General features: G+C 41.2%; 3 protein-coding genes across 3 annotated transcripts in view; all 3 read left to right on the top strand.

Annotated features, from left to right (window-relative positions):
- Window positions 1-10,836: 10,836 nt before the first annotated feature.
- On the top strand, window positions 10,837-20,711 carry zpld1a (zona pellucida-like domain containing 1a; the record flags this gene model as incomplete). The annotated part of the gene is made up of 10 exons (XM_079507837.1): window positions 10,837-10,942; window positions 11,709-11,929; window positions 12,727-12,908; window positions 13,902-13,974; window positions 14,546-14,643; window positions 17,021-17,101; window positions 17,206-17,377; window positions 18,575-18,674; window positions 19,439-19,468; window positions 20,533-20,711. The coding sequence occupies 10 exons, from the start codon at window positions 10,837-10,839 to the stop codon at window positions 20,709-20,711; spliced, it is 1,242 nt and encodes a 413-aa protein (XP_079363963.1).
- Window positions 20,712-29,436: 8,725 nt separating this feature from the next.
- Window positions 29,437-33,422, top strand: LOC306928111 (zona pellucida-like domain-containing protein 1; the record flags this gene model as incomplete). Its single annotated transcript, XM_079508031.1, has 6 exons — window positions 29,437-29,697; window positions 30,658-30,842; window positions 32,085-32,157; window positions 32,455-32,552; window positions 33,078-33,158; window positions 33,245-33,422. 6 exons carry the CDS (start codon window positions 29,437-29,439, stop codon window positions 33,420-33,422), a joined length of 876 nt encoding a protein of 291 aa, XP_079364157.1.
- A 19,609-nt stretch (window positions 33,423-53,031) lies between these two features.
- The window catches only part of LOC306928110 (zona pellucida-like domain-containing protein 1), a gene marked incomplete at both ends in the record, with an annotated part of 17,984 nt that continues 10,067 nt past the window's right edge, over window positions 53,032-60,948 (top strand). The window contains one exon of the mRNA XM_079508030.1: window positions 53,032-53,257. Coding sequence (XP_079364156.1) covers window positions 53,032-53,257 — 226 coding nt within the window. The remainder of the gene's footprint in view (window positions 53,258-60,948) is intronic.

Below are 60,948 nucleotides of genomic sequence, written 5' to 3'. Positions count from 1 at the left end.
CAATGAGTTTTTCCAAAAATAATCAAAGTAGGCCTACAGTAGAGAGCACAGTAGGCTACATGACTACAATACAGCTATACAGAGCACAGTACAGTACAGTAACTATAAATAAATATATAGTTGCACCGCTCAGTTCACACAGGTGTGATTTTACTCCTCGTGAGTAGGCCTACAATAATTGACACCTGCACCTCCCAACAGGCGGCATACACTGGCATCTAGTGGACAACGTATCTTACTACATCGCATTTCAGACTACCCACTTGATGCTTTCTTTATTTTCTAGTCTAGTATAGTAGAAGTAGAACACGTTACACAACTTATGAAATTAATAGAATAGAACAGATTTCCATACCACAACCCATACAGATGGTGGTGACTCAGGTGACTTACTTAGGATTCCCTGAGGAACATAGGCCATTGATGATTGATGAAACTCCTCCATCCCCTTCGGTCTTGTGCGTTGTGCCCTCCGCTCCAGTTGTTGCCATGACAGCCCTTGCCGCCTTCATCTGCTGCTCTGTGGTTCTTCTCCAGGTAGCTCTAGGCCTATTTAATTGCCTCTCTTCTTCCTCATGCCTTGCAGGCAGTGGTGGAAAAAAGTACTCACAATTCTTACTCTAGTAAAATAATCAATACTGCAATATAGAAATTCTCTGTTACAAGTAAACATCCGGAATTCAAAATGTACTTGAGTAAAAGTACAAAAGTATTGTCAGCAAAATGTACTTATACCAAAAGCAATGCATCACAGTGCCAAAATGTATGTATGGCTGAAGTGTTTAGTGTATGTTTTGTAATAATAGCCTAATCAAAATCTACAAAGTAACATTTTCAAATAAATGTAGTGGAATAAAAGTACAACATTTGAATAATATTTGGACCAAGATGTAGTAGTACAAGTAAAAGCATTGGAGATGGGAAATACTCAAGTTAAAGTACAATTACAAATATCTCAAAATTGTACTTAATTAAGTACAGTACTTACTGTAAGTAAATCTGCATAGTTACTTTCCACCATGTTCCATGTTAGATGAGCATGTTTTGTGATTGAACTATTATGTCTTCAAAGTGTATGACCTATGCAGTTCCATTTCCTCCTCCATGATTTGTGTTTCTATTGTGTCTTGTCTGAGGTCCCACGGGTTGGCATTGGACATGATGTTGGGCCAGTAGATTCCTAGGAGCCGTCCGACGGTCGGAGGTAGCGGTTGAAGAATGTATTTTGATGAGTATGTTGGTTGGTACTTAACTTATCGTCCAGGTTTCTGAACTGCAGAGTAGGGTGGATTTGACATTTGAGTTGACTCAAGCCAAGAGATTATAGTCTGGATAGTTATTGCAGGCGGTGCCTGGCATGGGGAATAAGGTTTTGCCTGTAGATTTATTGATTGAATACTTTATTAACAATTTACTACCAACAGTCATAAAGGAATGTGCGGAATCCGCTCTTAAAAAGCATACAGTTGGCTGCAATTCAAACCTCCCCATAGAGGTTTCATTTGACCTTTTAAGTGGCCATTTTGCTCCTACCCTACAACAGTATACTCATGTCTATGGGGTGGGGTGGGTGACAGGGAGGGCACCCTTGGTTTGCATGATGATAGCCTGCTATACTGATGCTTTGTTGACATTTACATTTTATTATTTTCAGCCAAGGCACAGGGAACATTTTGGAATAGTTAATAGGCCTAGTAGCAGTATGATAGAGTGGTCATGTGTGACAACCAGTCAACCAAAATATTGTGTGCAGCCAGGTATGTATTTGGTACAGCATAAAGACAGGTTACTGTAGTATCTCAAATCAAATCAAACTTTATTTATAAAGCACATTTAAAAACATTTAAAATATGCAAGTGCAACAACAACAAAAGTGCAACATCACATACAACAAGACACAAAACACAAACTTGTGGTTAAAAGTTAAGGAATAAAAGTGTGTTTTAAGAAGGGATTTGAAAGACTAGATAGAGTGAGTTGGCACTTATTTTTATATAGAAGGGCAGGCTGTTCCAAAGCAGGAGCAGCAGCAGCAAAGGCCCGGTTGGTTTTGGGAACCTCTAAGAGCAGCTTGTTAGCTGAACTCAGTGCCCTTTCTGGGGTATAGTAGGGCTACAAAAGTGCTGACAAATATAAAGGGGCCAGGCCGTGTAGGGATTTATATAGGTATCTGTAATCAGAATTATATTTAGCATCACAATGAGCTCTTAGTTAAGCTCATTATGTAATGCATGAATTTAAAACAAGTTACTTTGATTAAATTTCACCACTCTAATAGTTTGACTCTGATGACATCTAGTGGTCAGCATTTATAATTACTGCACCAGCACAGTCCAGCATGATTTAAATAAGCTCAATATTACCCTATGCATTCTTCCTTCACCATGCTGTAAAATACAAAATCATTAACTTATTATAATTTATTGAAAGGCAATAAATATAATATAATATAATGTATATTTATTATTTCAAGTGAAATGTGTTGTTTTTCTTTCTCTGTCTTATTGTTGAGGTCAATATTATACTATTTTGCAAACAGACCTAGGCAGATCATTTGTCATTAACTATGAGACAGTCCTTGGGCTAAAAATGGCCATAGCCGTCATCACAAATGTGATGAAGTCAGCACATTTGGGCATATTTGGGCAAGTGGCTATGGCCAAACTAATAATAATAATAATAATAATAATAATAAAACTTTATTTGTATAGCACCTTTCATGACATGAAATGCAGCTCAAAGTGCTTTACAGAGCAATGAAGAGAGAAAAAAAAGAAAAGAAAGAATTAAAAAACAAGAGCAGTACTGCAATACAGTGAGGACATGAATAACAAAAGAAATTAAAAAACAAATCAATTAAAAGCAAGGGTGTAGAAGTGGGTCTTGAGCTGTGCTTTACAAATGTCCACAGAGGCTGCCTGTCGAAGGTACAGTGGGAGTTTGTTCCACGCCGTCGGCCCGTAGAAGCAAAAAGCTGCTTCCCCGTATTTTTTAGTTGCCATTTTTTTAGGCAAAGCGAGCAGGCCAGCAGTGGAAGACCTTAGGGGGCGGTTTGGGACATATTTAGGCAGGCAGTCATGTAGGTAGGAAGGTGCCAGACCATTTAGAGCTTTATAAACAAGTAAAATAATTTTAAAATCAATCCTAAAAACAACCGGAAGCCAGTGCAATGAAGCCAAAACTGGAGTAATATGTTCTCTCATATGTTCTCTCATCCCCCTAAACTAGGGGGTCTAGGGCCAAACTAGGGGTCAAACTAGGGGGTTTTCATGATTCTGAATCCATTCCAAGCATTAGTTTTGCATGAAAAACACTCCTTGGGCTTAAAAAGGCCATAGCCGTCATCACAAATGTGATGAGGTCAGCACATTTGGGCTGTTTTTCGTGCAAAACTAATACTTGTAATGGATTCAGAATGATGAAAACGATCTAGTTTGACACGTCACATGCTATTTAAAGCATAATGAAATTTAGAACATTTTGCCATATGACACAAAATGAGTGGACAATAATATTACCAGACACACATAAAGAGATATCCCTGAATGACCATAACAGGTCTGTAACTCTGAGTGTTCAAATGGAACCAAATGGACCCTTTTGGTTCCATGTGTACACTCTCAGAGTTACGAGGGTCTGCAAAATAAAACATTTGAGAAGCACTAGTTCTATAGTTGGAGTGTTGGACTTCAAATATGCCATAGTGTCATAATAAGTGTTCGGAAGAAAACCTGGAGTCTTGGCATTAAGATCTGGTGACATACATTTTTTGTGATTTTTCTTTTTCCTTTTTAAGGTTTTCTGACCTCAATTGCACCCAAAAAACTTTGAACATTCAGTGGACTTTCTGTGGTCTGGGGTTTTCTGAATAATTAGGCTTGAACAAGTGCTCTCATCTGCCTGTGGACAGGCTAGCGTCCCTCAATAAGGTGTTTTTTCATTTCATCTGAAGAAGTTTTAGAACCAGAGAGAAAAACAGCTGGCATGGATTTTTCTGTTAAAACCTTTAAATACACTTTTGAAGGACCATGACAAAGAGTTTAAATGTTGTTAAAAAATAATGTCATTATACCTTTAAGTTGGTCTTTTGATCAAAATAGCAACATTATAATGGTGTGTAAAAAAAGAAAATCAAACATTTACCACGGACAAGACCAAAATTGACATGCACAGACACATTTGTCTGTGTAGTTGACCCATATGTTGATGACCCCTGATTGTAATCAAAATGAAGTCGATAACACAAGTTCAGGAGTAAAGACGACCCTCTGTGTGTCACAGACACTCACCGCTTTCAAACACCAATGGTTCTCAAAGTGACCCCAATATGAAGTCTGGGGACCTGCAGTCCCCAGACTTCATATTGGGGTGGGGTCTGGGGACCTGCAGTCCCCAGACCCCACCCCAATATGAACTCTTCACTGACTGTACAGTTTTTTTTCTTACTGCTTTTTATTATTGGTACCTTACTTGGTGCTACTACTAACATAATTATAATTGATTTTTGTACTGCATTGGATTGATGCCAACAGATTAATTTCGTTGTACATGTGTGTAACAGTGTTCAATGACAAAATCCATCCATCCATCCATCCATCCATCCATCCATCCTTTACTGCCTATTTTGGAAACAATTAGAAAAAAGAAAAAAAAGTAGCACAAATTCTCTTCTGGGGGTCCCTGACACGAAATCCTTTCAGATGGGGGTCGGGCGGCGGCCAAATCTATATCAATGTGGGGGTCCTTGGGGAACCGCTCGCAAACACCACAGCATAAATACTGGCTGTGTTTGGATGCTTCACCTGCTTGTTGTGCTTCACACCTCCCCTGTAAAATGCTGTGTTAGTGAGGATTTGTGTGCATTTGCACATTCCATTCATGTGTGGATAAATCATTAACCTTCAGGCTTTCCTCAGAGGCTTTAAGGATTGCTGCTGAAAACTGCTGTTTACTCTCTCTCTCTCTCTCCCTCTCTCTCTCTCTCTCTCTCTCTTCATCCATCTCTCCCTCTCTCTTTTCTCTATTTTGCTATTCAGTATGCCCAATCATTAAAAACATTTAACCATAATAATAATCCGCAGGTTCGAGTTCCGATCCCGACAACCTTTGCTGCGTGTCTTCCCCCCATCTCTCCCCATTTCCTGTCAACCTACTGTATAACTACCAATAAAGCAAAAAGTATCTTTAAAAAAAAGAAGAAAAAAACAGTACACTGTAAATACTGTACAATTTTGTTTGTAATAATAATAGGGACAACCGACCGGACAACATGCAGGGGTGTAATCGTGGACTAGATTGGCTAAGTTAAGTAGGATGGAGCTAAGCCATGTAGTGATTTATAGGTACGGAGAAGAATATTGTAGATGTTTCTGTATTTTCCCGGTAGCCTTTGATGTTGCTGCAGGCTGGGAGTGATGTGCCTCCAGGCAGGGACGAATAGTTTTCATAATCCTCATGGGGGTCCAAACGGGACGAACCGAGGCGAATATATATTCAGGTCAAATTCCTCACGGGGGCCGAGATCCCTGGTCCAATTCCTCATGGGGGCCCTGGCCCCCCGGCCCCCACAGACTCTACGTCACTGCCTCCAGGGTTTAAAGATCCTAGCAGTGGCGTTTTGAGAGAGACACCATAGTCATGATGGAGGTAAATCATGGAGTGGTGTTTTGGCAGCAGTATCGGAGAATTAAGGGAGGAGATGGGAAACAACTAGTATAGCTGATGGAAGAAGACAGTATCCTAAGGCCAATAATCTTTCTCTCAAGCATTTTAAATCAATATCTTGGCTTTTAGAAGAGTTTAACTTTCTGTATGACCTGAGTAAAACTTTAAATGTTGAAAATTGGAATTGATGAAATCAGTACCCTTACAGCTACTATTCTAGTATTGGTATAAAAATGTGCTTAAAGTACCAAAAGTAGAAAGTACTCATTATTTCACAAGTTTGCAAATGTATGAAACGTAAAGAAAAATCATTTGAAAATAGCAGATCTACAAGCTCACAATGCGTCGCATCACAGCACATTGTGATCTTGTAGATCGGCTATTTTCAAATTGCTGACAAATATGACATTCATTTATGAAGGAACCCCCCCCCCCCCCCCCCCCCCACCACCACCAAAATATAAAATATGGAGATACAGTAGAGTAGACGACGATATAGAAACTAGCAGGTATACTGTCTGTGGCTAGGTTAGAAACAACAGCACCGTTTCTCTTTACTGCAACAATAATAATTCCTGTGTTGCTATTGGTGGAGAATACATCCAATTCTGAAGAATGTATTTGTCATGTATATAATGACTATGTCGACAGAGAGGAAAAGCTTATACAGGGATACTCTCTGAGGGACACAGGGAGTGATGCACAGACTTGGGGACTTGTAAGCATGCCAGGTTGATGACATTTTATCCAACAAAAGCCGAGAGACATGCCTTTTCATTTACTCAAAGGCATGAAATTATTTGTGTGCCATTCATAATACTATAGAGGGGTCATTCACCAGCCGCCCAGTCAAGATTGATTTCACTGTAGATAAAGGGTGCTCAGATCTTATTCTGCTCAGGGATATGATCGCTTGTTTTATCATAGCTTGAGCCAATATCAGGTTTAAAAAAGAAAATGGAAAAAAACATGAGTTACTCTTTGTCTACTCATCAATGAAATCAGTTCAGCCAAATCCCGTTGACACACTTGACCTAAAAATAAATGATATACAAGCTTTCCTACTAAAATGTTATTTGCCAAGTAGGAGTGGCTCGAATAGTTGTTGTACAGTATCTTCTGTTTACATGTCATACACAAGATAATATAAAAATATATAATGGTAATATGGTGCAAATGCGAAAACAGTTTATGTACCTACATACAGTAAATACAGTTGCATCCAGACCTCGTGCATGACAACAATTAACCAGTGTTGTCGTGGCTTTAAAATAGATTGTACATAAAGGTTGTTTTAGTGTGTTGAGATCTATGTCTGAACTACAAGTTAAGCATTTAGCAGATGCTCTTATCCAGAGTGAATTACAAAGTAAGTGGCATGAACCATAGTTAACGACAGGATAAATGGTAATATAAATAGAGAAATAGCCTGACCTGACCATACAGTCTTAAAGGGGAAAACCACCCATTTTCAACATTTTACTATGTCATTAATGTACCTTAGAGCTGTTGTGTGGAAATAATAAAAAAAAGTCCCCCAATTTTGTGTTTCCTAGAACTGTAATTATGGAAAAAATCATTAACATGGTGAAACACATCTTGATGACATCATCAAGATGTGTTTCACCATGTTAAGGATTCTTTTCAGACCTCCAGTTCTAGGAAACACAGAATGGGGGAACTTTTTTATTATTTCCACACAACAGCTCTAAGGTACATTAATGACATAGTAAAATGTTGAAAATGAGTGGAATGCCCCTTTAAGCAAAGATTAAAATGTAATTTAGATAGCAGGTTATTTAGACAGATGCTAGGTTAATTTGTTTACCTGGCTGCCATTCTATAGTTGCTAGAGTTTCAATGTACAGATTATTATTTCTTATCATATTGTTTAGAGACTGATGCTAGGTTCTTGGTTTACCTATTATGCTAGATTACTGAGGCACTACACTGTCTATCTACATTTGATGTATGTGTTTACCCTGCTTATTGAAATTGTCTGCTAAATGTCTAAATTGTCAACTGAAAAATGATTCAATTTAGTGCTATAAAGTAACAGGTTTACAAAAACAAAGTGGGTGAAATTATTTTGGAGCTTTTACATTAGCAGCTTAAAGAAAAGGGAAAATAATAGAGAAAGAATGAAACAATACAAGCAAGCAAGTATATACAGTGCAATGTTCAAATATATAAATGTGCATGGTTAAAAATAGAAATCAAATTAGGCTCGTAAAAAATATTATGTATATTGACGTTACATATTTGTTGCGAGTGAGCATCACCTCAGTTTGTTAGTTGGGGTCACTGTGTGATCTGGTTCATAAGACCTGCAACCCAAAGAAATAAAAAGCTTAGAAACACCTTATGTTTCACATAAATGTACAGATAAGTGTGGATTTGAAATAGGCTATAGTTGAACCTTGAGAAGAGACACTAATGTCCTTTCTCAGAATAAGAGGTGCTGGTTGTAATTCTGTGCCCTGGGACAATATGGGGCCACTTGGTTCCTTTCATCCACAACAAGCCCTTGGAATTTTCCAAACCTTTGACCCCTATTCCGTGCAGTTGTTAAAAACATATTTGTCTGTCAGGCAGGATACAAAACACTGAACCAAAATAAGATGTCCAAGGACTACTTCAACAATATAAAGTGGTAAATTGGAAGCTTAAAGACTGGGTGTCTGTTGTTGTAATGGAAATGAACACAATGGCAACTGACAGCTTAATTACTTTTCTAAAACTATAAGACTGGTGAATAAACTACTGAAGTTGTCTGTTAGGAAGTTGTCAGCAGAAGCTTGTTTTTGTCAAATGGTAATTTGATCCCATGCCCTAGCTATCTTTTCATGGCCCTCAAAGCATGCATTTACAGTGATTGCTATACGTAATTCCATGGTTCTCTTATAACATAACATAACCTACAATGTACACAACACAAATGGCAAGTGCATATCATACACTGCACTCAGTGTTTGGCCAGAACGAGACAGGGAATAGATTGACATTGTCAATCGTTCTGCATGTTTGTAAGGTGATGAAAACCTAGAAAATGGTGGCTTTGACGAGTGTGCATGGTTACCTTGTATGGAAGTTGAGACCCCATAATCTAATCCTTAGGCATATAGGGAGATGGAATTGTGAAAAATGAATGAATGGAGCACTCTAGATGGGTATCGGCCTGTGCTGAAATGAGGCACTAAGTGAGATATTAAGGGATTGATCTACAGTCTTATTAAATCATCCCTGATTAGCTTAATCCTTAAAAAATAAGAGCCTGATTCCCTGCATTATGTGCACTCGACCCTCAACCAGCTCTCCCAAGTTAAAGAGCAGAGCAGAGAAGTTATAAGTTAAAGTGCTTTGAGGCTCTCAGAGTCACTGTTATCTTGTAGACTACCTCTCCGCAACTTCAGTAATATTTTATAAATAGGAATACGCTGATGGATTAAATGGGCAAACATCATTTGACACCTGCTTGAGATTAAATCAAATGAAAATTCCAACAACCTTCTGAAGAATTGATGAATGATCTATTAAGGCCACAAATAAAGACATTTTTTTAGGTGAAAGTTACGCAAGGTAAGGACAGATGACAATAATTCCTCTTTCAGGCTACAATTTCCCTTTGTTTGCGTAAGACCGCTGTTTATGCCTTTAACTGGTTTTCAAGAAGTAATGAGTTGGTATGAGAGTTAACATTAAGACTAGGGTGACTGTTAACGTCTTTAATCATGTTTAATGTTTGTGGTTGAAAATGTATACTGTAGATCTGAGGGTCAATAGTTGCCTAATGTGTCTAATGGAATTAATATTAGAAATTGAGTGTATTTTAAAATGTTGAAGACAGAACAAGTGGCCCTTTTGTTAGCCATTTGACCTAAATTCAGAGTTTGGTCTGATCTGTCATTGCAGGACCATCACTATCTCATGTTCCATTATTCAAAGAGAAAACCTTGTGTGTTCCCTGGCCTGTTGTCTCTGTGTCTTCTTGCCCCATATAGTAATGTCCATATGGAAGATGGGCCGCCACAGGTAATCCCCCTGAAAGTCAATGAACTTGACTTCCTTTTGCTTTACTCTGCCTGTTCAGGGTGCGTAAAAATCAAAGCGGAGCGGCAGGCAGCCGCTCGCAGCCCGGCCAAGCTGATCGCCTGCTGCTGTGCTGACTGAGGTGTGCTTCACACAAAGCTTGAGAAGTGTGGATCCTTTGGGCCAAAAGGCCCGTATGATGAGCTCTGCACTCCCCGAGCCAGGGAGAAAGGAATGGCTCAGTCAGCAAGCCAGTGCCACTGGAGCGATGAAAAGATAATTCTCCCCCCCACCGCCACGGACCTCATGCGGCGTCAAGCCATTTGTGAGCAGTGACAGAGCCAGATTGGGCCGAAAGGATATGAGTGGGAAACTTCAAAACCTGCTCATGTTTCTGTGGACGTGAAAGGATTTGTATAACACATTCAGATTTGATGGACTTTCCCATGTTCTCTCTGGACAGCCCTTTTTGTTGGCATGTTCAAATAATGAATCTCTTATACGTAGGATCCCCTTTTTCCCCCGGCTCCCAAGTCCCTGTTTCTAGTTGCCGGGTAGGGATGCTGTTCGGACCATTCCATCACCTGCGGCAGTCTCAAGCATATGGAGAACCGCTGACTCGCCGGCTTTCAGGAACCAGGGTGAGTAGCAGGGACACTGCTGGAGCTTCAAACTACCCTTCAAAAAGGTCCCTGGACAAAACCATCTGTAGATGGCAACCAGAAATCAATCTAGTGCAATTGACTTTATCTGGTTCCTCACAACTGCAATGCTTATGTGGGATTGACAATTATCTGATTATGTTCTTTCACAAAACAATGAGATGCACAGAGAGATTAGCCTTTATATTTTAATAATGACAGTAGTTGTCCGTTATGTGTTATTGTTACTTTGATGCCGTGATTGCTGGTATTCAGTTGTCATTCATTTGGACATTTTACGGTTTTGATACTGCAGGAGAGGCTTTAAAACATTTTCAACATTTTCAGTTTCTCTGAGAAATACAACAATATAAAATGAAGTTGTTTTATTTCCATATGTTGGCAGTCATATTATAATATCTATATTATATCATTGAACTTCAATGTGAAGTATGAAAAGCATCACTGATATATTATTCATTATTCTCTTTCAGGTGCTGAAATGGAACATATATTTTTGATTATTTTTCTGTTTTGTAAGGCCCTATCTGTTGGAGCTCAGTTCAATGGATACAACTGTGATGCCAACTTCCACAGTCGCTTCCCTGGTGAGGAACCATGGATTATATATTTTTTTAATAATCAATGCCTGGGATTTATTCACGAAAAGTTTCATAATCTAAAAGGGTAAAGTTGACTACGTTTTGAAAAAGTTTCACAATCTTTAAAAGGGTAAAGTTGACTACGTTTAAAAAAAATGCATAACCTTTAAAAGGGTAAAGTTGCCTGCCTGTTCTCCAAAAAAGGGTAAATAAAAAAATAAAAAAGGGTAAAGTTGACTACCTTTTTACCTTCCTATTTTATATCTACCAGCTCACAGTGTATCACACGCTGTGAGCTTGTGGATGGTCTATTTGAACTATTTCTTAATTAAAATAATAATAATAAATTATAATTTGCCCAAAAGAAGGGTTAATGTGGTTAATTATTGTTCACCACACCTTTGGAAGGATGCTCATTGAGTTTGACTGTTTTTTCGTACAAGCTGTGTAGCCTACTAAAAAAGGCAGAATGCATCTGTCTCTCGTGCAAAACCGGGAAAGCATCCATGTGATTTTAGATTTTTGCGTTGGCTATTGAAAAACAGCATTATGTACAAGCTCACAGCACGTCACTTTGTGCCGCCCTGCGAGCTTGTGCATCTGCTATTTTTTAACATTTAAAAAAAAATGTACTACTGATTTAGAGGGCAATCGCAGAATCGTACCCAGTCCCAGGTACTCTGCCTTTTTTAAATATGTATTTCATTTAGCGATGTGACATTGTGCAGTGACACCCATGGCCTGTGCATTATGCTTGTGTTGTCTGTGGTAGCGGAGAGGGACATCAGCGTGTACTGCGGTGTGCAGACCATTACTCTCAAGATCAACTTCTGCCCGGTGCTCTTCTCTGGCTACACTGACACCGACCTGGCCCTCAACGGTCGCCATGGCGATGCCCACTGCCGCGGATTCATCAACAATAACACCTTCCCCACGGTTGTGCTCTTTAGCATCAGCCTGGCATCAATGGAGACCTGCGGCAATGCCTTAGTGGTACGAAGAAGGGAGTAAATGCAATTTAATATAGTAATATTATTATTATTTTCCTTGTATATTAATCTTACAAATTACCCGGCTTCCCTCCCCCGAACATGGGCCATTTGTGTTCGCATAGACACTCAACAAAGCTGGAATGCCCCACGGTGGATCATTCAAACTCTGCAGTGGAGGGCAGGCACTTTACCACTGTGCCACACAGGCGATACAGTACTTACTTGTCTTGACCAAAATCTATTGTGTGTTGCCCACCAAAATTGAGTTGAGTATTAGTGACATTTACACAGTTTTTATGTCATGGATTATTAGATTACTGCTTGTCTATAAAAGTGATCTTTTTTTACACAGGAAGCACAGAAAATGACTGTGACCAAAAGCTTTTAAAAAGAGACAACTCTCTCAACAGCAAAGATAAGATCTGACACGGACACATTTTATAGACTCGTACTCTAACCTTGTACTTCGTAAACCACTCTGGAGAAGAGCCTCTGCTAAATGCCTAAACTGTAAGTGTAATTTCTACTGGCTACTTCACTGTGTGCATACCGTACTATGATAGTGACAAGTGGACGTGGGAAACAATCATGGTGATTGTTTGCTCTTGGAAAATAATTTCTGGTGGTTTGTGTGGAAGTTCGATGCTCAGATAAGAGGGGATTTAATCGAGGATTAGGAAGGTGCAATAGTATACTCAATAGTTTGAGTGATGTTATCGACCCTCATTCTGTCCGACAACTAGGATAAAATAATAGCTGTGATTGTATTGCTCACACTGATGTGGTGTGTTGTTGCAGGTCTCCTCCGGCCACGGACCTAACGCGTATGGGAACCTGTCACTGGTGCAGATAGGGAATGTGTCGGGGTACATCGATACGCCAGATCCTCCCACCATTATCAGCTACCTGCCCGGTCTGCTTTACAAGTTCAGCTGCAGCTACCCTCTGGAGTACCTGGTTAACAATACACAGCTTGCCTCGTAAGTCATTTACAATCTGTGATTAACTCATTTAAGCAAAGGGGGAGAGTGCATAGAATATATTAGACTTTGCAAACTCGTGTTTCGGGAACTTTCGCCAAACTCATCTCAAACTGTCTCAGATTTACTTTGTAATAATTATTAATTTAATTATAATAAGTGGACAATACCAAACGCAGGCAAAATTCATGGTGATATAATGTGATATTTTCTTTTAATTAAACAATAAAAAGCCTGCTAGATGTCTGGGGCTAAAACTAATTTGCAGTACTACTGTGTACTATAATGAAATATATGACTGAAGAATATGGTTAGTTGTACTCAATAGGAAACTTTATGAATTCAGTCTCAACCCTGTTGCTAATGCATCTCTAATGTTTTTTTTATGTAACCTTTAGGTGAAAATCCCATTGAGATCAAGATCTCTTTTACGAGCCCTGTTCAGTGCATTTAGGGGTAGGCAACCTTAGGCATGGGTGTCAACATTTGGCACAGGGGAGGGTGATCAATGGCACACTGGCATAAGTGTGAGAGAGAGGTTATTCTTTTAAAATAAAATATTCAAAAAAGGTTTAGTCAGATTGAGTCCCCCTCACATCTACAAATTACATCCTGTCACTCATTCAAACTCTGACAGGACATAGTGGGGAGTATGGGAGATAGGTGGGTTATTGCTATAGTCTAATGATAATTACATCCTGATCCTAATAATAAAATATTTATACAGATTATGTATAGCCTATGGACAATCAAAATCAGTTGGATTTATTTTTTATGTGGTGTCATAATTATACGATAATGATATGATGATGATGATGATGATGATATGATATATGATGACATAATTATATGATGAATTTATACGACACACTGAATGTCAAGAAAATGAAAACATGGCACTTCATGTCAAAAAGGTTGCCGACTCCAGACTATGCACTGCAGTGGAATAAAGTTCAGGAAGTCTGATTTTCTTCATTTTTTGTATTAATATAGGTCGGCTGCTGCAATCTCAGTGAAGGACAGCAATGGTACTTTCGTCAGCACACTGAATCTACTACTTTACAATGTAAGTTCATATTACATACATATTACTGCACTGAAAGTATTCATATTACTAGGGTTATAATCACTCTCATCTATTTCTTCTTATTTACTGGCTAAGATGATTTGAAAGTCCAAAACTGCATACAAAACTACACAAAAATATAAATTGTAGTCTGAGAAGTCTGTTAGCATCTACATTTGTAACAGTAACCACTTACACCTTCTATAATTAGTCAAGTTGACCTGAGTTGGCTTTGTACTTTGTCCTCTCCTTTTCGCCAAAAACAGATGATCATTCTACATCTACAAGCTCACAACACGTCAAGTTGCAATGCATTGTGAGCTTGCAGATTGGCAATTTTTTAATGAATGTTCCCCCCGGGAATAGCTGGGGGAAAAAAATCATTATTAATTTCAAGCTCAAGAGAAAATTAACTGACACTTCTTGATTAAATACTCTAAATGGGCTAATTCAGAAATTAATTAATGTTCTGCAATGCATCATTTGCAGTGATAATGAACAAATCGCCCTCTGCAATAGAGTGAATAATAATAACCAGCAGACATAATGGTGGTTGCATACTGTACTGTAGGACTCATCGTACGTGCAGCAGCTGTCCATACCCATGGCAGGCCTCACACTGAAGACAAGGGTGTTTGCAGCTGTGAAAGCCTCCAACCTGGATCGAAGGTATGCAAACTATTGAATCTGAGGGATTTTAGTGCAATCTGAGCGTAATCATCAAAATGTCATGTTTTGGCACAGAATCTCTAAAACAGTGTCAAGTGGTATTAGTTTCCCCAGTTTTATGATATACTGAATGGTATAAACTGGTCGTGTGCCTTCCACTTTGGCAAATGTGTAATAGTCTTCTTCTATGCAAATGTGTTACCATTACAACACTGAAAGGAGTTTCAGTCCTTTCAGTTTTGGGCACACATCATTTTAATATGAATCACCAACGTTAAAAAACATTTACGCCAGGTCCATCACCTATAGGTCATTCAATTACACAGGTGAAAAAAGCAATATCGCGCTCAGTGACAAGATAATAATGTCAAAGGGAATCCCAAGGCAAGGTCAATGTATCTGTGGTACAGAATTACAAGTTGAGGCCAAGGATCCTACATATAAGGTTCTGTATAGTTCAACGGTTCCCAAATGTTTTAGACCGAGAACCAAAAGAGAAATCTCACTGGGACCCAAACTTACAAAAATAAAATACATTATGAATTAACCTGTTAAGCCAAATTCAATAGTGAAAATAGCCAATCTACAAGTTTATGGATTTTCTCTTGTAGCTTTCCTAGTTTCACTATTTTATTTAAAACATTTATGGATTTTATTTCCTCCTTTTTTAATTTATGAATTTATTGTTTTTATTTGTTTTCTGAAAATGATTTTATTTTGTTATTTTTGATAAAATATTTATCTTTATAAAACTCTTAGCCCATCCTACCAAACTCAGTGTGCTATTTCTGCACTGGGTAAAACAATAAGTAGGACAGTAAGATGACACATTCTTTGACAGAATGCAGATATGAAGAATGATACCAATGGCCTAGATTATTTGGCTAGGTTCCATATACGGACGTAAAACTGAAGTCTGTGGAGACTAGAGGGTATGCGCGTGGCATCAACATCATCATACCCGGAAGTTATGCGCAAACGCCTATTGTACTGAGTGGCAAAAAACGACTTTCTGGCCTTGACAGCCCATACAGTACATCCAAACAGATTCTTAAACTGATTGCATTAAACGACATTAAACAACATTAAACTCACTTTGCCACTCACTTTATGCATGTGCATACCCTCTATATATAATCATGCTGTGTTGCCAAAAATCATTCTCAGCTTTGGCATCCAAAACGTGTGAGTGACTTAATAATTCTCTTATGTCACATAATGTGACCTGACTGTGTTCTGTCGTGTTCTGTTGCAGGGCTGTGGTTTTGACACTGAAACAAAGCCAGCCCTGGTCTTACCGCATATACTGTAAGCTTTAATAGAGAGATCCCCTTCCTGCAAAATTCACTGTTAGGTGCATGGGTTCACTACAACAGAAACAACAAAAGACACCAGATTACAATACACACAAGGACAGAAATACATACCGTATTGTGCAGTATGTTTTACAGAAATGTATATTGGACAGTAACTCTTTTGTCAGTATTATCAAATTACCTTTGACCCGTTGTGGCCATGCTGGCCATGGTTCACATGACACTCGTCTTTCATGAGCATCATGGCGTGACTTCACCCTGTTTTGAGCACCCGCTTCGAATGTTATCGACCCATAAGGTTACTTATCAAGACCATGCAATGGAGCGTGGGTGCGTTCGATATAGGCACATTGACGGCACTGCCAATACAAACTAATAGGCGACTGTGTCCCCAGTGTGCAACTGTACATTTCCGAACGCACCCATTTTGAGAATATGGCTGTGCGGTCGGATTAAAATGCTTTTTATTGAACAATACGGATTGCACGGGTGCTAGTAATACCCGAATGTGCAAAAAGCTAACATCCGTGGCCCCGGAGGTGAGCGCCCATATTTGAAAACTGAATGTTTATGTACACAATAACTTTGTAAATGTAGCAAGGGCCTCAAAACAGGGAGAAGTCACATCAAAAGTCTTCCTCCCATTCTGTATGGAAGCTTTAGTGTTTTCGGGGTTCTTTGCCTTGCACATTTTTACATAACTTTCTAATGGTACTGACGTTTGCGTGCAACACTCAAAGCATTGCAGTGGGGGTTTGCCTACTATAGAAGTCATGAAGGGAGTTTACAGTTCCCTCTTGATGTCAACCAATAAAGTCACCTTAATTCAAGTGGCAGATGCCAAGAAGGATGAGTTTTGTGACTTTTGGTTATGGTTACATATATTATGGTTATGGTATATACAGTATATAGAGATGTCATGTGGTCTACCTGCATGCCTTTGTGATCTACTAGTTAACTAGTAGATTGCACTCTATCTTTTGGGCACCCCACTGTAAACACTTCACGTGATTGCACCTACTTCAGTGAGCCTGAAATCTGGCTTTTGTTTTATTAAATAGATGGAATGTGCTCATGGACTACTGTTACACCACTCCCTCTGGAAACCCCACCGATGACCTCCGATATGACCTTTTCTTTAGGTAACCAACACGTTTGAGAAACAACTTTGAAATTGTATGCATTTTGCAGATGTTGTTGTGGATTTGCTTTCTGATCATGTGTGTATTTTTCTACCCTGAGGTAGCTGTGAAAAAGACCCACAGACTACTGTCTTTGAGAATGGCAAGAGTCAAATGGGACGATTCGCCTTTGAAGTATTCCGCTTTGTCAAACACAAAAACCAGAAGATGTCCACCGTCTTTCTACACTGTGTCACAAAGCTGTGCCGAGCTGATGATTGTCCATTACTCATGCCGGTGAGTCCTAATCATCAAATCCTCAGATTTGTGGGTATAAAGCCCAGTTTATACTTCAGTGCATCTTGATGTATTCCCAATTGTACAACGCATAAAGTATTGTATATAATTAAAATAATTAGCGAAGTATTTAATAATTTCCAAGTCAAAATATCCATTCAAATCAAATGTATCAATTCTTAAACAAAATCCACATCCTGGAAGTAAACACTGGAACCAAGTTCAACAGACGCATGGAAAACATCAGCAACACACAGCAAACAGAATCCAGGCCTGTTTGTAGTGTGAGGAAGTGAGAGGGAGGCACTATACCACAGGTACCCCTGAACCATTTGTGTGTCTCCTTGTGGAGTGGAGGGAGAATAAACCTTGTAGTTTGTAACAGTCACTGTCAACTGAAACGTTGAACCAGAAGCTTTAACCAAGCTGGCAGTCAAAATGGTCTCTATTGGCCTGGGCACCAAGGCTGGTAATGTGCTGTGTGTGCTGTGTGCTGTGTGTCTTCCCGCACATCTCTAACCCTTTCCTGTCAAACTACTGTTAGTCTATTAATAAAAGACAAAAAGCCAAAAAAAAGAGTAAAAAAGGTCTCTATTGTCCTTTTTACGGCAATGTTTTCATTATTAATTACCTCTACAGAACCATATTTCACAATTACATGCTGTTCATTGATAGCCAATTTGCCTCTCAACACAAAGTAACCAGTCGCTAATTATTACAAAATGAAATGGTGCTATCTCAAAAAGAGAGAATGAGACAACATAAACATTCATTTTCATATTTTATAATGTGGCAAAATTGTATTTATTCATAACATCAGTAATAGATCAGCATCAGTTCCTTTATAGGACGGAACCAACTGGGCAGTATTAGTGGACACTGGACACACACATCTACCATTGAGCAGTCCTATATTCTCTTGCTCGTTCTCAAGTAGTTAGGTTTCATTCTATAGGAAGAGCCTACAGTACACACACATCACATGTTATGTATATCTCTTTTTTTTAATTTTATAAGATTTGTTTTTGGATTTTCTGCCTTTATTGATAGATACAAGTGGAGATTGACAGGAAAGAGGGAGAGAGAGAAGGGGAGAGACATGCAGCAAATGAATGAGACTTGAACACGCGACATGTGGCATGCGCCTGGACCACTAAGCCAGCGGGCGCCCCATGTATATCTCTACTTTCTCCACAGATCTGTGGTAGCAGGAAAAAAAGAGACATCCCAGAGCATAAGGAACCATCTGCGTCCGGAAATGCTGTCATTACCGCTGGGCCTATAATCACACGAAGTGGTATGGTTCCATAATATAACATAATGTCGTCGCTGTTGGGTGGAACCTTGCACTGTATGTCCAAAACATGGAACCAATGTAGTTATTATTTATCTTGTTAATATTTGTCATTGGTTCAATATTTATAAAACCCAGAGGTAGACATAACCACTTTCACTTGAGAAACATTTCAAAAATAGCAAAAGTAGCCGATCTACATGAAGCTTACAACATTTTGTACTGACACTGTAGTATGGTGAAGTAGGGCATTCATTTACGGGAATATAGTAGGTACAAAGCTTCTGCCCGACAACGACAATATTATTTTTTCCGTTTATACTGAATGCATTTACAGTACCTCACGTCATAACACCAACCACAGCAGCTCCTCCGGTTACTGTCATAAATCTCTGAGATGCGATTCTTTGAACTGAAACCTGAAACATGGTAATCTGTCATGGTCCCTCCTTTAACCTTTAAACTGTGGAAAGTTATACTGTAATGCTGTCAGTGTTGCTCAGCTCTTAATTAGCCTTTCATATTTTTTTGTATCATTTATTTAGGATAATCTTTTATGAGGTATATTATCCGATTGAATAGCGTAGGCTATAATCATGTAAAACTGAAGGGGTGATGGTGAAAGTGTCCTCAGCTGCCTTGGATAGATACTGTTTTAGCCTCCAAGTGCCTATGGGCATCCTGTTGAGTCATACTTTGTACTGGGATGAACTTTGTATAATATCCGGTATTGTCGTACACTTAATTGGCCTTACTGTCTTTTACAGACGACACACCAACCAACAATTCACAACTGGGTAAGTATTTTAATGACATCCTATTAAAACGACATTATACTGTAAACTTGCCACCAGGCCAGGAGGAGGAGATTATGTTTTTGCTCCTGTTCGTGTGTAGGCCTATATGTCTGTGTAGCCTATCTGTGCTGTGTCTTTGTGTCTTTGTCTGTGTGCACAGCGAATTCCGGACACCGGCATCAAACCTTGCATGCACACTCCCAGTAGACAAGAAGGAATACACTCGGAATCGGCCTCATGGTGGCGCTATAACATGCAGCTTTGTGTTTTGGCCTATAACTTCAACCTTAGGCCATGCCCATTCTGCGTAACTAGATTGCCACAATTCTACAAATATAGCATAATTGGAATCCCATCATGAGAAGCCTCTGTAAAGCTCACCTCGAAAAGCACCTCCATAGTGGCGCCATAATGTGAGGTTAGATTAATATGGTGTACAATCCCCCTACCAGGTTCCTCGCGTCTTGATGGCTGCAGCCTGCAGGCCATGACTTACCCAGGCCTGGCTATGCAACCCAGCCTGCCGGAGATATGCTCTTTTCTAGTTCTTAGTTTTTTACATTATTTACAAATAGTTGAATGAATATGTCTGTCATTTCTTCAACTGTGTGTATGAGAGATGAGAAACATCCAATGTAATCTATGGGCTGTACACAACTGGTTCCCAAACAGTGGGTCGAGACCCATTTGTGGGTCACAGGCACATTTTTATGGGTCTCTTTATTTTTGGTTTCCTACATTTTGTTTTTAATTATTATTCAAACATTTTCAAAAGACATTTTCAGTAATTTCATGAAGAAATCAAAGACAAATCAAAGAAATTCCATGAATTAGAAAACAAATTTCTAAGAAGCAGTGAAAATAGCCGATCAACAAGCTCACAACACGCCATGAAGCGACGTGTTGTGAGCTTGTAGATCTGCTATTTTCACTAGTTTGGGTACCAAATGTCTCTTTTGGGCCACGAGCTAAAAGGTTTGGGAACTACTATACACTCTCTGAATTCAATTAACACTACTGTGTATTCAAGGATCTCTTTGAACCAAATGCTCTTTTCTTTCCAGGCCAGCTGAGCACTCCGGGTTTTCGCATGAACACGGTGACCAGTGCGCTCCTCTCAGGCGTGATCATCCTGGCTGTCATGAGTGTGTGCTTCTTCGTCTTCTCCCTCACCCTCCTCAAAGGCAAGAGTGCAGCCTCCTCCAGCACCCTCTCAGGGGGCCATAACCCGGCCTTCAACTGACCGACTCGCCCACCGCATCACAAGCACATTACTAAAGCCTTGATGTATGGCCCATTGCATGACGGTGTTGCGCGGCAAAAATAACAGATGTACAAGCTCACAGTGCATCGCATTTGTGACGCGTTGTGAGCTTGTACATCGGCCATTACGCCGCATGACACCGTGGTAAGACTAAGTATAAATCAGGCACGACTGCCCTCCATGAGTCATGACTGTATGGAAAATAATACCTAGCAAAGGAGAGAACATGGCGATATGTGACATTTGTGCATGTGTATTGACTTAAAAGCAGGCAAAAAGCCTAAGATTTTAATTAGATAATGTTGCTTTGTACAATGTGCATTAGTGTAGGTCCAGAGGTGGAATAATTACGTGTATTGTACGGTGACTATTTTGGTCGTTTTGCTCCAACCATGATGATGTGACAGACCAGATTGTTGTACAACTTAATTCAATACCTCAGCTCTCAAATGCAGGGTGTAGGATCAATTACAAGAAACACATGTAGTGTATAATGGACTGGTCAAACTCAGACTTCTTATTTAGGGGTTGAGATGTAAGCCCTTCAGTGAGTGAGTGATATTATACCAACAGATCTAGAGAAAATAGAATCTTCATACAATATTTTGTTTGACTATTGGGGTTTGGTTAACCATGGTAACAAACAGCCCAAGGCATGGATGTCAAGTTGTAAAAAGCCTAAAAGCATTAATATGCTTAAGGAGTTCCTCGCCGTAAGCGACAACTTTAACAACTATATTGTTAAACTTAACATTAAAAACTATATTGGTATTCTAATTGAAATAAATCTTTAATTTATTAATGAACACTACTCAGTAGGAGGGTAGTATAATGATTAATCACTTAATTTAAATACTTGTAGGTCACTTTATACGGTTTATACAATTTGGAAAAACATAATGGTTATAGTCATCTTACAATTGTATATGTTTTGCCTGTAATGGCACAATGTGTTACTGTCCCTATATATATTTTTCATAAAATGTCATTGATACACTATTCTTAAATGATGTACAAAGCATATTGTGCATATTGCAAATATTGCACTTTTACTTGATTAAACATGCCCAGTGCTGTGTTTCTAATTGATTGGTTGGTTGAAAATGACTTTCCATTCTGTGTAAGATTGCAGCTGTATTTTCTTTTACCATGTAAAGTGTGCCACATATCTGTCAAAATTACAAAACAAACACATCTAGTGCCACAACCTGATTATCGAACTATAAAACACAACAAAACGTCACATCAAAAGTGGCACAGAGGGGTGCTGGAATTCAAGCCGTGCTATATAAAATAAACAGAAATGTAATACAAAGAAGAGGGATATTTTAGAAGTTGATAGATAGATCGGATAGGAAAAATGGTTTGGTGGTTACATTTCTCAGATTTTGTCAGAGTTTTTCCCCTCTGACATTCTTGAAACAAAGGATCAAGTATAATAGGTTGAAATAAATGGCAGGATATAGGGCTTGAAAAAGAGAAACCACAAGGCTCAGTATTTTCTGAACTGAGCCTGTGAGTCTGTCTCTGTCTGTCTGTCTGTCTGTCTGTCTGTCTGTCTGTCTGTCTGTCTGCCTGCCTGCCTGCGTGCGTGCGTGCGTGCGTGCGTGCGTGCGTACAGACAGAAGCAGTTGGATCGTTGTCCCTATGAAACTGGGGGGATGTATCCCCGCTGTCTCCCCTGCCATCTGTAATTATTCCCATGAGCGACATGCACAGATTGCAAGGAAAGGAAAAAGGAGATGAGCTGGGTTGCTCCTGGATAGGCCTATAGGGTAATTTAATTTGAAAGACACAAATGCTATCAAAGTATTCTGTAACAACTTCTGCAGCCTTGCATTAAGAATCTTTTTTTCAAGTGTGACAAAAATGCAAGGTCATGAAGTGAGTCTGCATGGGTCTCTCCTTCTAGGAGTCACAGCATAAAAAAGTTTGAGCACAGCTCCTCTGCTCAACCAGCAGACTTCATTAAGGCTGTGTCCAATTATACTTTCAGACAAAAGCGTGTCAAATTGCCAATAGTTGAGTCCCTTGGCTCTAATGTAGTGCAGGGTGGTGCAGGTGGTGCTATCCACAGCGGGTGGTTAACTGCTGTCTATTGTTTTCTCAGTACATACAAGCTGCTGGCACAGCAGACGGTACATAGAGGTCACGGAGAGAACGGATAGTCTACTCAAGACCATTTTACATCAGAGAGCGGCTCACAGATATAAAATGGTCTTGAGTATTCTTCTATCCCACCAAATCACCCCACGGCCTGCAACACGGTCAGTAGCTTGACACATCTGATGATAATAATAATAATAATAATAGTAATAATAATAATAATAATAATAATAATAATAATAATAATAATAATAATAATAATAATAATAATAATAATAATATTAATAATAATAATAATAATAAAACTTTATTTATATAGCACTTTTTAAAACCAAGTTACAAAGTGCTTGAACAATCAAAACAATATAAAACATCAAAATACAACAATAATGTAATAATGAAATAATAATAATGATAGAAAAAACAAATAAGCAATAATACTTATGACTTAAGGAGGTAAAAAGGCCAACCTATATAAATGTGTTTTAAGAGAGATTTAAAACTTGTTAAGGATCTGGTTAGCCTCAGCAACAAATTGTAGAAGAAGATGGAGAGAAGTACTAGTTTGTATTTAACAGTGTACACGTACAGTATAGCTATGTTGCTCGACAGCCAGACAGAGCTAGGGAGGTCAAAATGAAATTTGTGCCCAGGAGGTAAAAGAGTATTAGATTTTGATTTTATTGTTTTTCTTTTATTGTGTGGGATTAGGGATAGCTTGAAACATAGGCTCAAAAGTTAGCCAACACAGACTGTTGGAAGTTGAAAACTGCGAGGGGTCTAGATCGTTGACTGTACAAGTCAAACAACAAATACAGTACACAAATACAGTATGTACAACACACACCACTGTCTTAAAACTTGTGTGATAGCTCAATGTATAAGAATTTTAATCTTTAACCTAATTGAGATATCATGCAGAAGAATGAATGTTTGCTGATTTTGGTCTATGTCCTGAGCCACCCTTTTGACGTTCCTTGGTCAATATCTCCCAAACAAAATAATAAAATATCAACAAGCTATCCATTTTATATAAGCTTGGTCCAATAATGATCTGCATAAAGTGAAAAAGCAGAGCAGAAAGAGAAGAACAACCACAAAAACAATAGGGTTTCAGCACCCAGTTTGAAACCCTAATTAGGCCAACTGGATTATGATCAAGCAAGCGTGTTGAGTCTGTCGTCATAAAATATTATTGCGGTAGATACTGTATCTCCAATAGAAAGTATGGTATAAGTGAGGCTTAAAAGCAGTATGAATATATGTGTCTGACTTGACCATCATCAGCATTACCAGTCCATTAATTTGCGTACTGTACTTGTCTGCTGCTGTATGGATGAGCCAGTTACAGTAAGACCACATTATAGCTGGCGCCTGAGTCTGGGTCTATATTATAATAGGCATTCTGATCCTATTTGATGTGCCCCTGGCTGTCGCTCCTGAGAACGCATCGGTGGCCAAGGTAGTTTAGAGGGTTAGTTCAGATTTTTGGACTTAAAGCTGTAGGAAATACTTGCCATTAATATAGTGGTCGCAAAAGTCCCATAGTGGGAGTTCTGGTCTGGTTTTGGTGAATATTTAGGCTAGTAGTTCTGATAATTTGGTGGGGGTCACTGGGGGCCACTCATTTAAAATAAATGTATCCCCAAAACTAACATAATTTCTACCACTTTCGTTCAACTTTGACCCTTCTGTCACATGGAACTACTGCTGGTATAGTGATACTGGACACAAAAAGTGTTCCATGTGAGGGGTCAATTAAATAAATGCTGTGCTATATGGTAGAAATAGGTAAACAATACACTTTCTTTTTAATTAGTGGCCCCCAGACCCCCACCAAATTACCGGAACTAGCCTACTTAATATTCACCAAAACCAGACCAGAACTCCCACCACAGAACTCAGGCAATCAATTAATACCTTAGTCCAAAAAAATTGAACTAACCACTAAATTAATTTATGTGGGAGACCAGGGTCAATGTTATTTACAGCATAGGTATTACAATTGATTATCGACGAGGCTGAGCTTGCTCTAGTTTAGAAAATATCTGGGAACTGTATATGAATGATTACACCATTGTTTGCAATAATCCACTGGAAAGGTCACAAATGTATGGTCATGCATTAGTGAGTGAGTTACGCCTAGGGATTATTTTTCCATGAAGAGTCAAATCTGTCAGTGTTTATCTTCTCAAGTTTTCCTCTTTGTGAACGCAAACATTCACGTGTCTGACATTTATTGGAGATGAATGGAGACATTCAACCGGAAATTTCCTCTAACCTAATTCACTTAAAGATCTTATCAATAAATCCACTTGAGTCTATGGTTTAGTTATAGAACCTTAAATGTTAGCTGTCGATCTACAGAAATGTCATGAATACATTTTAATATACCTTTCCCAGCTGTGGTCGAGTTAAGATGCCCCCCACCCCCAGCCATGCTTAGCCTTTCACCATTTTAACTCGTGTCACATTTGCCATTGACAATGAAAGGAGAATTTACGTCATGTGTCTGAGCAAATCGGCTTTTTGTGTCAACACAAACATTAAATGACATTGACAATGAAAGGCGAATTTACGTCATATGGGTCTGAGCAAATCGGCTAAGCAGCTATGTATAATTCTGGTTAATATCATTTGCGTCAGTATAACATGAACGAGAAGTGGTATGGTATGGGGCATTGTGTAATGCCTTATCTCAGTGACGTGAAAGAACTAGGGCATGTGGAGGAGGTCGGCGGAGACGATAAGAGCACTTCACACAGGTGTGATTTTTAATATTCTTAACAAAACTAGTGACTTTAGGTACTTAGAAAAGTGCTATATAAATCTGAGCTATTATTAGTCTCACTTTTTATGGTGTCTGTCTGTCTGTCTGTCTGTCTGACTGTCAACTTTGAGTCATACGTTTCCCACATAATGGTCTAGTATGGGTATCATAATATTGTGTGTGCTTTTGTACAGTAACATGGGTCTGTGTCTTCAGGTCTTGAGTGATCAGAAAATGCATTTTCAAAAAAGTGAGCAGACAACTTTGGAACTGAAACACTGTAAAGTTGAAGCTGATAAATGGGTACTTTCTCAAAATGGCAAACCACCCGAAAATGTATTTCCCATTTAGCTTTAAGAGCTGGAGAGACGGGGAGACCCCTGTTATTGAACAAACAAATAGAAATATTAGTATGGCAATGAATCTAGAATATAAAGCTTTAATAATAATTTAGTTTTGCACTTACATTACCCTCATTTCTTTAGGTTATTTTTTTTCCGGCTTTTCTACCTGTATTGATAGCTTCAAGTGAAGATTGACAGGAAAGATGGAGAGAGAAGGGGAGAGACATGCAGCAAAGGTCATCATGAACTGGACTCGAACACGCAACACGCTGTCAGGCATGTGCCTGGACCACTACTAGGCCACCGGATGCCTCATTTCTTTAGCTTCTTAATACACCCATACAGTAGATACATCCGCAGCATAGATCCCCAATTCCACACCCTTCTTGGTGAAACCTGACAATAATCTAATCTATGAACAAATTGCTCTTTACACACCACCTCATTAAATGATATGAAATCCTCATGGGAGAATGAACTGGGTAAGGAAATATCTGGTGAACTATAGGGAGGAGGCGCTCAAAAGGGAACACAAGTGGTTTGGTAACACTTGTTTGGTTCTTTGGTGTGCCTTGTATTGGCACGGTCTCATTCAATGTCAAGTCTTACGCAAGATATTCACCAAGGAATGTGAAGCCTAATTGTTTAAGATCATGTAACCAGTCTCCTGCTAATCAAGCTATAGTGCTTGTGTTGACTGTGTTGTGTTGCCCATCTTGTAAAACAATATCTTTAACTTTCATAAATAAGGGGCACTTTTAGATTGAACCAGACATTTATTGCATTTGGGTTTCTTCACCCACATTACAACTGATCTAATGTGATGTTATAGTTGGCTACATAACTTACCTTATGTAGCAGGGCTGTATTATGAAATTACCCTCACAAATAGGAGTCTAGGGATCCTACAAACACATGAACCATAGCATTAACCATATACAGTATGCTGGACAATGTAACTGAACAAGGTAATTAAGGTTCCCCAAGTTGGTACGGGTTCAGAATGAACAGAACCACAGGCTGATGTCAAGTATTTTTCAACATGTAGACAAATATATTCAAGTTAAAATACAGAAGGGAAGAGGGGTTATTATAGTTGCGAAATCATCATTCTAAAAGTGGGACTGAGCCCAAGCTGGGCAGGTGATATAGGCCAGGGTGGATGAAGGCTTCAGGGCAGCGGGGGGGCAGCGGTGGCCGAACGGTTTGCGGAGCGGTCTTGTTATCGGAAGGTCGCCAGTTCGAATCCCCGGACCGGCACGTTAAAATTACCACCGCTGAAGTGCCCTTGAGCAAGGCATTGAACCCCTACCATGAAATGTTCTATGAGCAAGGTCTGGCTGTAAACAAGCATCTCGAGCTTAGTCCATTCACCCTGGGTAAACAAAGAACTTTGCTTTACTTTGCTTTGCTTTGGCTACTGGGTCCTCAAAGACTAAACATAAACAGCAAATAAACTAATCAAAACAATATTAATACGCAAGCAAATAAAGTAATTAAAGTAATCACAGCAAACAAAGTCCAAACCCTGTGATATTAGTTAATGGCCCAGTATACGTCTATGTCCTCAACACCCAACAAACAAGCTGGTAAAACCCAGTCTCAAATACAATATGGCACGGAGGGAAAAACAGTGAAAGGTTACTTGTAGGTTACGTTAGGTAGGTTATAACTGTTGCCTTCCTACAATAGATCACATAATACATCTATAGATCAATACAAATTAATTCATTCATTACACAAAATATTTAAAAATGACTAAAATACAACAAAATACCAATTAACATACCCACTCAATTCAGGCTTCTGGACAAACATGATGCCTCAAACCTTACCTGGTCACCCCTTTTATGCACTACCCTTAAAGGGGCAGCAGTGCTACCCTTAGATGGAAATCCTCTGCACTCCCTTCTCATACTCTTTGGATGCACCCACAACAAGAGCTGAATACAGTATTCAATCAATCAATCAATCAATCAATCAATCAATCAATCAATCAATCAAAAAGTAGTTTAGTGGTGTTTTTGTTGCGGAGTAGGGATTTGTCGTACGTGTATGTGTTAAAAGTTGAATTATTATTTATTATTTATTTGGTCATGTTGCTGTGGGTCATGGCTCTGGCTCATGTGTGTCATACTACTAAATAACGTACCTGTGCATATATGTTATATTGTGAAAACTGGTTGTGTGCAAAAAATTTGCAAAATAAAATCAAAATAAAACAAAAACATAGCCACTCTATTATGTCTGGAGCAGCACCGTTGAATACAATGCCCTGGGAATCCCAGAATGCTGCTCTTCAAACATTCAAACAATTATTTAGTTTGTTCAAACTGCTTTCCTTATACCTAAAATGGCAAACCGTGTGAGGATCATCAGCCAAGTCACACAGGGTCATCCTTTGATCAAGGTAAAGGTTATGGAATTATTTAAAGTCATAAAATGTATGTCTATGTTTCACTTATGCTTCATGAAATCTTATGAAACTCTCAAAGGAGCTAGACCATTGTTTCTGATCCTTCACTAAAGGCTTGTGCTGTGTTGGGTTTCACAAATTGCCCATATGGGATGGTCTACTACTCTACTTACTGTATGTGGCATATTCCCAATACAATGGAATTGTTTGCATACAGTGAAATCCAGGAGGACACGCCAAACCCCACTGGCCTGGATTCTATCCAATCCAAGGAGAGATGTTTAGCTATAAAAGACCTCTCTCTACATCCCAGGAATCAGAAAATCAGGAGACAAGTAACTGAAAGGAAAGGAGTCTTCAATGGCAGTCAAGGTGAGTGTCTTACAATGACAATCTTAACTTTTGTTTTTCTTTTGTTTTTTTTACATGTACTGTGTATGTGTTCATTTAGATTTATTCCATAGATCTTGCTGCATGATTTTTCTTTTGCTGTTATAGATCTCCACAACCCTGAAGGCAAACATGTATCATCTGGGCCTTTTCTTCTTGGCATCCATGGTTGCCCAGAGCACTCAGTTAAATTTAACTGATTGTGGAAGTGGGGCTACCTGGCGACGTCCAGGTATTCACATTTAACATCAGTTTTGATTGATTGCTTTTTAAGCTGCGCATTTGAACATTATATTTATTACTGAGAAAATAAATTGCTGGTTTTATACTTAGCTAATGTGAAGGCTCATCGCTGACAGAATATATTATGTGAGGCTGGCTTAGTGGTCCAGGCGCATGCCACATAGGCTCTGGCCTTGACAGCACGTTGCATGTTCAAGTCCTGTTCATGACGACCTTTGCTGCATGTCTCTCCCCGTCTCTCCCTCTCTCTTTCCTGTCATGCTTCACTTGTATATAAAGGCAGAAAACAATTTTTTTAAAAGTATATATTAAAAAAATATATATAGTAGATTATGTGGAACTAGAATGTATTGTGTAATATGGCATCATTTTACAAAGAGTATCCTTTTAGCAAGTAATACCTGAGTGATTAGCTGTGAGTGAATAAGATACTCTATGACAGAAAACAACCTGATCTTATATTTCCCTGTTGAAGCATACACTGACATCTCAGTGGAATGCGGCACTGCCTCAATCAGCCTGGCCATCCTCTATTGCCCTGTGATGTACACTGGCTACAATGATTCCCATCTTCTCCTCAACCATGTGAGTGATGATCCAAGCTGCGCAGGAACCCTGGACGAAAGTGCCTCACCCCCGGTTGTCAGGTTCACCTTCTCCCTCAACAAGACTTCATCTTGTGCCAGCAAATTCATCGTAAGTAGAGCATGAAGAAGACATTGGATGGGTAGAATCCATGTTTAACCCATTCAGGAGTCAGGACGGGAACCCCTTTTGTTGTTTTAAGCAATATGTTATACATTAGCTATTGAAAACAAGGATATATGTGGAAATGCATCATGACCCAAGGAATCCATGGAAAAGGACATTTTGATTTTACGACTTACGGTTCAAGAGTTATAGGGAAAAACGTAAAGTGGGCTGTTATAGCGCCACCATGAGGCCGACTGATGTAATTCCTTTTCAATTAATTTTCATAATTATTATGAACCTCCCCCCAAGTCTTGTAAATATGGCGCTTACGGTCTCCAAGGGGAAAAATATAAATAATATAAATAACTTACATTTAGTCTTCGATTTCCCCATTATAAGTCTATGGAGAACTAATTAATTAATATAAATTAAACTATACAACGGATCTTTTAGCAAAATACAAGCACACGATTCCCGATGAAGCCGGTCAATTTGACATGTGGCTCGAGTGTGTGCGGCAACAACTGTGGGAGTAGTAGTGCGGCAAAGTATCCTCATTTACAATGACAATAGTCTGGTTGCCCTGTTAGGGCAACCACACTAATTAGTCTGGTTGCAACCACACTAAATAGCAGATCTACAAGTTTATAGCGCGCCACCGAGCATGTAGAGCTGCTATTTTTAAAAAATCGTGAAAATGCGTGCAAATCTTGCAAACGTTTTTAACTCAAATCTTTGCTTCTGGGAGGGTCCCTGGAACAACATATTTTCAGATGGGGGTCCATTTACATATAATTCTGGGGGTCCTTGACACAATAGGTTGAGCACCACTGATAATAGGTTTTTCAGAAAACTGGATTTAGAAGACTTTTGTAGAATCTGTCCTCAGGTCAAAATGGGTTAAGGATTTTGCAGAATAATCAATTTCCTGTTCTTGACACGAGTCCTGATGTTTGTCCTCAGACCACCAGTGCAGTCGGCCAAGGCATCTTCTCTTCGTTCTCCAACATCCAGACGGTTAACATCAGTGGTGCAGTGCACTCCTCTGATCCAACCTCGGGCACAGTCACCTATAACGCTGGGCTCAAATATTACTACTCCTGTGCGTACCCTCTGGAGTATCTGATCAACAACACCCAGGTGGATGTGTAAGTTCCTTCCTTGGAATTCTGTTACATTATGTGTCACTCTAATGAACATTTAATAAATGGCATTATAAGATGCTTATGTGCCTGGCTGACATTGTGTTATTATCTGATAGTGACATCCCAGTGATGAACTTGTTATGGTTTCCGCACGTTATTAACGTCACACCAAAGTCTACAATTGAAATACTCACAAGAGTGTTTACAAAAAATCTAAATATTTGTATAAGATATTTAAGATAATTATTTTTGCAGGCTTTTTAACCCTTTATTGATAGGTAGACAGTAGTGTGACAGGAAATGGGGAGAGAGTTGGGGGGGGGGGGTGTCACACAGCAAAGGTCGTCAGGATCGGGACTCGAACCTGCAACATGCTGTCGTGGGGGGATTACAAACCTAGGTGCCTGGATACAAGATCTGCTAAGAGGATTTATAAACCAAGAAAGCACTATAGCCCTTTATATTAAATTCATCTGAACATTTTCATGACATACCGGTACAAATATACAGTATTACAGTACTATGCAAAAACATCATATAAACGTTTGGAAATCAAAAGAAAGAAATATGTACAGTAAAGGGGGGGCCTTTGACTTGTAGGGATTAACATTCTTTTACGACTGTTGGTAGGGCGTTCCTGTGGCATTTTTGTGGCATAGGAGCGAAATTAATTTAACATAACCCCTTGTTTGAGCCAAATCTGGGTTGAATGTAATTTGTGGAGTTCCCTCTGGTGTTGTGATTGTGGACGTGACATTTAGGAAGTAGTTTGACAGGTACATGTGTGTCTTCGCGGTGTAGCGTATCTTGTAGACCAGGCCCATTCAAGTTGATGTACTCTGAGCTATCCCAACCTGTCCTATCAAAATGAGTAGGGGCGAGGTGAGTTGTAGGAGTATAAGGCCATGTAGTAGCCTGTCTGAAGCCTTTGTGGTGCTATGGTACCATAAGTTGCATAGACCAGAAACACCTATGTGTATCTGGTTGAAATCTGCTGCCGAGCCAATCAAACAAACGGAGGAAATGCTGGGTATGCATTATGCAACCTTCTGGACACCTGGCTCGTTATGAACAGAGCCTATTTTAACAACAAGTGAGCTTATATGGTAGTAGGTCTCTATTTTCTACTCTACTAAGGGGAGTTACTTGCATTTGAGTCCTTCAGGTGTTACTGAATGTACGTTTCAGCCTCAACCATGTCTCAACCAGTACCTTCTCCCTGTCATAAATGTTTGTCCCACATAGATCAGCATCCTCCATTGCAGTGAAAACGGAAAACGGAAGTTTCATTAGCACATTGAGCATGGAGCTTTTTTCTGTAAGTCTTTCTCTTGCACGCACGCACGCACGCACGCACGCACGCACGCACACATTGATGATGAAGTGATTTACTGTCTGCAGTCTTTACAGTCAAGGACATTTGGATTGAAAACAACTGTTTGAATGACCATGAACCTCAAAACACAGCTATTCACAGTTAAGCAATAGCCGCTATACGCACACGTTTAATGTTAAATTACCATTACGGTTCCCCAGGTGATGTGTATAGTGTCAATGTTGAAATACAGGGGATGTATCATGATGGAATACAAATAATGCAATAATGTGTTCACAGGACGTCAACTACACCACCCCGTTGATCATGCCATCAAATGGAGTAGAGCTGAGGACCCGCATCTATGTCCAGGTTGAGGCAACCAACCTGACTGAACAGTAAGAATATCACATATCATGTTATGTAGACAGATGCCAGGTCATTGTAGACCTGGCATCTCAATGTACAGATTATTGTTTTATTTATTTTTACTAAGGATAGGTTCTTTGTTTACCTATGATCCTAGAAGATAACTATTTATATGCATTTGATGTACTGTATTGTGCCGAATATAAGACGACTCTGATTATAAGACCTTTTTCAAGACTCATTTGTGGAAAAAGAACATTGAATGTCAAATAGTCTAGTCCCGAATCCCGATTATAATACAACCCTGTATTTCAGGATATTTCCATTGGAAAATGGTCCATTTGTCTTATATTCAGCACAATAGGGTATTAGCTTTTGCTTACTGTAAATCGCTCTGGATTAAGAGTGTCTGCTAAATGCCTAAATTATAAATTGTACAAGTTGTTTCCCACACCAGCAACAAACACAGGCACACAAGTTACACAACACACAATAGTGCTTTGGTAAAGTTTCTTCCATTACTAGTCTTGACTCTGTCCGTTCTGCCCCATCAGGTATAACGTTCTCCTGGACAGATGCTACGCCTCAATATCCCCTGACCCCACCTCAACTACTTTCTTCAACCTGTTTGTCCCGTAAGTCCACAAGTCTCATTCTGAATCAACAGCTCAAGTTCAACCTTGGCCAACACTGTTGATTAATTGATTGATTTCTTCTTCAGGTGCGACAGTGACCAGATGACAAAGATACATAAGAATGGCCAGAGTCAACAAGCCCACTTCTCCTTCCAAGCCTTCCGCTTCATTGAACAGCAGAATGAGACGGTGTCCACCTACTATCTGCACTGTATCACCAGACTTTGTGAAATTAGCACCTGCGCAACATTTATGGTCAGATGATGATCAATGTTAAACAATATTCACTTATTCAGTTTACAAGAGGGTATTCTGTGCAGTTAAGTGGTAGTCTGTCTGTCTGTCTGTCTGTCTGTCTGTCTGTCTGTCTGTCTGTCTGTCTGTCTGTCTGTCTGTCTGTCTGTCTGTCTGTCTGTCCTGGGCATAACTGGATGAATGATTGACGTCAAATTTGAGAGTGTGTCCCAGATGATCCAGAGCTGTGTGTGTGTGTGTGTGTGTGTGTTTGTGTGGGGGGGGTACATTTTGCACATCCGCCTCCCAGATTGGCCAACCAGACCTATTGGCTTCACTGATTGGCTGAGCTTTACGTCACATTTGGGTATAATAACCATGTGTATGGGCGCTTCTACACAGTCACGTCACGAAGATGCCGCTCGCAGCAGGAGTCTCTTCATGGTTTTTAGAGGAAAACTGGTGGAAGGAAATGAAGCTCCACCTACGCTGCAACTTGCAGCGTCGGCAAAGAGTTTCCGGTTTTCTGGCCGACGCTGCAAGTTGCAGCATGGGTGGAGCTTCATTTCTATCCACCAGCTGTTTAAAAACCAGGAAGAGACTCCTGCATGCCGCTCGCGGCAAGAAGCATCTTTGTGACTCGACTGTATCTAGAAGCACCCATACACTGCATCCACACTGTAGTGTCACCAAGATGTCAAAATCCGCTCGTGGCAGGCGTCTCTTCCTGGTTTTTAGACAGCTGGTGGGTGGAAATGAAGCTTCACCCACGCAGGAAAGATCCGCGTGGGCAAAGCGTTTCGACACGCTTTTTCCCGCGTTGGTGGAGCTTCATTTCCACCCACCAGCTGTCTAAAAACCAGGAAGAGACCCTTGTCAAGAGCGGATTTTAGCATCTTTGTGACGCTACAGTGCGGATGCACCTTTAGTCATCAAACGACATCATGGGCATGGCCATGTCTCATTTGCATGGAAGCTATCACACGGTACAGAGTTAGAAGAATTCCTTGTTAGGTACCTTTTATGTTTCTAATATAGTATTTTATTTGGAAGCTGGGTTAAAATTAAATTAACAGCATATGGCCTTATGGGATACTAAAGCACATTTGATGTTTCCTTCAAATTTTGCCAAATCAAGGTTCCTTTTCCTATGCTTCCTGACAGATCTATGCCTCCATATTTACTGAAAAAGCTACCTACCTTCCTTGCAATTGAGACCCAGGGCCCTATCTTGCGCCACCCTTATCCCTGGGCCTTATCCCTAAACGTAATTGCCATCTTTTACTATTTTCAAAAACATTTTAAAATAATTCAACTAGCCGATCTACATTGACACGTTGTGAGCTTGTAGATCGGCTATTTGAACTATTTTAAAAGGTTTTTTAAAATAGTAAAAAAATGGCAAATAAGTTTAGGGATAAGGGTTAAGGGGTGGCGCAAGATAGATCCCCTATTATGTGATTTTAATTATTAAGAAATCTTCAGGAGAGAGTTACACTGTTTCTTCCTCCCAATTATAGTGGTGCCCTTCCAGTTCCAGGAGAAGAAGAGATTTGCCTGAGACTGAAGTGAAAGATGGTGTGTCAACACCAACCACCCTCTCCTCAACCCATCCCATTGGCGTCCATGCTGAGAGCAGTAAGTGTGACCTTTCCCTTCCAACACCATACTGATTTCACACATTGATTGCCTAGAAGTCCAAATAAGAATGTAGGGAGACTCTTACTTCATTCACAATGCATGAATGGTAACATTACGAGCAAATATTAATCTGTGTTTGTTTTGTTTTTGTATTACAGCACATGCATCTGAAAAAGGTATTTTCTTTCTTGTATAATAGTGACATTTGTATAATAGTGAAATAATTTGACTGTAACCCCATAATTTATTTGCTCCAAAGGCAAAATAGTCACAAATGATGCATATTAGAAACAGATGTTAAATACATTTTCTAGCTCTAACACGCCTGCTTGTCCTCTGGTTGTCTTATCAGTAGCAGCTTCACACTCCACGCACGCTGCTTCATCTGCAGGACTGAAGGCAGCTGTTGGTGTCCTCGCCGTGGTTGGCATTGTGGGCATAGGCATGGCAGCTTTATTCTACAGGAGACGCAGATAATTAAAGGCCAGATGCTCCTGGACATAACTTTGCTTACGCTAGCAAGATTTGTGGAGATTTGGTATAATCTAACTTGTTCCACAAAACATGTTCAGTAGGCTATATGGATATGATTTTTTTCATAATGTAGCATATGTCATGAATATGGGCTGGGGCACAGGCCCTGTGACTGTAAATCTACTAGCCCTTATGGGCTGGTTTTAAATGCAAAGTGGAAAGAAATTTACTTTGTTAGAGACATAAACTGAGGAAAGCTTGTTTTAGTAACCATGATGCATTGATGCAATATGTTCAGGAAAATAGTGTTAATGCACTCATTGTGCTTTGCCTTGTAAAAGCACATACAGAAAGGAAAAAAGGGAACTACTAGTCGTAGACAAGGCGACCAGAATGATTTCGCCGTTAGGATGGGTACCTGTGTGTTTAACAAAAACAATTATCAATGAAATGTAGTGCAACTGAATGACATGTATGTATTATGTGAAACGGAGAGCATGACTTGTCATGCAAGAACAGACCTCAGACAATGAAAGTGTATGCGTACTGATGTGATCTAAAACTAAATCACAGTGCTAAAGGTCTTTGGCTTGTATAACACAAGTCAAACACTACTACACCAATCACCCTGTGATCTGTTTGCTGCAGAAATGTAGAAAACAAACCAAAAAGCTGAGGAATACATTTTACTACCTGAATGAATACCGGTTTTGATATGTAGCACATTTTGATAGTGAAGCCACTGTTAAGTCAAGTATTGTTTTAAATATGTATTAGTTTGAATCTTTATGCAAATAAATGATTGATTGAACAATATGAACTAATCTGTATGGACTTCCTTATTACAGACAACATTTTAACAACCTATCAAGTTGTTGTTAGGATATTTGTCACTATACATTTTGCACTGTCTTGTGATTTTATGATCCTGATCATTTCAGATTTCTATTAATTTCTGCACGATACAAAGTGGCTATTGGCTAATTAGTGATGTGAATGTGACTAGGCATGTATTAGTGTGTGGTTGGTAGGTAAGGTTGTAGGCCCATTATTGTAAATTAAAATAATGTTTAAAAAATAATAATACACAAAGCAATAGCTTTATTGTTTAGCAGCAGCAAATACGATCAATGCATCCCCAATTCCCAATATTGTCTTTCAAATCCTAATTCTGATTTATGTATGTGGTTGTAAAAGGTATAGGTGTAGAAAATGTCTGCTTTACTTATAGAGGATTATTCAGATGATATATAGGCCTATTTATCCAGAACCAGGCCTGGAACTGGCCACTTGACAAACCGGGCCGACCAATGAAGAAATATGCTAAAAAGTATTTTGCTGACCCAACTGAAATCTCCCAATCGGTGACGCAAGGTTAGTATACAGTACACTATGTAGATCGGCACCGCCGTACGTGTGGGGTAACGGTCCCGTATGGCTGGCACTGGCAGCTCGGTCCTGGTAGCCTACACCAGGGGTTCTCAACGTTTTTGGCCGGGGACCCCCGGAAATTCTTTGGCAATGTCTCGGGACCCCCGCCCCGCCCCCTCCCGACCCCCAATATAAATTGCTACAATAACCTTAAACCATTTTGGGCGGGAACCCCTTTTGGTGTTTTAAGCATTGTTATAATTTAGCTATTGAAAAATAGCAGATCTACAAGCTCATAGCGCGCCATGAGCTTGTAGGTCTGCTATTTTTGAAAAATCGTGAAAATAAAATTTAAAAATAAATCTTTTTTTTTCTTTAAATAATTTGGGGACCCCCTAAAATAATTTGGCGACCCCCCGAGGGGTCGCGACCCACGGGTTGAGAACCCCTGGCCTACACTACAGTACTGTGCTGTTTTAACCACCCTCTGAAGAGCCTTGGTCCAAGCCTATTGACCGTCCTACTTTGCAAACATGATGACACCAGCTTGGGTCGATTTCAACCTAGAGGAATCTGTACCTGATCACTTTCCACTGGGGTTCCTTGATGTGAATGAGGGAATGTGCTCCCTGCAGCTTTCTGTAGATGGCGCACATGCAGTGCAGTAAGTTGGGCGCCCAAATTGGATAGGATAGGATAACAACAGCAAAACCATGTACAACTTGGATTGTAAGCCTACAGTACAGTGAGAAGTTCCATCTACTTGGAAATGTGCCAGAGTCATGCCACTACATAAAGGAGGTGATCCTCATGATCTGGATTAAGAGCGTCTGCTAAAGCGTCTGCTAAATTAAGAGCGTCTGCTAAATGCCTAAATTGTAAATTGTAAATTGTAAATAACTACAGGCCTATTTCTATTATAAATAGTGTCTAAGTACTGTCTAAGTATCTCAACAATTTCAATATCCTATCGCCTTTCCAATCAGGTTTCAGGCCAAATTTCTCCAAAACAACGACACTTATGAAATTCACTAACAATGTATTTTCCTCATTTGGTAACAGTATGGCCACAGGAGCAATATTTATAGACCTTACCAAGGCTTTTGATATGGTTGACCACTATTTACTCCTCGATAAACTGTATGCAATTGGTCTCTCAAGACAATATATATATGGTTCAATTCATATCTCCATCACAGACGTCAATGTGTCTCTTATCAGGGTACTACTTATCAGACTCTACGATTATGGAAAAGGGCGTACCCCAAGGTTCATCCTTGGGTCCACTGCTCTTCTCAATTTGTATTAACGATCTGCCCTCAATCTGCTCCAACAGTCATATTCAACTATATGCTGATGACAGTTATATATTCTTCCAATTTAATTATCTCCGAAATTGAGCGTACACTACAGGCTGATTTTGACTCCGTTCAAAAATGGTTTCATTCTAACAAACTGTTACTGAACAAAAGAAAATCTGTCAGTATGACACGCGAGGCCATCAGCTGCTCATAGTGTGGGCACTCACTCATGTGGCAGCTGGCTTGGGCGTGGCACGATCAGCCTCAATGTGTTTGAGTCCTGTCGGCATGCCTGCCTTGTTGTGTAGTGATATAAGGACGTTGAGGTAACAATGTCAAGCGCTCCTCTTCCCCAACCCTCTTGGGGAAAACAAGGGCAGAGACACCACAATATCAAAATCCACTGACTAAATATGTCATACTAACCTAGAATACACCTGTGTTCAGTCACCAACATGGAATTACAAACTCTTCTCCTGTTTTTCCATGGCCTCATTAAATGACACCCATTTATTGTGAACTTATAAAGAGGATGCATATAGTCTTACAATACATAAGGGGTTCCAATGACAGCGAGAAGGAGCATGCCGTTATACAGCCTGCAGCAGAGCTTCAACGTGACCTTTTCAAGGGCTGTCAGACTAGAAAAATAATTGAATTTACAATTAATCCAAATTTAAATGAAAACATACTTCGCTGCAGATATCAAACCACAACTCCACAGTAGGCTAAGTGGAAGTGTGGGAGTGATTGTATTGCTATATTTTATATCACTGATCTTTATTGTTCTGGCATACTTCAGAACTTCAGCTGAAGCATCTTATCAGGGCAAGTAGGCTATGTGGCTAACCTGACCAGCTCCAACACGTTATTGTAGTAATTATTTTATTTCTAATTACGTTAATATTAAGTGGGTGACAAATTGACAATGTGATCACAAGAAGAGGAAATTATATACCTGGGTTGCATTTTTTTTCCAGTGAAAAAATGGCAACTAAAGTAATCAAAAAAGTCAATCAAAGAACAATATTTTGTACAGAATCTCCTCACTGGTCAGTAAGAATACATTGACGAATTTAACTTCCCGAAATTGGTTGTCTGCCTGTCTGTTTCAGGATTGAAAATGGTTACAGATTAGTTTTTAAGGCGCTTTAAGGCGCTTTATGTTTCAACCCTTTACAAGACTGGATGCTGCCAGAGATCCTCAGGTCATTCAAGGACATGGAAAGGGCATTCAAGAGGGAAGACAGACATAGAGGGCATACACATTTGAAAAGGTGGTGAGGTAGGAAATCAATACCGGGCCGGTGGGTAGAGCGCACGATCGGACCCCCGAACGGACCCACCCCACTGTACGACACGATCGCAATATAATAACCCATGCAACGCTAGACATTACATCGCTTTAAAACAAACACATCCCTGCAATTGCGGGTCTTACAAGACTCTGCTACTGCAGTTGTCTCTCACACAAATTCAAACCATTTGAGAGTTCAGCACCACAGTGCACTGCGAACCCACTTCAACTAATGAACTAAAATGTATATAACAATTGGCACGGCGGCCAAACAGTTCCAAGTACAAGCACTATTGAAGGGCATGATATAAGCAGGCTAAGTGAACTTCAATTTAATATTAATAACATCACATTCTTGCAGGCAGCAGGCCTCGGCTCCAGTATGAAATGACGTGGGCAGTTGAAGAGTTTTATATAGTATAACAATATGCCTATACATAACATTTAAACTGACTGGGCAGAATTTGCAACTGAGGGTGCCATGCCCCTCTGGCACCCCCGTGGCGCCGGGCCTGGCTGGGAGCCACCATGAGACTTACAAAATGAATGAACTACTCACCTAATGCTGCAGAGGTTCCATGCTTAACGTACTTACAAAGTGTGTACATTGTACAAGTCACAGATGCATAGTTTTCATATCGTAACTATATGAATTTTGGCTAAAAGCTTGTATTAATACTATACTTGATACTATACTTAATACTTGCTTAATACTTGGTTATAGGTCTTGCCGGTATCATAACAACTTGTCATGGCAGCTTGGCTACAACCGAAACATACTTCCTCTTCCTCTTCACAATAAGAGCAACTTTTTCTAAGTGTACTTACAGAACGTAAATAGACATTTACAGCACCCTGAGATAATGCCTTGAATGGGCCCGCTGCCTGCTGCTGTGCTAAGAGGCAGGGCTTGTAAAGTGCGACCTGCAAGTAAAGGTCGCAGAAGGGTGAAATCAGTCCTCAACGACTTCTGCCAGAAATATAGGGAGGGGATGGGCGTTGTCATAATCTAGAGCCTGAAAACCCATTCTGGCAGCATATATGGCAATAGACTTTCAATCCATACCTCCACTATTTTTGTGCCAAACACAAACAACTTTTTTTTTCTCCGATAAAGTAAGGTTTTATTGTAGACCATGGCTGGTTAAGACTGGTTAAGACTGAGGCGACGGAGTCCAACATAAATAGCTGGTTAAGAAAGACTGAGGTTAGCGTTAGGGTTTGGAGTAGGGTTAGTAATGTCCGACATACAGCACATACGTTCACCCGTGGCTTCGTGCGATGCCACTCAAAGTGACTACTGGGTTGGGCTGCTGGATGCATGGTCCAATTAACCCCAAGTAGTATGTCAGAAGCGGTTGAGGGCTGATTTCACCTCCGTGCGTAAAGGTCTGTGACTGTGTGATGGTGCATCTGACAGCTGGAAGGCTGGGCCCCTGGACTCCCGGGCCGGGAAACGGTAGCCTGGCTAATAAGCCAGACTAATATCACACAACACTGTCGCGGTATATTAGTCTGGGCTGGCTCCACTTGGATTTCATTTCCCGGGGGGCGGGTTCAAACATTTTCTCTTTGACGCAATTGGTCAGAGCTACTGTCAGTCAAAGGTCTCAAGCATTGAACGTCACTGTACCAAAGCCCGCCCATATTGCATACCGTGTCCCGATTGGTCCGACCTGTTCTCTGTTGTAGGAAAGAGGCGTGCTACTGAGCCTCGCCAGACCGTAATCCGCTGGTAGGCAAATTTTTTTTGCCAACGGCTGATTCGGTCTGGTTTATTAACCAGGCTAGGGAAACGGCTGTACCCCCATCTCCCCCTGATGGACCACCCCTGGAATAACATTTCATAGCCAACCATTCCTTGTCAGTCTGTACTCTGGACTGGGGCTTGGGAGATTAACCCAAAAACAGAATCCAAGACGCTCACCTTTACCTCGTCCCCAGCCTTTTCAAGGAGAAAAGCCTGGTAAAGAACCATGGCATGGAAGTGTCAGGGCGGGACATCCGTTGTATGTACCTCGCCCAGAAGCTGTCAACCAATCATGACATGGTTTTCATGCCTGGCGAACGTACAATAAACAACAACATACTTTCCTTATGCTGTGTTTCATGTACTTCCACTTATGGAGTTGGAACAACAGATGTTCAGGAGGCGGAGAAACACACATTGACCCTGCCCTTCATGCCACTCTCCGCCCTCCACGCCAATCTACCCCTATTTATACCCGCCCAATATCACCCAGAATCCTCCATGTTTCGCCCGCCTCGCTGCGTCGCACACAAGCCACTTTCCTACAGGCTTTGCATCCCACCTCCACCCTATTCACCTCCATAGTAGCTCCTTTCCCTGCTCCCCTCAAACGAGCTTTATCGGCGCTAGAAATCCTACATTCACATCGCTAATGGGGAACAAACGATTAAAACAAAACTCTCTTCTCTCCTACTTTCTCAGGTTCCCGCCGGGGGGTGACCATCCATGCTCGCCGTAAGACGAACGCCATATGACGAACGCCATATGACGAACGCCATATGACCTCCTCCCCAAAGACTCCAGGGTCCCCCCCCACCGGAACCTACACACCTTATTTCATTCATTCATTCATTTATTGTCAATAAATCCCTTAAACTTTCTCGATGGTGTGTTTCTTCCGTGTGTTTCTTCCAATACACTTTCAGTCTTGCCCAAGATACACTCACCCCTCACACTGTCAAGCACCTGAATGAGGTTTACTGCAGGTTTGAGTCTTTGGATAGGCCTATATCCCTTTGCCTAAACTGGCGTTACCCTCCCTTGCTATACCAGTAACCAGAGACACTGACACAAGCTCCACTCCAAGCAAACCTCTCTCCACCTCAAACTTAAAAGGCATAACCCACACAAGGCTGAGGATCACAGGCCGACCATTTACCTTGTGGACCGGTCCATGACCACTTCCTCAGGAGCTCATTAACAAATAACACAGCCCTATGCCCTCACTGACAGATTCCACATACTATAAGTATGATACAGTATTATAATTGGTATAATACTGTATGTATTATACCAATTATTATAAATAAATAAACCTGTATTTTCCACCCTCGTCAAATGTGTTTGGAGGCAATTCTCAACTGGATAGCTACATTTACTTTACTGTAGGTCCTCATGCTTGCACTCACTGTGTACATTTACTTTGATCTGCACAACAGGCCTTTTTTCACCCTCTCTGAAAATAATAGGATGGAATTTCCTTTTCAGATCTGCTGAAAAGTGCACTCAGAAATCAAAGGGCAGCTCCATCATCAAGTCACTGAGTTACTGAGACAGAGAGAATTGGTCATGCGGGGCAGGGGGGTTCGGCTCTGTCGCAGAGGGCGTTGGAGCAGGGATGAGAAAAGAGTGTGCAGAGATACTTTGAGCCTGTTACCAAGCAGCACGTTTCAAAATCTCTCTCTCCCTCTTGATCTGTTTCTTCTGTACCATTTGCTGGTTTCCATTTGCTGAGTTGGTCTTGAAGAGGATCCTTTTCAGATTGAGTTATTAGAAGTGGAGACTATACTGGTCTCCTCTGAGGTGGTACTGCACATACAAGCTGGCTCTCTCGGGTTATAGTAGGGAAGATATCTGGAAGAACTGGACATTTATGATATTATTGAGTAGGCTCTTAGAAATATATTATTTTGTTCTAATTCCACAAGTTGATAGCTAATGGTCTGGACATTTTATTTTATATTGTCATGCACTAGGGGATGCATGGCAAAACGTATATTTATTAATTAAAGTAATTAAAGAATGGTAAATAATCAGGTGTGGGATGTGAGGATATCAGTTATCAGTAATGTCTGCAATGTATGGAGAGTGCTGTGTGCGTGTTGTATTAGATAGTGTAAAACATAACTTAGGAAAAAGGTTAGGCCCTTGGGCCAGGTGGCAACCCTTAACAGGTCCTGCTTGCAGGGAGGACAGCGAGAGAGTGAGCTGCAGCCAGGAGCTCGAGCTCCCTATATATACTCCCCTAAGCCACACCCACCTCAGGTGAGCACAATTGGGCTTACGGCCTGCTCCACTCTGCCATCACAGGCCCCAAAGTGAGGCAGAGCCGTCACAATATTGCATAAATATCCATAGACATTTCTATCCATATCGCTCTATCCGGTTATTTACACACATTCAATTTAAAATAGGCATATAGCTTTACTGTAGTAATCTTACTTTTACACTTAATTTATTTCTGACTCAGTAACTGCAGTTATAGCCTACACATGCACTTTCTTCAGTGCACTTCTGTGAAGCACATTATATGCCACTGATCGCTTTTGGGTCCTATTTTTATGTAATCAGTAGAAACTGTTTGTTGCATGTCTGTAGTCGGTCCACCTGAGGCATTTTCATTATGCTGAATGTAAGTATGGCATAGTGGGGTGTGGTTTGTGGTAGGCTGTAAGGGGAGAAGTGGCATTCTGGGGCAGCAGGCATCATTGAACCGTAATGTAGTTCACCTGGGCTGATCAGCTGCCACTTAACCACTTAAACCCTGTACTATACTTGTCACTCTTGTCATTCTACATTTCACTTAATTCAAATATCACTTTTTTTTTATTTTTTGTGAAAATCCTCCCTACTATAGAGTGTGCTGACCATATAATTAGTTCCACCCTATCCCCAGACCCCAGTGAACCGCAGGGTTAAAAACAAACTTCATTCAATCAGGATAGAGTGGGCCTTCCTCCAATCAGGATCGAGCGAGACGGGCCTTGGTGCGCGTGCTGTTGGCCTGTTGCGTGTCCCCCACTGTAGAGAGTGCATGTGCATATCTTGTTAACCTGGCGGACCGTTTTTTCCCCCAAATCACCCAAATCACTGAATGCTCCTTTAAATATCTTCGCTGAAAATAACCGCTGTGAGCTTGTACGAGCTTGACCAGACAGTGGCCTTGTGGTTAGAGTGTCTCCAAGAGGTGGGTCAAATGCAGAGAACAAATTTCACTGCGGTAACGTGTGACTAATTGTACGACTTTGACGAGGGATGCGTTAAAACGACCGGATTAAGGTTGGTGACTGGATTAAGGTTGGTGAGGGATGCGCTGCTCTGTGCTTGCGGTTATGGTTAGGTTAGGGTTTGAGGTAGGTTGTTGTTCGGACCAATGGTATGTCGTAACTAAAGCATGCACCTGTTCCCTCCAACAAGAGTAATTTACAACAAGACAATACTGACCAGTGTCTACACAATACAAGAGATGGCAGTGGTGATTCAGAGCGTGAGCTCGTTGACGTACAGTATAATGCCTCATTGTCAAGGGTGCCCATAGTTGAATGGGTAGAGAGGCCATCTGGGAAACATAAGGTCCCCAGTGCAGGTCCCTGCCCCGCATTGTGTCGGAGTATTCCTGAGCAAGACCTCTCAACTCCTCCCTCCTGAGCGCTACCATCACATTAAATTATATTACTCCTAAAGATTTTATCCATACCTCACGCAAATCGGTACAGAGTATCCCTATAGTCATGTGCTCAAGACGGATCTGTCCAATATTTCATATTCCATCCTAATTGGCTAGCATTGGCCCATTTTGAACAAAATGCCTCAAATCATGAACGCAGTGTGTGTGGAATTTTGCACATCTTTGCACATTTGAAGATCCAATTACCATCAAAGGCGTAAGAACAAATATCCCCTTTTTCACATTGGCCAATTATAGCACCACCAGGAGACCACAATAACCTGCCTGACCTATGTGCTTTCTAGTTCATTACTTGAAGCACTGGTTTCACAAGAATGAGCTGACTTTTACTTGTATGCTTAATTCTTGCATTTACAACCATTTATTTTACATATCGTTGTCATGACTTTTTTGTGTGTTTTCTTTTATACAATAGGATGATTGGGATATTGTTTATTGATTTATATTTTATATTTGACTGCTTAGGCTTATATTATATCATACTTTTGTCAAATTATCACTAGTGCACTTTTAACCCTGCCTGAATGTACAGTTTTTTTTTGGGGGGGGGGGGGGGGGGGGGGTTATGTCATGTCATCTTATCCTTTTTCTGTAACTATGAGTACAGTACACCAAAACAAATCCCTAGCAATCACTGATTACAATCAAGAAATAAAGTGTGGTTGATATGTAGTGGCCTGAGAAAAATATAGTAAATAGCATTTCTAGTACATAAGCTTCAACTTCTTTATATTTGTGATGCCCCCTACGGTCATTAAAAACACTTTATAGAGGTCCCTCAACACACATTTAAAAGGAAATCTGCTTCATTAGGCATTGTGTTATTCTAAAATATCTAAATTGACACTTGTCACATATCACTCCTGAGATCATGTGTAGTTGTAGAAGTTTTCAGTTATTATATAGAGGGATCGGATATGACACCACTGGAAATTACCTTATCCAGCAGATGGTGCCATTGCTCAAATAAATTGTGTTTTTTGCTAGGATTTCACACATGAGAAAGATTAAATACATTGTATTCCAGATTCTGGTAGGATTTTTCTACTATAGATTGTATTACTGCCACCTGCTTTGGCAGAGCACACACATACAAATATTAACAGTAGGCTCCTCCACATTGCTCTTTGTGCCTTCTCTGTGCTAGTCCACAGAGCAACATGTACAAACTGAGCAGGAGCACAACTTACAATTGACATAATCCATCCATCCATCTTCAACAGCTTCAGAGAGCTCCATACTTCCCTCTCCAGAGGGGGATTCCGAGGCTTTCCCGACAGATGTTGGAGATATAAACCCTCCAGCTCATCCTTGGTCTGCCGCGGGGTCTCCTCCCAATTGACAATTGACATAATATAAAGCACTAGAGTCAAGGGAAAAAAGGGTGCCACTAAAAGGATAAGCCATTCATCCCAATCTTTAAGAAAACTTTTTGGCTTGATAGTGATGTAAGGGAATGGCCAGGGCCACCTAAATCAGTAGGTGGGGAAATTCAAGAATTTCATAGCCAGTATCTGGCCTTGTTTACTCTCTTTCCAAAACTCTATAATGATTTGTTTCAGAGCAGCTCCATCTCCCACAGAATAACCTTTTCGGATGGAGGATTCAAGCCTGCTCATTCTACTGAAACAGTACTCCTCAAAGTCTCAGATGCTCTTCATGCTTCTCAGCCTTCCTCCTACTCCTCATATTGCTCCTTTTTATCCCAATTTAGTCATTATGACAATGAATCCTCCCAAACACATTTATGTCACTGCTGTTGTACCCTATACTGGCTGTCAGGGTAGGAATGTCATGTGGAGTAGGACCCAATGGCAGAATGAGCAGGCAGGCAAGGTTCAATTAAAATGTTTAAAACCCAACAAGATCCCAAACAACAGTGCTGCCAGCTGACAAAACGTGGTAATAGGAAGGCACAGCCTACAGTATACACACTCACACTGACGTTTGTGACGAACTGACAAACAAACAAGCAGGCAAATATCAACAGAAACCAGACACAGGTGAACAAAAAAATCACACCTGTGTAAACTGAGCGGTGCAATTATATATGTATTGTTATAGTTACTGTAGTGTACTGTACTGTGCTCTGAACTGTATGGCACGGTGTACTGTGCTCTGTACTGTACTTTGATTAACTTTGGAAAAAATCCCCCACAGTTACCGTGTGGAGGTCCCCGGGCATCCAGACCCCCAGGAACACGCCCAGGGGGGCGGCCCGGTTCCGGCGAGCCTTCCCGCATCCGAAACGGTCGAGAAATGACAGAGTTACCGTGTGGTGTGTGTCTACACATGCAGGGACACGTACGGGGACACACATAGCTGCGTAATGGAGCGGAGGCACCACTCAAAAACTATCAACACAGGGATAGGCTGGGGCAGACAGAACCCAGGTCACTAGGCTTAACTATAACTATCGTATTTGAAAGATGTGTAATGTGTAATTTCACAAAAGATTGCGTATTTAGTGTAAGAAACAAACTTGTTTGAGACTCCTATGAGACAAAAACACATCACATATGCTGCGTGCAAGTAGGCCACTATGGACACAAATTAAAGGATTGGAAAGACGCGACCTGTGTTTTTAATGCCTCCAAGAAGAAGTAAAGGTCAGATTGACTGATTTACTGACTTACCGTATTTTCAAATGCCTAAACGGATCCCAAATCAGCAGCCAGGAAATTTTGTAAATGCACACACTTTTTTGTGATACTGTATGGCAAAATTATCGTACATTTGGCCATTTTTGGGATGATTGATCGTACAAAGGGTAAAATTATCTAACAAATCGTAAGCCTATTTGTTAGATTATTTTACCCATTTTTTTTGGAAAGGCGTGCCACATTACGCAAACATGAACCACCCGAATCTTTGTTTAATTTCGAAATTCATATATATTTAAACGATAGACTCACCATACTCTCCCTCTCCCCTCTCCCTCTCTCTCTCTCTGATTTGGTGCACTGCTCCTCCTTGTGGATAGGGGAGGAGTCCCATTGTGCAAGTGAATTAAATAGAATAAGATTCAATTGTGGGTTAATAAATATAGTCCTATACAAGGAGGTTAAATGGGAGGCTATTGTGCAGTCAAAGTTACCAATACAAGCTAGTTAATTCAGCATTCTTTTATTGACCGGTCAGGCCGGCCTGGTAGGCCTCAGGCTGCCCTGGTAGGCCTACAAGGCAGCACTTCATTTCAGTGCCTTATAAGGGAAGTTGCGTGGCAGATCTATGCACGGAATATCTATAGCTCACAGTGAAAGGGGCGTGTTCGTGTAGTGGAAGACTGCCCCTAAGAACCACATGCTCACCTGCTATGCAGTTTCCTTTGGGAAACTCAGCCATCGTCATTCATGTGTGTTCCATTTCTATCATTGTTTTCAATTTTGCGCTTCATTGTGCTGTGAATGCTTGGTAGTGTGCAGCAAATGCTTAGTTGTGTGTAATCAATGAATGGTATGTGTGTGTCAATTGAAAATATGGCTGTGTGTACCAAATTAAAACACGAGTTCCATGTTGGGAACAGTTAAGAGATTTGATGGCAAAGAGTCATCATGGAAAAGGAGTGTCAGGGTTTAGCATTTTGTGTGTGAGGTTTTGAGAATGCCGTTAGGTTGTGAAAAACGTGTGTTAACAATCGTGCAAAACTGTATATTTGCTGCTGTTTTGAGTTGAGTAGTGGCTGACGTTGAAGGTAGTGAATGTAGTTTATTATTCTGTGTGCCTGCCATGCAATGGCAAATCACAGCTTGAGATTCGCCATACTTAATAATCGTAAACATATTTATTCCGCAAACTTTGACACCTATGGCCAGCCGCATGGTTTACCCAAGACCCGCAATATATACTTCAAAACGTGCGGCTCCATTAGGATGGAATCTGAAATATCGGACAGATCCGTCTTGAACACATGACTATAGTGGTACTGTGTAACGATTTGCGGGATTTTTGGACAGAATCTGGAGGAGTAAAGTAAAAAAAATGTTTTTCAAAAGTCAGCCTCCTCGTGGCGCTATAACAGGCCGTTCTGGAGAATCTGGGGCAGAGGTTCATCGTTGGCATCCAGGGAGTGTGTGTGCAAAACTTTGCATCGACCGGGTTAACGGTGCCAGAGATTAGCTGCCCACAGACGGACGGACGGACACAATCACACACACACACGGACGGAGTGCAAAACATACTCTCTCCCCATGCCTTCGGCCTGGTGGAGACAATAAGAGGAGAGACTATAACTATAACAGAACTCAGACCTATAGACAGAACATGATGATGTCACTTTATGATGCCTGTACTGTACTTGAATGGCTTCTCTCCTTTTTTCTTATCCTTTTTATCAATTGTACAGATGTGCCCATACCATGTTGTCCTATGCTATGTTGTCACATGTCTGTTGTTGTGTTGTATTGTTTTACGTTTCAAACCTCTATACTCGCTGTAAACCAAATTGCCCCCCGGGGACACTAATAAAGAACTTGAACTTGAACATAGAAAACACAGAACTACAGAATTAAACAAACATAAACATAAATCAGGCAAACAAAACTAAACACCAAGTTTCAAATAGTTTCAACTAGTCTCAATTTTAAAATTAAATAGATGTACAAGCTCACAATCCATCTCACTGAGCTTGTTGAGCTCATGCCATTATCTGCCACTATTATGTCTCTGCAGAGTGTACGCGTGTGTGTGTGTGTGTGTGTGTGTGTGTGTGTGTGTGTGTGTGTGTGTGTGTGTGTGTGTGTGTGTGTGTGTGTGTGTGTGTGTGTGTGTGTGTGTGTGTGAGTGACACATGGTGAACAGCGAGAGAACATTCAGGTGATCCGGTATCATGGTGTTAGTCAAGAAGTTCTTCATCCTCTTTCAGGTGGAGATTAGAAGCACCTCTCTGATTCTGGTGTTGTGGGTGTGGTGATGAGAATCTGAAGACTGACAGGCTCAGTGAACGTGCCAAGAAAGGTTGATGTGACAGGACCTTCTGATGGTGTGTGCGTGCGTGTGTGCGTGTGTGCGTGTGCGCGTGCGTGCGCGCGTGCGTGCGTGCGTGCGTGCGTGTCTGTGTTTGAGTGGGTGTGGGTGTGTTTGAGTGGGTGCGTTTTGGGTGACTTCTCATTGCCTGTAGGCCTATATGCTTTTTGTTACCATACTGATAGAGGTGAAAGGCCCACAACAGAGATGAGAGACACACATACAGACAGTACACACGCACAGACGATCGACAAGCTCACGGCGCGTTAATCCCCGTTCGCGAACATTATGGCCTGGCAGAGCTCATTTTAACCGTAATTCGTATACCCGGGAGCTACAGTGGCCCCCTTCAAAGCTTCGAAGGCCAAGCTTCCCAACTTGGGATACTCGCTCGGCATGCATCGACGACTCTGCATCGACGGCTCAGACGAAGTCATTCGCCCTTTCTATTCAATTTGTTTCATTCTTTCCATCGGTTCTCTCTCTAAAAAAGCTCTTAAAACACTATTGATTGGTAGTGTGGTCGTTGCTAGTGAATATCTTACAATAAATGCACCACATGTGTACGTGTATAGATCAGTAATCCACTAAGAACCGGTCGACTTCAAATTTGACTCACGCGTATCACACCACCACAGGGAGTGCTGTGGTGGCCTTGAGTCGGTCGGATGCACGGTTCAATCGCCAGAAAAGGCTCTGGTCAGGCTCTGCCAGTGGACCTAATTAGCCAAAGTCCCCACACCTGTGCAATTTCCAGGCTCTGCCTGAGTCAATTGATTGCCATGGCAGCCTCCCACACCTGCCATTTGATTACTTAGTCAGTCCACTTTTGCCAGTCAGTTTTTACCATAGAGTTATATAAACTAGAGCGGACCCATATGCACCAGCACCTCCACTATTCGTTTAAATGGAAATGTCTCACTGGCGTTTGAAGCACCCGGAAGAACGCTCTACTTCCACTTTTCTCGATTTGGGCACCAAAATCTGGTGCCCAAAATGCACCTTGCCTGAATCAATTCATGAACGGATGCTCTGTGTTAAACAACCAAAAGCAAAACCGCCCGCCTGCAGTTCCAACTTTGGCCAGTAGGGTTGGGCGGCTTCAACGTTTCCTCGCCGCTCTGGGGGCTTGGTTTGCACTCTTCAGACATTCTCTACACATTCTCCACAGACGTTTACCACTGCACAAGGACTTTCCACAATCAACCACTGCCCATATAATTCCCATATATGGCCAGACAAGTAAAGCCAGATATAGAGAGCTCCATAAAGGGATACAGGCAGACAGACACATACAGAGATCTGGGCACAAAAGGGACACAGACAGACAGACGGTTAAAACGGGTGCTATGACAACAGATAGACTATAACGGGTATTGCATACTAGGGTGGGGAATGCATTCCCGATTTTCATTGTTCCTAAGTAGGCCGGTGCTCGCACAGGTCTAGTCTTTTTAAATTTAAAACAATTGTGTGACAATGTGTTGAGATGTTACAGACAAAAGGAAGCTGAAAAAAGGCTACAATGTAAGGAGGACTCATTCACAATTCAACAAGCTATCTAGAACAGACTTTGATAAATGAAGAGAAGAAAAATATAAGAAAAGAGATTTCAGTGGTCGCTAAATAAATCAGGCTCTAAGTAAAATATTGCATAATGCCATGAAGTTATAGTCTTGTGAGGAGAGAAGAGAACTCCTAACATGATGCCTTGCTTGTGGAAATATCAGCACAATACACAAAAACAAGAAAGGAAATAAGTGTTAGACCATTAACCTGAAAACTGATAACAGGAAGTTATCAAGTAATACAAGCTTCAACTTCAAATTCGACCAGATTCAGTAGCAATGACCTAGAAATAGATATCGTGTTGTGACACATCCAAAAGAAAGTTAGGGCTATGTACCGGTATGTATAGAAGGTAGTGAGTGCAAATTGTAAATTATTCCATCAAACACTCAAAGCGAGTGACCCAGGATCACAGAGCCGATGGCAGAAAATTAAATGTCATTCAAAAAAGACTGTGAAGAAGGTGCAAAATACCATACATTGGATGATGTCATCAAGCTGTTAAAAAGCACATATTCATTCAACATCAAGCAGCAGTTATCTCTATGCAATTCTAGCATGGTATGTCACCATAACACTTCACTTTCTTTTGTGACAACCAAGACAGAAAAGACAGATCTTTCTGTTTAGTACTGCACTGGAGACTGGAATAAAGGGGATTTAAAGAAGGAGCGTGGAATGTTTTTTGAAGCCAGCCATGGCAAAGGTGTCAAATGGGTGACGAGTTGGGACATCTGATCTGATCTGTCACCCATTTGATGCAACAGGACTCTGTTACATGACGCCGTTGTATAGATACATAACTATAAAATGGGTTGTGTTTAGACTAGTCGATTTATTGTACTTTTTTCATGTTCATTCATTGATTCAAAATTGTGTGTGTGTGTGTGTGTGTGTGTGTGTGTGTGTGTGTGTGTGTGTGTGTGTGTGTGTGTGTGTGTGTGTGTGTGTGTGTGTGTGTGTGTGTGTGTGTGCGCGTGTGTGCGTGCGTGCGTGCGTGTGTGTGTGTTTATATCCCAAAAAAGTGCTTATATAACTCTACTTCAGAGCTGCTTTAGTAAGGAGTTTCGAGAAGCCTGCCTCACCCATCTTCTCTGTCAGAAGAGACTGCGACAGCCACTTCTCTGTCAGAAGAAATTCAATGGGAAGACAGAGGTTGCAAGAAAATCATGTATTCATGTATGATGATGACTTTGAGCCAGACATAATCATTGCTGCTGTAGAAGGTCACAGGTGGAATGTATGCACGCTGTACAGGAAAACAGTTCTTCTGGACTGCCATAGATCATCTAGTTAGTACATATTCAATCATTCGCTGCATCCACCACCTACACCCGCTGGAAGATACTGCTCTTAGAGTGTAGTATCATCATGGGAAATAACCTCTCTGAGTCGTTTCCCGTGCAGTCCGGAGTGAGACAGGGGTGCATCATCTCTCCTATCCTCTTCCTTAGTTCCTTGTCGCCATTGACTGGATAACCACCAACACCACAGCTGACAGACCGAGAGGTATTCAATAGGTCCTATTCTCCCAGCTGGAAGAGCTGGATGATCTTGCTCTCCTATCCACAAACCATAACAACATGCAGGCTAAAACTGACAGGCTTAACACCTTTGCCAGACAGGTCGGACTCAGTATCAACACCTCCAAAACACAAGTGTTGTGTGTCAACTCCACCCCCACACAACCCATCTTTGTCGATGAGGAACCACTTGAGTTCGTGGAAGATTTAACTTATCTGGGTAGCCTCATCAGCAAGGACAGTGGGGCATCAAAAGACATCAAAGCAAGGCTGGGAATGGCTCAGGGTGCCTTCTGCCCTTCTCCCAACTCTGTTCCATCTGGAGATCAAAGCAATGTAGTCTTAAAACGAAGATTGATTGATTGATTGATTGATTGAAGAATTTATTAACAGTTTGCAGAATTACAGTACATTTCAAGCACAAACTCAATACAAAGGCTGTTAACTGTGAGTGGACGACCCAATTAAGCATTACACTTGTTTCCAACAGGGTCCACCATGTTCAAATCATCAAAACATTTAGAGACGTACAAATAGACACTTCTATAGACAGAACAGGAATTCATCAAAAAGGAGGTAAAAAGGGAAAAGAAATATATACAGTGAGGGGAAAAAAGGGGGGGGCGGGGGGGGGGGGGGGGATTCAGATTTTACGGGGGCCAGTTTCGAATTGCAGCCATCCGTAGGTGCCCTTTGAGAGCGGTTTTGAAGGAGTCAAGGGATTCGCATGTCTTAATGACAGTTGGTAGGGCGTTCCACATTTTGGTGGCATAGGAGCGAAAAGAATTTAGTCCCTTGTTTGTGCCGAATCTGGGTTGTACATGGTTCGTTGCACTCCCTCTGGTGTTGTGGGTGTGGACTTCGTTAACATTAAGGAAGTATCTAGACAGGTACATGGGTATCTTGGTGGTGTATCGAATCTTGTGGACCAGACCCATTGCAAGATGCTGTACTCTGTCGTCGACCCTAAGCCATTCCAGCCTGTCGAAGTGGGCAGGGGTGAGGTGGGTTCGGGGGGCTAGATCAAGTAGGAGCCTGACCAGTTTGTTTTGGGAAGTCTGGAGCCTGGTTTTAAGGGCCTTTGAGGTGCTGTGGTACCAGGAGGTGCATGCATAGTCAAAGAAACCCTGTACAAGGGCTCCTGTTAAGGTCTTCAAGGTGTTTTTGTTGACCAGTGAGGAGATCCTGTAGAGGAATCTTGTTCTATGGTTGACTTTTTTGATTACGTTGGTGGCCATTTTATCACCGGAAAGATTAGCCTCCAGGATGGAACCTAGGTAGGTAATTTCATCTTTACGTGTGATAACATTGTCACCCACTCTAACCAAGAAGCCATTTGCCTTGCTGAGATTACTAATAGAGCCAAAGAGAATGGATTCAGTTTTTCCCAGGTGTAAAGATAGTTTGTTATCAGCGAGCCAGGTGCAGATTCTACCGAGTTCAGAGCTGAGGGCATTTTCAACCTGCAGTTTGTCCCTGTCCGAGACCAGCAGTGCTGAGTCATCTGCGAACAGGAACAAGTTGCAGTCACAGGCTGAAGTCATGTCGTTTACATATATTAGGAACAGTAGAGGCCCTAGTATGCTTCCTTGTGGAACGCCACAGCTCACTGGGAGGGGGGGGGACAGTGTTCCGTTCACTTCCACCATCTGTTCTCTCCCCTCCAGGTAGGATTGCATCCAGCTCACTGATGTGCTATCGAAACCAATTGCTTTTAGCTTGTTAACCAGTATGGAGTGGTTCACGGTGTCAAAAGCCTTTTGGAGGTCCAGCATGACCATGCCGCAGTATTTGCCAGCGTCCACCTCTTGTTTGATGTGGTCGCTCAAATAGAGGAGGCATGTGTCAGTGGAGTGGGATGTTCTGAAGCCAGATTGGAACTCGTACAATAATTTATTAGTGGCAAGATACTTTTCAACCTGTTCATAGACTATTTTTTCCATCACTTTCGAGATGGAACTAAGAATAGAAATAGGGCGGTAGTTGCCGGGGTCTAATTTACTCCCTTTCTTGTGCAAGGGGGTTACTTTGGCCAGTTTGAAATCTTGGGGGACCTGTCCCTGTTTGATGGAGAGGTTTACTATGTGGGTGATGATTGGAGCTATAGAGATGGCTGAGTCTCTGAGAAATTTGGAGGGAATGTTGTCATGGCCTGTGGCCTTGTGGGGTTGGAGGGCACTCAGTTTCTTAATTACCTCATCAGTTGTTACCATAACTAGTTTAAAATCGTCTTTACAAACACCTAGGTTTTTGTAGAAGGTCGTAATGTGCTCTACACCAAAGAGCCCAGAGTGGGAGGGCAGTTTGTTAACCAGAGTTGTTGATATGTTTGTAAAGAAGATATTCAAGTAGTTGGCCACATCAAGGTTGTCAGTGATGAGAGTGTTGTCAGATTTGATGTTTATGTTCGAAAATCTGGTTTTTAGTTTCTGACCATAGCTTAGTTGATTGTTTAGTAGCTTCCAGAGCTCATGAGGATTGTTTTTGTTTTCCTGAGCTTTATCATTAATGAAGTTACTTTTAGCTGATTTGGTCATGGCAGTTACACTGTTTCGTAGTTTGATTCGTTGTGTATTTAGGTTGTTCAAACGAGCTTGACGAACACTGTCGAAGCGCTTGGCTAGCTTTGACTTGCATTTTAGAACTTCAGAGCATTTTTTGTCTCTGGCTTTCATTGCAGCCAGTATGTCCGAATTCATCCATGGTTCCGAGCGGGTTTTGCCCCTGGTGGTTCTCAAAGGAGCCATGTTGTTCAGTACTGATGTAAATTTGGTTTTGAAGCCAAGCCAAGCTTCTTCGACAAGTGTGCTTTTAAGCTCATCGGACCAATCCAGACTCTCCAATACTTGGTTAAAGACCTCACTAGAGTAGGTTTTGAGGTCCCTTGATATGACTGTTTTGTGGCAGCCGGTCTTAAGTTTTTGTATTTTGCGGGTACAGAATATCATAAAATGATCACTAAGCCCACATACAATAACCCCTTTCTTGGAGATTCTGGATTTGTCCGAGGACAGAATGAGATCAATGACAGTTTGAGTAGAATCACACACTCTAGTGGGTTGGGTAATTAGCTGACTGACACTATGTAGATCACAGAACTTACTGAATGACTTAAACACAGGTGCTTCCTTTCGTTGCATGTCTGTATTGTAGTCGCCAATCAGGATTTTCTCTACACATTCCTCCTCAGCTAAGCACCCCTCAAGTATATCATAGAACCCATGTTGGTCAGGCGGTCTGTAGACGGTGCCCACTAATACTGATTTAGCCTTTTTGAAAATTAATTCAACCCACACAGTTTCAATTTCATCATGCTGTAAGTCAGTACGAGTAACATATTCAGTGTCTTTGTGAATATACATACACACGCCACCACCATGCCTGTTTCTGTCGTTTCTGATCAAAGAATAGTTCTCTATTTCAACTTCTGGGTCTTTGGTTGACTCATCAAGTTTGGTTTCAGAGAAGCTAATGATGTTCGCCTTACCGCATTGAAACATATGCCTGATTTCAGCCATTTTGGGTCCAAGGCTGTTGACATTCAGGTGAAAGATATGAAGTCCGTTGGCTCTGACTATGGTGCTTATCTCCTCCGTGGCGAAGTAGGGGAGCGGAGGGCCATTGTTGATGTCTGTAGAAGCCGCGGGTTGCCGTGGGGGGAGGGTGGGGGGTGCGTGGGGGTCGTCGTGGGGTGGCGGGAGTGGGGGATGGGGTCCCTCGTCCAGGTTTGTTGAGGGCTCTGGTGGGGCCGATTGAGCCATGGTGTCGACCGGAGAAACAGCAGAAATAGCAGGTAAAGTATCACGGTGTCCGTCTCCAGCCTCGTTGTCCCCCTTGGTTGGATGTGGAGACTCTTCACGCCTGTAGATGGTGGTGTTGTCCGTGTCTTTTGCCTCGACTGCCGCCGATGTAAGATCTGCGTTGGGTCCCCAAGACGGCTCCGTGCCCGTACCTTGAGTTGGCTGTGTGGCCGTGACCGTCTCATGCGTTGTCCTTGCGATGGATCCCCAAGGCGGCTCCGTGCCCGTATCTTGAGTTGGCTGTGTGGCCGTGACCATCTCATGCGTTGTCCTTGCAATGGATCCCCAAGGCGGCTCCGTGCCCGTATCTTGAGTTGGCTGTGTGGCCGCGACCGTCTCCTTTGTTGTCCTTGCGTCCGTGATCATCAGGCTGCAAGTTTGTTTCTTCGCCTGAAGTCTAGTGAGTACAGGACCAGGATTGGGTTGGATGTCTCCTGCCATTAACAAGAATATACAACAGAACAGGCGTCTGTCGATCTTGCCAAGTAGGGGTTTGTTTCTTTTGGCCGGATTGCAGGTTAACAGTGCGTGGATTCCAGCCGCGCCGTGCCCGAGATGTTTACCGGTCGATCCATTGTTGTTGTTGCCGAGGAGATAGAACGTGCTGTGTTCTTCGTTGTTTACGCTGGTGTTGTTCTCGTAATCAATTTTCCTCATATCCACGTGATGGTAGAACCAGGGTGAATTGGAGTAGAAATCCATAATCCACAGGAGTATGAAAAGAAAATGAGCGAGAAAATGCGCTTTTTTGTCAACATTCTGTGACTTGGCGCAGGAGCGAGACGAAACACGTCTGTCCATCTCAACGACCGGATGCTCGACAGCAATATCAAGTCTGTTCTGCTGTATGGTATAGGAAGACGGAGCATCACCAAGGAGATTACACACAGACGCTTGAGATAGCTATAGGACATGTACTGAGGATGGAGCAGGATCGCATCACAAAGGTTGCCTTAAGATGTACACCACCAGGCAAAAGAAAATCTGGGTCCAAAACCACCTGGCGCAGAACTGTACTACAGGCGCTGGAACAGATGAACCTGTCCTGGGGAGAGGCGCAACATGCGGCCAGGGATCGGATGCAATGGAGAGCGCTCATTGAAGCCTTATGTCCCATAGGGGACGAAGAGGAGTATAAGTAAGTCCATTCCGGGCCAGACAGGGTCTAACCACCATACCCATTACCCAGGTTTTCTTTTTTTTTTTTTTTTTTTTTTGCTTAAAAATAAAAAGACAGTCAGTCAGGCTGCTGTTATTGTGAATGTTGCCTTGCTGCATGAAAAGGCTCTGCTATACATTTTAAAGGAATAATTTACACTAAAATTTATATTTTAGAAATCAAAGGCACTGACCATTTCCATTTGAGGAGGAATCTGCTACAGTGCTTTTCTGGCAAACTCCTTGAATCCTTGAGAACTAGTGAGAGACCAATAACTACCAAATTGTTTCTACAAATAATTCATATGTTTCCCGCTGACCACCTCCGTTTCACTTTAAATACAGGACAACAATAGCCATATTACACGTTACTGTAACTGCTGTAACGTCATTTTTAGCATGCTGCCAGTGCCAGTAAATATACTCTCTTCTTGTGGTCCAGACTAATGAGGTTGTTGATTCAGCTGGGACAATGAAGAAAATCTATATGCTATTGTATTTAAATCATGAATAGGCTCTATGCACACAGAATAACTCTTACTTCCGGACCCCTTTTCTACTTCCTTCATAGGTGTTACCGATGATACTAATTAGGCCCAGGCCACACATATTATGGATCTTTTGCTAAACGCACATTATTTTGTGTGTTTGGGCCTTTCAGCCACACGCAAACATATATATTTGAAAATATCCGGATCAGTGGAACTGTGTAATCATGTGAAACGGAGCTTTTGAGAAACGATGATGTCACCGCTTATTAGCGCATATCATTTTTACTATAATTAGGTGAGAAATGCAGCTTGTGCCTGCATGGAAACTACATATCAATCCGATTGTTCATGTTTATATATCACTGTTAACAACTTTAAAACGTATCATATGTTGCATCAACTGCAGCGAGCAAAGGCTCTGCTCTGCTGCATCCAATAATAAATATATCAGCCTACTATAGTCCAGTGCGGATTGGTGATTTAATTTGTATTGGTGCCGAGTGCGAAGCTTGAACAATATTGCGGACCACTACAGATAAACTGTGGATATTAACCTACCAATAAGGACCCAGGCCAAATGCCATTGCGCAGTACCCTACACCAACAAGTCTATGCGTGGTGTGTGCATAGCCGCATGTGAAACTATATCGTGCTGTATTTTGCTCTCCATTTCATGGTCATGGTCATGCGAGGAGAGAGAGAGAGAGAGAGAGAGAGAGAGAGGGAGAGAGGGTGCAGAGAGAGAGAGAGGTGTGAATGGAATCGCATCAAATAGCGTGGTTGGTGAGAAGAAAGTATACAGTGGGTCGCCGTGCGCATATGGCACATCTCTCTCCTGTTTTGGTAATAAAGGGCGCACCCTTGACTGCATTCCGTTGTCACTGCGCCTGCATGCGCCGACAATGTGCGTGCGTGAACTTTTATTAGCCTACATTATAACATGACATTTATTATACACCTGGAAAATATCTTGAGCTTGAGCTAATAAGTTTGGGAACCACTGTTGTAGAGTGTTGTTCATGTCCTGACAATACAGCTGAGACCGTGTTGATGCCAGTGTATTCTGGTGATGTCTGTCCTCACTGTGATTGTGTGTTAGTTTCTACATAGGAGTCACAGGGGTCCTTGTGGGCATTCCATGGGGTCCCCAACTAAATTTGTTAATTTACTGTAGCATCACAATCATTTTAGGCGCCAATTCATCCATATTTTATACTTTGGCAATAGCTATACTTTATTATTATTATTATTATTATTATTAGTAGTAGTAGTAGTAGTATAGTAGTAGTAGTAGTAGTAGTAGTAGTAGTAGTAGTAGTAGTATTATTTTCACACAAATCTTCTCTTCTGTATAGGTCCCTGAAACAAAATATTTTCAGATGGGGGTTCGCAGCCAAATACATATCAATTTGGGGGTCCTTGACATGAAATGTTTGAGAACCACTGCGATACTGTTTCGGGTGTATATTTTATACTGTCTTTCATTTCCGCCCGGAGAATGTTTTTTAGCTATATAGCCTATCTTAGGGAACTTATTCGACTCTGTATCTGTACTTTAACTGCTGTGCTGTCTCTGGCGACTGAATTTCCTGTCTATCCTAGCTGCCACATTTGGAAGCGTCCTTTGTTCTGTGTACTGGTAGAGTACTGGGATCAGAGTGACAATGTTAGCAGGCTGGTTGGTTAATCACCAACACTGAGACGTGACACTTCTATAGGTCTGACTCTATTTATATTTTCTGTGCAGGACTTGCCAAGTCGCCAGAGCGATGGTAAAGAAAAGTCGAGAGTCGGGATTTGGAGATTTACGCACATTGTGCTGACAGACAATGAAAGAAACATGTTCCACTTCCACTCACAATTTAGGTGGCTTTTAAAATGTGGTACTTATTCCTTCATTAAAACATATGATTGGCACCTCATAAGTGTAAATATAAAATCAAATATAATATAGCCTACAATTGAAACCTGCTACTGCAGTGATTTTATCCTGTGTTCAATGCGTTTCTGCATTTGTGTGTGGACATAGATATCTCTGTCGTATGGACAGGGATTTTTTATAAAACGGAGGACGGAAATATCCGTTTTGCAAAAGATCCAGAGTAGTGTGGACTGGGCCTTAGTGTCCAGTCAAACTATTTAACTGCAACGACTCCCAAAACTCTGAGTGTGTACAAATGGAACCAAATGAACCTGTAAGGGTCCATTTGGTTCCATTTGTACACAGAGTTACACACCCATGAGGCTGCCACTCAAAGTGACTACTGGCCAATCGTAGCGCGTCTTTTCCAGGACATGTCAGAATCTAGGGTGCATTCGAATACACGACCAGAGCGCACCCTATAGAAGTCCTGGGAAAGACACACTGTGATTGGCCAGTAGTCACTTTGGGTGGCAGCGTGCTATGCCTCCGCCATATTGGAAACAAAAGTGGCAGCCGCTATAACAATACACACATGCCCCAGAGCCGGAGGAGGCGTCTACCTTTTATAAATGTCTATGGGGCACCCCAGTTGGTCCATGGGACT

This window comes from Electrona antarctica (genome assembly GCF_951216825.1).
Source record: "Electrona antarctica genome assembly, chromosome: 8".
NCBI lineage: Eukaryota > Metazoa > Chordata > Actinopteri > Myctophiformes > Myctophidae > Electrona > Electrona antarctica.
Note: the sequence above shows the minus strand (reverse complement) of the source record. Positions and strands in the feature narration are given on the sequence as shown.